Here is a 72,089-nt window from a genome sequence, read left to right on the forward strand (position 1 = left end):
AATGGCCATGAGAGTCTGTGAGAGATAAGAAAGCTCCTGACAATCAAATGCAAAGTCAAAGTTTAGCTATTTCTATCATGCCCAGGTTCCAGTACCTTATGTCCCACCTCGTTTGTTTTCGCCTAACTGCAGAGTGGGAAATTAGCATATGTTTCTGTCAAGAAGTCAGGAAAAATGAACTGAGCACTGAGCCTCTAGCAGAGAGGAAGATTCAAGCAGCAGCTGGTGAATAGAAAACTGCTTAAGAAAGACAACTGCTTTGCTCTGCAGATGAAATGGGGCTCACTGGGAGCAGGGGTAGCAAGGAGAGTCCCTGTAAGCAGGGAACTGTGAAATGTACGCAGAAAAGATTAGGGTCACTAAAAGAAAAAAAAATATTTACAGCAGCCATACTATTTGGCATTGTGGCTGTCCTAGAAATATGAAGTTACAGACAGCTGTAAATAAAAATATAAAAGAATAATCTCCTTTGTACATAGGAAAAGTGCTTAAGTTCTAAAATTCCTAAATTAGAATTGTGGGAGCTCTGCTTACCTGTTTGCCCTCACTTGCTAAAATGGTTCTGTTGTTAGAGTATCTGGGTTTCTTCTGAAAGGAATAAATCAGGACTTTAGCAATTAATATCATATTTCACAACAATAGACACTCTGCCCAAAACACCCCTGTCAAAGAATTTTCTTTTACTTGTGTCTGTTATTGAACTGCCTAATTGCTACTGTCAGAAATAGTCTTTGATGAGAAGATATGCCTGTGCCTATTGAAAAAGATGCCTTACCTCCTCCTTTCTTTTATTCCTGGCTATGCATGTGGCAATATAGCCTGTGCTTTCATTATCACACTACAATACTTCAGGGAGAGCTGCAATGCCACTAAAGCATCTGCAAGCCCAGATTTTTCTCCTGTGTTTGGAGAGTATCGCTGACACTTTGGCTTTGAGTAATTGCTGATCAGCACAGAAAGGATCTGTTGCCTGTGGTACTGTCTTATTTATGGGAGTTTGTGTCTAATTTTCCTCAGATGGCATGAAGGTAGGTACCTAATAAATGGTAGGCTGAGTGTGCGTGGAATAAAGCAAAACAGGGTATCTCCCCTAGAGCGAGAGAAACAGTTTTAAGGGAGAAGCTGACCATTTTTTCTTCAATCTGTCCAAAGATTTTTAATCGTTTCTTTACCAGATATTTTTGAGTTGTGGTATCCTATACCTTTCTCAGACTGGAGTCTTGTGTAAAATACCTCTATTTTTTTCTTTTTTTTTAATAATGAAGAGCCTAAAATGTCACTGATCACTTCTAAGAGCATGTCTACGAGACTTCCAAATTCCAGTGTCTAAACAGAAATACAACAGATATTCAGGCCATGTAGCTTTTCCAGTGGGATACAAAGAACTTTAAATTAGGCATTTGATGGTCACCTAAGAGTCTTTTTATTATCTGGATAGGAAGGCCAGGCTCCTTTCCAGACATCAAATTTTGGTGCATAGTATAGACTGAATTTCTTTTTGATGACATGCCTGTTTTGAAGAAGCTGCTAGTTCTCTACCTAAATAAAAAAATTAAAAGGGCTAGGGAAAACCACAACTTTATAATTTGTTAGTAGCTTACTGAATGTCTGAGAAAAACAGTAACTTGCACAACGAGATGACAACACTGCAGACTTATACCAAGAACTGCAACAAGAAATAAGATTTTCCTATGGCATTTTCCTGGCTTCAGGGTTACTTTGAGTACTGCTGGAAACTCTGGCTGCAGTTCCATGCACATCTGCTGCTCTCTGCCATTAAGGTACTCATCAGGAATAAAAAATATGCGTATCAAATATGCATAGCAGTAGGAGCACTACTGATTTGTTCTTCTACTAAACGTAGTTGATTGCTTGGCTGTTTCAGTCTTCCATCAAGGAACAGCTTAATGTAATTTACAGTATTAGTCTGTACTATCTGCTAGTCACATACCTGTCCCTGGTTTAGATTAGAACACAGCATTAGCAGGGTGCTTCCTGCTGCAGGGGGACATTGAAATGCTGTGGAGGCCTGTCCCCACATCACCTGCAAAGGCAGAAGAAGCTGGGAGTCTTTTGCAAGACCAGCTCCTGCTCCGTGTTAGTGCCCCGCAGCGGTCGCTCACAAAGAGGACAGGATCAACTGGGGCTGTGTCTGTCCTTCCTCTCCCACCTTACAGAGGTGACCAGCCTGTGATACCTCCATAATGTTGCTGCTCTTGCTTTTACACCCAGGGAATGTCTTTTCCAGGTGCTCCAGCTAGAGTGTCCATACAACCTCCAGCTCACACCAACATGAGCAAAGCTGCTCATGCTGCTTAAAGCACAGGTAGGATGACCTGGACTTCCATCAGAAAGGAAGAATAATATCCTGGTGTTTGCAATATCGCTGTATGCCTCAAGAATCTACATCCAAATTCCAGCCCTTCCACAGATATTCTTGAATGACCACAGAAATGTCACTTAACGCAGCCGTACAATGGGAACAAGATTTCCTTTTCTGTGCCGTTCTTCTGTCTTGCATGTTGAGACTGTTTTTGCACAGTGGATAAAAGATACACTCCCAGTGTGGCTAACTACAGAGACTGAAAGTGGGCATCTCTGGAACAAGATGACACTAAGGATCTTTCCAAATGCCAGGTGAAACAAAATCAAAATCTCTGAGAACAGAAAAAAGCCATCATCAGTTCACACAGCTATTGAATAAATTCACACTGTCATCTTTTGCCATGGCCATTCATGAGCTTAAGAAGGAGATGCACTCCTTACTTTCCTTCTTTTGTCAGTGTGTGCTTTTGTGAGGTCTGGTGCTCTCACTAGGTCCACTAGGATTAAATCAGTTGTATTGTACAAAACCAACACGTTAATAGTTAGTTCCCAGTGCAGGATGGAGGTAGTAGTTATCTTAGTATTTCTACTGCATTTAGTTATTTTTATAGTGCTGCACCTTTTTTCCTGCTGAGAGAACTGAATAAAAAAATGACTTTGAAAGACATTATAATCAACGGCTGCTGGCTGCAATTACATTGTGTACTTGATGTCTTCATAAAGTACCTCTCGTTTAAACCTACAGATCTTTCAGTTTGAATTCTCTCTTGGCTCTGTTCTGTTTTGTTATTTCAGTGCTGTATTTACAGGAATGATCGCTAGAGTATATGGGTTTATATAACAAAGATATAAAAAAAAGTTATCAGAAGATTAAAATTTTATCAGCTATCTTTACACTGGAAAAGTGGCATTTTGTTCCATTTATGACTGATATTTACAAAGGCAAGCCTTGTGGACAATAAAGAAAAAAAGCATTTGGGTTTCAGTGCTGTAAAAGCTTATTCACACTTGAGAAAATTATTAGATGAAGACTTTCAGATTTAAATGGTCATAAGAGAGACATAATTGTAAAGTAAGCTCAAACTTAACAGCGGCGTTTAAAGTCCAAGTCAATTATGGACAAGTCTGCAGTGTTACAGCTTCTGAGCACATGAATCTTAGCTATTACTGAAAATATCCAGCAAGAAATTCTTTGCTGTATATGAAAATGTATTAATATGATTTATTAAAATATATGAATATGATACTGAAAATAAGTGAATATGATAAATTTGGAAGCTTCCATTTTTTGAATTTAGCTGGAATACTTTTTTTCTCTGAGCAGTTAATGTCACTTTAACCTTTCCCCCTCCATGGTAAAAAAGTAATTTTTTTTCTGATTTTCCTTAGAGACTTAATAATTTCCTTGCAGTCTGCCTCCAGGCTAGCAGAATCACATTCTTCACATTAGATAGGATGGCCCCAAGGACACCCTAGGGTCCTGGCTTCTCTGACTAATTCAAATTCTCCTAGGGACTTGGACATTTCTCCTTTGGCTTTGCAATAAGGTAAAATCCAAGCAACAGATCACCAGATCCTTACCTAGAATGCCTCATTCCATACCCCAGACTCTCACATCTGACACAGTAAATGCAGAAGTCACTACTTAGCCATTTTTCTCCTCTTCCATTAATGGCTTTCCTCACCTTTGGTTCCTCAGGCTTTGACAATGAGTTGTTGATGTCTTCCCCTGTTGCAGACCTGACAGATTTAACACTTGCATGTGATGTTTGAGGCAGGGGAGAGTTCTTGCAGCAAGACTACATGAGTACACAGAGTTCCTCTCACTGCAGGGTATTTCTGGGGGACTAGGAAATTACTCTCCTGTGTAGGGAAGCTGTGAAGCCAGAGTCTGCAGTCCAGGTACTGTCACTGCCAGTTGGGTCTGTAGAATTGTTTGGGATTTAAGCAGGTTCAGTTAGTCTGACAGACTTAATTGGTGCTGATTGGGTAAGCATCTAGAAGATGGTGTCAGAATATTTTTAATGTGTTCTCACGTCATCTACAAAATTAAATATAAATTAGAGTTTTCAGGGTAGAACCCTTCTTTTCTTCCAAAGATACCGCTGGCAAACCCTTCATATGATGATGAAGCCAGGGAGTAGTTTGTATCTTTCTAGCAACAACTCTAAATTAGACCTGATTTGGGGGCAGTAAAGGTACATATACTTGAGCATTCATAATGTAATCTGCTAGATAGAGAGAGTAGGGTCTATTCTCTGTCTTTGTGCATCTTCCTCTAAGAACTTAAGCAAACTCCATAAGGATAGAGGCAATTTGTTGTGTCACAGAATTAAATAAATAAATAAAAATAAATATATATGCCTCAAGCCCTAAAACATTTCCCGCGTTCAATTTCCTATATGCAATGCCAAAGTGAATATTAACTTTCACCCGCTCCTTTAATTTCTGTGAGAGAATAGCAGGACATTATCAGTTCTTCAAAACACAGTAGGTGTTCATTCCAGTGTACTAATGGGCCTTAATCCAAACCTGCAGAGCTTTCTATGCAGCACTCAAACAATGAAACACTACCTCAATGACCAGGGAATAAAGGATCTATTAAACTGCCACTTCTGTTTGAATAAAGGTTGTATCAAAAACTTTAGGGACACTGATGGTTGCTAGCCTATTTAGAAGCTATTTATAATCTAATTATCAGCAGCCCAAAATATCCAGGATGTATAAATTCATACAGAAGCATAATTGAATGCATGGCTTCAGAAAAGAAATTATCCTAAAGTCCAGACTCTAGTATGCTTTATAAAGAATATTCCTTTGAGAATCTGCTGATGGAGTGACTACTACGGTGTTGAACAGAAAGGAATGAGGAAAAGCTGTTTTCCCTCTCCTTGCTGATGCCTCTCATGGGAAGGCTCTTTGCTAGTCTGGTTTATTTAACAACCAGCTGGGAAGACCATTGCAACCCACAGAGCTGAGCAGGAGCAGAGGTGGAACCTCTTTGGGGCTCCTCATGTCAGGAATCTGTACCTGATGCCTGTCACAATGCCAGAAAGGCATCTCCAGGGCAGGGCTCCCTGATTCATAGGAGTAACTCCAATGGATGCATTTCCTTTTTGATTAATAGTTGAAATACTTGGATATTGCTCTGGAAGGATGTAAATTTGCACTGAGTTCTCACATTAAGACATTACATTAATGAAGTGTTGGAGAGGGTGAATAGAAAGGCTGACTATGACTACTATCACCTGGGGGAAATAATTTTGAAATTGATACTTCTAGTGATTAAGCAATTGTCTGAGGTTTAAATCTTTCAAAGAGGATGAACATAAACTTCAAATCTGCAACTTGTCACCCTGAAGAAAGTTCTGTGGCTGCAAGTGACATTGCTTTTATCTTAACTATGACCATAGCTAAATTTAGGCTGGGATTTTAATTTTTTTAAGCTTGGATGTGCACATTCCTTCTTTTCTCGTAAAAAAGCCCAGATTTGCCATACATTTGAGCTGGCCGAGCTAAGCCAGTTGTCTGAGGCTGTTGTACACTAAAATTGTTTTTCACTCTTGACAGTTGATTACACAGCAAGTTCCCCAGCCACCTGACCAGCGGATGGTTGAGAGAAATGCCATGTTTAAAGTGCCTCTTTTTACCTGAATTTGTGCAATGTGAAGAAAAAAATTTTAGCCCCCATCCCTGGGTCCCATCAGTTATATTTGCACATCTACACTTAAAGAAAATAAAATCTCCCTGGTGAATGACTTTTTTTCAAAATAGTGAGAGATTGCACAAGAAAAACTATTCCATTGCAGAGACGTCTCTCGAGCATGAGACACTGGGACTGGAGCACAAAATGGCATTTAAGAGCCACAAGAGCTCACTCTGCCAAAGGCTCAGCTCAGAGTGTAGTGCTCTGTCCTTTTTATTCACTCTACTAAATTTTTCACTATGACCCATAAAATAGTAATCAGCACCCATAGGGCAGAGACACCCTGGATTCAGCTGGTACTTACCCCAGTTGCGCACTTAAGCCAGGGTCTGAAAAGGTGTGTCTCCTCTCTTGCCACTCACAGGGAAGCTGCTGGGGCTTAGCTGCTCTGCTGCATCATGAAGGCTGTGCAGTCAAGAAGGACATTACAGGATCATGCCCTTATTTCAGCATTTTGGACACATCTCTGCAGGGAAGAGTAAAGGGCTGTATTTCACAGCTATGATATCATTCTTGTAAGCTATAATTCAGCATGAGCCACTATAAAACCTTTCCCATGACATCAGAGCTGTGAAATATAGCTGACTTCAAGTGCAGAAAATTCCCCCACAGGAATAATTGTTTCCTGGCAATTGGTGTTTGAAGGACTGATCCTTTAAAAGGCTGGCACAAATCCCATCTAGGTAATGCTGGTCCAGGCAGCACTTCTCTAGAAGTGTTATGTGCAGAAGCAGAGGTACAGAGCCCCACCACAGGATCTGGCCAGAGAGGAGCATGTCAGGTGATGATTTTTACTTCCTTATGCCTCAAAATTCCATGCAGACCTCCCTAATAGTAAAGTAGTAGGTTTGCTCATGTGCTGTACTCCCTACATCTTTCCACATCTGCCCTCCAAACACAGATCATCCTGATATGTCCATCCTGATACACGGCAGCTCACCAGGTCTGCCCCTGCTTGGGGCAGTACTTAACACACCTGGGCAGGTCCCAACATCCCCCAGAGCAACCTGGCAAGAAAATGGAAGCCAAAAATGTTGTGTGAGACACAATTTCCTCTTCCATACCACATGAAGGAAGATGTCCACTTGAATACAGTCCAATGGGAGCCAAGGTAATAATCGATGTTGGCAGAGCCATAAAGGACAAAACCTTACACAGGTCAGAAGGGTATGGAAGGAGGAAAAAAGAGACCATAGACATGGAGAGGGTTAAAGCCACCTCAGCTCTCCCTGTTCTGGTGTCTGAATCTGCTGATCCAGCTGCTTGTGTCCTGCTCTAGCAACCTGCACTGCTCCATAGTTTGCCGCTGCTCCATCAGTTGAACTGAAGGCAATTGTTGAACACATTGTAAAGCTTAGTTATGGCAGCTTTCCCTGTTCCTCCTCTGGGCAGGTCTTGTTGTGAATGCAGCTCTGTTCTTGCTGTTCTCTCTGTGTCTATGGTTACATGTGTGTGTGAATACACCCAAGGGTCTGTGTCTCTCTCACAGACTCTCAAAGCTGTGTGTGGACACAGCTCCTATGACCTGTAGGACAGAGTTCTCTTTCCCTGACTAATAAGAAAGCTAACTGCAAACCTTTCCTCTTCTCCAGAAGAAATTACACTGTGTCAGAATTAATTGTACTATTTACATTCTTCCTCTTAGTGCTAAAAATCTTACTCCTTCTCACACAGAAGTTACCTCTTAACAGTATTTTACCTTTTGAAACAGTAAAATGATATTGTTTGAACAGTCCTGTTACATTACCTACTATTCATATAAAAGCTAAGTGGTATTTTTTTATAGAAAATTATTTACTAAAAGGGACTCTAAGAGACTTGAGGTTATTTCATGCAATTTATTACCAAGAATAAGGACAGCCAGAAGAGTAGCAAACCTGAAGCATTGCAGGTGCTATAACTCCTTCAGCATAGCTCAAAGGCTAAATTCTGTCTAATGTACACCTTTAAATAGACAAAAACATTCTATAGATGAAAAAATTGTTTTTGATGTAAAATATGATCCAAGCAGTGTTTCATGAAGCACAATGCAGCATACAAAAATTTTCTCTTCAGTTTCATATAGTCAGATTGTCATTCCACAGTCTTTATTTACAAATACTGAGAGATGCTGTATTGAATCCTGAGCTGGTTCAGAATGATTTACTGGGTTTTGATTGGAATGCTGAAAAAAAAAACCCTAACTTATTTTCAAAGAGCATCAGTGAGAAAGAAAATGAAAATTAATCAAATTATCCTTCTCTGAGGTTATAGATCTGTTTGAACTAAAAATTCAATGAAGTGTTTACAAGAAAAATATATGTTGTGGAATGTTTCTGTCAACTAATTCTATTTCTTCACCTTCTAAAATGTTCCAAAGCTGTTCATTAGGCATTTTGTATGACTGGTTACCTGAGACACATAGTATATTTTCTTCCTTTTGAATAGAAGCTTTCAGCTTTTTCAAAAACAGAAGAGCTGTCCGCAGTACTCTGGGGTACTATATCTGTAGCTTTTTGCGTGTTGAAAATTATGCAGTATTCAGAGACAGAGATAATATTCATAATTATTTTGTAGGTGCACTGATATTTAGTATTGTAATAGTAGGAAGCAGTAGCTAGTAAAAACCCACAGGTAGCAATGAACTAACTGAGGTTTGTTTTCTATTTTTAGAAGTTATTAGTGAAAGAGTGGAAGCATTTACATACATATCTATGTATTTAAAGATTCAAAACTCTGGCAATAGATAATGAGAAAACCAAAATGTCCACTTCATTTCCTATGCAATAACAAGCAGGTCTATTATGTGTGAGATATTGATATATACACACATTTATTTCACTAACCTGTTAAGCCAGGTTGACTCCTTTCTAAATGGAGTCAAAGGCAAAACTCCTTAAATGTGAGGGCAAAATCCTGGAGTTAAGTCCAGTCTTTTCAGTCCATAACTATAGCAACAGAATGTCTCCTGGGAAGACAGTGTGCAGTTTTGCTAGCACTTCTTTATTGTAATATGGGAACCTCATCAAGATCCCCAATCAGAAAATAATCAGTTATGTCCCAAAGGTCAGGCAGTAAAAAGAGAAATATCTGGCTTGCCTTCATCAATGAAAGGAAGCAAATGGGGTTAAAGGGGACCCCCACACACCCTAAATCCAAACATCGTGACTCCTTCCCCATACTCGATATGGATTCACTCAGATCATTTGCAACATTTTGAATCAGAAACAGCACAGGTTTTTAACAATTAATTTTACTCATCCACTTTGTGGACTTACTGCTGCAGTGGTGACAGTTAAGTACCTTTGGAAATGCTAAAAGAGTTGTTATTTTTCTTTTCAGAGATCCTTTGAGACTACAAAGACTATTTAAAGAAGGAAGACGGCATGAGATTGGATTTAGTGCAGTAAAGTAGGTTAATTTGAGGACAAGACAAAAAAATCATTATTTAGACCTACTTGTGTTGCCGTGATGAGAACTTACCATTGCTTCTGGCTGCTGTTCTGGGCCGGTCAGCCCCACCAAAGTTTCTTAACTCCATTATCCAAAAGGACTAGTGGCTTTCCAGAAAAGGAAAAGGTTTTGGTGCTGTCTGGAAACAGCAGGCAAGACCTCCATCGTTCCAAAAGGAGCTGGATGTGGAATCAGTTCTTTTTATTGGAGGAGTACACAGGAACTGACTACCAGTATGTTGGCAAGGTAAGTTTCTTTCGTATGCATCTATGTTTTGATTTTAGAAACACTGGAAAGAAAGCCAGCAGTAGCAAGTTGGGAAGAACAATGCCTGCTACAACTTTTAGTTCATGTTCCTGTGTGCCCAGCTTCTGCTGAGGAGTAATTCAGTGGAAAGGTTAGTGCACTTCAGCTTCAGATTGTAATCAACAAGTTTTCATTTAACCAGAAAGTCCCGTGGCAGATCACTGGCAATTCTGTTAAAGATTTTGCATTTTATTTTGTGTCTGGAAATAATGCAGCTTAATTATAGGCTAGATTTTTAGCTTTAAACTGGGATGTGTTTTCCCTTGTGCTCGCTAATTTTGCTGCAGTCAAACTGTGTAAACCAGGAGAGGTTTAGGTCTAAGTTAGGATTCACAGTGCCTACATTTTTGGTGAGGATTCTTTCTACCCAGCAAAAGGTAATTGTTTCCCTTTTTATTACCCACTGCACACAGCAATGCTACAGCCATTTTCTGATGAGGTTTCATGGTGCCACTGAGGACTGTGTGACATGACCTTCACACCACCAGCCATGCTACTACAAAGCATGGTTGAAGCACACAGTGCATATATATATACCAAGAACAACAACAGGCAGCTGAAAATTTCTAATCTCAAAGCATGCTGTCAGTTGAAAAAGGGTAAAAAAATTTTTTAAAAAGAAAAGTCACAACTTAACTCTGAGAACACCTGCCTCCCTGAGCAGCAGACTCCCATGTAGGTGACAGACTTTATGTAATCTGTAGAGCTAATGCACCTGTGTTAAGAGCCTAAAGCGAGTATATACTGCCCAAGGTGGCACAGTCTATAGGAATATGTCTTGCAGAATGCAGAAATTGTGCTACTGATGATGACATTCAAAGCAGAAACAATACAGCCTGGTTTTCCAAACAAAAATGGGGTTGTATCTGATCTAGTTTGATCCCTCAAGCCTCTTAGCAAAGGCTGCAGATCACAGTGGTTTGACATTTTATCTCCCTCTGCAAGCTTCTGAGCATTCCCATGAGAGATGGTGACTGCTTTTCTTGCCTGCCAGTCAGCTGTCAGTCAAAGTTGGATGCAACATTCCTTTCCTGTTAAATGGCTGCAAGGCATGATTCAAATGAAGAGCTACTCAGCTGGTGTAATACTCATAGAACTCCAGCCAGGATAATCAGCATTCATGAAAGGTACCATTGAGCCCAATCTACAGGAAAAGGCCAAAGGCAGAGAATCCTCAGAGAGGAGAAGTAGAGAAGGAAGATAAGAGGGTAAGAAAAGATAGAAAAACAGAAGCGAGTAAGAGGAAAGAACTTAGAAAGACAGAGATGGAAGGAAGGGAAGTTTTACAAAGAGGAATCAAGATGGAAAGGAGGGGGAAATGACAATAAATGGAGGTAGAGGATAAGGGTTGGAAGAAAGTTTACCTAAAGAGAGCAAAAACAAAAACAGAAGATGAGGCAGTGAAGGAAAAAAAGAACAAACAGGTATGAAACATGGAGTCAAGGATGAAAAAAAGGCAACAAATTGAAAGACAGAAGTCCACACACTCTCCTGTTTCACAGTCTGCTGAGGGTAGTCAGGGTAATGGGGATCTTTTTGTTCAAAGGTAAAGCATATGGTCCTGAGGTGATCCTACAGTCTCTCATTGTCACTGTGAATTTTGACATTAAACTTCATCAGCCCCCCATTTTTTCTACTGCAGAATTAGAGTACCAGCTATTGACTTCAGAGGGACTGATGGGGAAGTGAATATTCCTGCAGGACAAGTTTGCTGAGAGAAAGTTTAAAAATGGTCTAGTTGGACCAGAAAACCAAGACAGTTTCAACAGGAATCAGAAAGATAAAAAAATGTACGTTATTTTTAAAAGTTGTTCTTCCACCTATTTGTATTTTATTACACTTTCTGTTGTAAAGCATAGAAGCAACACATAATTTATAAATGTCATTGATTTTGTGTTCATAAGCCATTCGCAAGTGGCCTTTCACACATCTTTCAAATGCCAGAACTGTTCACATTCTAACTGAACAATTAGCCAAGAGGCATGAAAAAGCAGCCTTTTATTATTAAAGTTGAGGATTGGTGTGAAGGAAAATGATAGAAACATCTAAATGTCTCTAAATTGAGGTAACTAGTCAATTTAACTGAGCAATTAAACTTGATTGATGTGGGCAAATGAGGATTATGAACATTTTTATGAAGCATATTTTTTTTCTCTGAGGACTAAATGTTAACCTTAAATATGGACTTAAAAATGGTAGTAATATAAAGAAGAAATGTGAACAGCAAAATCTTTTAAAACAATATAAATAAATGTATATACAAAGGAATTGTGCTTATGCCTTACTGTATAAACAGACAGACATGAATCTTCTGGGGGTTTTGTGTTTAGTGGTTAAAACTAGGTGGGCATTAACATCATAACCATAAAAAGAAAAGATTCTATACGAGCTACAAAAAAATCACAAATCTTTTACTCATGCTGGTTTCACTTTTGCCTCTTCATTTTTTTTAACATCTGTTTAATCCAAACACCTACATCAAAATTTGAGATGTAAGAAGTCTGTTGTGAAAGATTCTAAAAAACAACATTATTTGTGTGAGATGCCCAAATTACAGTTGTGAAATCCTGTAACTGTTTAAACTACAAAAAACAGATTTGCATCATAGTAGTTTTAGAGCATAGGAAAAGAACAGTAAAAGGGGATGCATTCAGGTTTGGGATAATGAAAAAGTAGTATCTCTGAAGACAGAGCTCAAGGCAGTACTGAAGACAATGCTGTAGCATCATCTGAGCCACAGACCAGAGCACTGTTGTTGTCTGTACCCTGCATACTCTTTTTTCATTGAACCCAGAGCTTTCCATCCTTTGGGAATTAATTGTCCAAGCACATATGAAACCTTTTTTTTGGTAGCTGTGGCTACTGTCAGCTATTAAAAAGTGCTCCCCAGTTTTATATGCCTCTCCCCTCATTGTCAGCCCAAACACGTAGCTGTATCTCACTGGACAAGGATGTGCAGCTGCCAACGAGGCGCTCGCAGTGTTATAAACACAAGCTGATGTTTGCTGCGGCGCTGACACCAGATCGATCGCTTTATTGCCCATCCTTCTATTCCTGAATTTCATTCCCATGTATTTGTGAAATAAAATCGTTTTAAAAAGAGATGAAATTCACGCCCCCAGTCACTCTAGTCTCAGACCTCCAGGATCTTGAAGAAAAGTTCTAGACTGGATTATTCATTGCACTGCTGAATAACTTGTGAACTATGGCTATGCATTGAAGTGTGACTGATGGGCACAGTGACATTTTAACCTGAAGGTATCTTTTCTTCTGGTTCAGAAATTGTAGCACTTGGCAGGGACTCAATCCAAAAATGAAATAAAAGAATTACATGAGCATCAAAGTAGAGACGTGTCTAGAAGTACTACCTAACCAAAATTTGCAACATCTGAGTTGGGTTTTAAAAGAGATCTAGTAGTACACCTGGCTGCTTAGTACAATTTGAAATGGCTGAGGGGAATGCAGCCTTAAATCACAGGTAAACAATGAAGCGGTAGTACAACTATATATAAAAATATATGCTGTGTTTCCTAGAGATCTTCAGATACTCCAGGGGTTAAAAAAAAAAAGAAAATTAAAAAAAAAAAATCTGCCCTGTTCCGAGATCATACTCATAGGTATTGTTACTCTTTGTATACACTTGACAGCTTTGACATGGCAGTCCCACTGGCTACATAAAATCCATGTACTGGCATCCATCACTGAGTTAAGAGCACAAACCTAGAATCATTCTGACATAAAGGGATAGGATTCCACTTTCTTTAAGACTAAAGATAGATCTGAACAAGCCTTAAATCTTACTCGTTAACCCAAGAGCAGCTTTTGGCAATCTGCAATGGAAAGGAGCAACCCTCTTTCCTGGTAACAAGAGGCACAACTGTGGAATGGTTTTGTAATGCTCTGGATGGCTGGCACTCAAAGGAAACTTCCAGACATACTTTTCATTTCTGCTGTGTCTTATTGATGTTCATATAGTTCAAGCAGTATGCTCGCCTGGAAGCTATCTGATGTTACTACCTGTACAACCCATCATAAACAATCAACCTCTGCTGACAACTCCATTTTTCAAGGAAGATAAAGTCAAACTCCTGCTGGTATGTGGCTTGGCAAAGCAAAAAGGATACTGTGTTACTGTAGGCAAACCCAGAATCTTTTTGCTTGGTGTTGAAAGAACCTCTTGGAAAGATGAATTCCCCTCTGTCAAGGAATGATTTAAGGTACTGATGACCCTGCTTTTGAGGAGGGGATGAATTAAATTTTATCACAGTGTAGTTGTGTAGTTTCAGCAGTGGTTTTCTTTTTTTTTTTTTTTTTTTTAATGATTTTACTTCTGGCTACAAGTATTCTGAAGGCAAGCACAGCAGTGTATTTCAGCAGAAGCAAATTGAACAAAAGGCAGAATCTCTTCCAAGCCATTGCAAGTAGAGGGACAAAACAACATACCAAGGCAAAATTATCTGGCTGCGAGCACACACAAGGGGACATTTAAACAAAGAAAATTACTGTCATGTAATACAGTCCTTGCCTTTTCAGCATTTTAGGAAGTAATGGGTAATATTACTCCAATGGTTAGAAGGTATCATGTCTTAATTGGCTGGCATGATAACTAGCAAGAGAAATCTTCACTTTCTCTCAGATTTTAGTGCACTAGTGTTCTGTACTTACCTTTAAAACTTTTGTACCCCAAAAAAGCAAGATGTGAAAAGTCAAACTAAAATTACTCCCCCAACTGCACTTTTAACATCCTTTATGCAGCTTTACTGGCACTTGTTCAGTATTTGTTTTCCTTGCCTTGTAACTTGCACTATGATAAATATGTGATGCCTTCAGTTTCCTGTTCCAAGCACAGTGACGATTTGTTATTTTTACAATGCCTAACGTTAAAAGTTACCTTTGTAATTTCTGTTTATTCAGAAAGTATCACAAAGGAATTTTCCATTCATTTTTTATTATTAGGATAGGCTCTCTCTGGGTCTAGGTTTTGCATTCTTCATCCAGAGGCAATGCGGATCAGGCTTTTGCATGTGGCAAAACTGATGTACAGGGAGGTTAAGTGGCCTTTCGCACAGCTAAAATCAGAAATTTCACAGCAGAGACTGGAAAACAAAAAAAATCAGAGTTCTTAGCCCCTTCCCCACCACCCATGCCCCCCCCAGTTTCTATGATTAGGTCACCTGCCTCCCTCTTCAGTAGGCATAGTACTTGTCATTCTCTTAAAAAGTAGAACAAATGCTGTGGCGCATCTGCGCTTCCATTATTCCTCATCCATCAGTCATATTTTATGTTCCAGCACTTGACTTTCCCAAGTGCCCTTCATTTCTGTATTGCATTGCACACACATACACACGCTTGTCTTGTATTCCTCTTGGAAAGATTTACGGGCGCTGGTGGAAGTTGTGTGTGCTGTCGGTCCCTGCGGAATAGAGATAACTCCGTAATGAGGGACAGCTGAGGGGTTAGGGGCCCACGACGACAATCCAGAAACAGCTTGCAGGTTTTAAACCATCACACGGAGGCTAAGAAAGGAGATAATGAGCAAAGGGTGGGATGGGCAAGGATATTATTCAGAAAATGAAAAGGCAGGAAATACAGCATGGTTAATGTTTACGATCATCATAATTGTGAATCTACTTGGCATCATCCTTGTATCCAAATATATTACACAATATAAGAGCCTTACAACCATCTGTTTCAAACAAACCGCATTTCCTACACGATGGCACATGATGGTACTTACAGTGTAACGATACAGAACCTCCTCCCCTTCTTCCCATTCTGCCTACAGAAAAAAGCAAATCCTGGGACCCTCAAGGCAATATTTCTGTTAATTCTTGTTTTTCGTTTTTGTGTCCCAAACAAAACAATTTTGTTTTTCACATGCTAATTACCCACTCATACCAGTGCTTACGTTTTGGATCACATCTTTTCACAGATTATCCTGTTCTACTCTTGTTAGCAGTCTGCACATTGTCCTGAACTGTGTGTCCCTAGACTTCCAGCTATAGAAAAACAGCTGAATGTATTAATCTTCCCCTCTAGAGAGAGACTACATGTGAAGTTCATGCTTGATTATGGATTATTTAGGTTGCTGTTATTTGGAGCTGCATTACTATTTTCTTGTTTGTATAGCACAATAGTGTTCCCACTATGAAGCTGCAACATCATGAATATAAATTTTGAAGGCTAGGGATAACTGAAAAATAAAATCCCTCTTTCAGGCCTAAGACAACCATTGTTACTCCACCATTTGTTATTTACAGTTGGCTTACCAAATATAGTAAACCATAAAGCTTAGAGAAATCTCTTTATTAAATTAAATATATTGTCTGTGCCTCCCTTTTCTTTTGCTGCCATTTCCCTCACTGGTGAACATCAGTTCACAGTGGGGCAGCAGCAGGTTGAGAGCTGTGGCCAGTCAGTGTAACATTTCAAAACACAAACTGAAAATGTGTTGTGATGTGAATGCCTACTGTTGATCCGTATGCGCTAATGCAGACTGTGGCTTGCTTTCACCATTAATGGGGTGAAAGAAACCTCAGCATGCACTTGCAAGTACTTCAGGATGCAGTGAAGCTTGTAGTTGTCGTGAAAGTCTGAGTTGGCAGAGGAAGGAAAGGAAAGAATTGCCCTCTGGAAGGAAAAGAGAAGGAAAAAATATCAGTCCTTTCTCTCCTGTCTTCTAATTTCATAAAAAAGCCCCACCTCAGAACAGAAAAACAAAGGTTGTAAAGAAATAAAATGCTAAGTTAGCTGGAAGTGAAAAAATTTACATTAAAGGACAATTTAGCAAATGTTTATGTTAGAATTCTAATTCCCACTGTTTTCTGAACAGAGTTGTTTATTATGGAGTCACATCTGATGAAGACTGCAATCCTTCTATCCCCAGCTTGCTTATGCCACGTGGTACAGGGGAGGGCTCCTGGAGAGCTCAGCTGAAATGGCCTCTCTTTATAGGAATATCGTCCCTCTGGCTTTATTTCATACTTTGTCTCTTTGTGAAACATTAAGTGACGTATCACATTAGATGTCTGCTGGAACAAAGGAGGTTTTAATGCATTGCACAGGCTCACATAATGATCATTTAGTCATCTTTAGCATATTGGTCATCTCTGCCCATTCTATATCTTCATGTGAGAAGGCAATATCAAGTTCAGTCAAGTCATTTGTATAACTTTTGTGTTTAGCATCATGTTGTCATTAGTGGAAGGTTCTCCCCAAAAGACAGAACCAAACAATATACATATACCTTTGGCTCTGACATACTTCCTTGTGCCTAACAGCCCTTGCAATCAAGCTGATCAGGGCACTGGCAGATGATTTAAAGGACATGCAAACTGAAGTGTCAGAGCATTCATTCACAGTTTCTCTCCATTTCATGTAATTTTACACATTTCAGGTCAGTTGCTTAAAACACAGTTAATGCTGCTTACAACAGCTAAAATTGCTCAGAGATGGGGAATAACATAATTCCCACATCTTGGGAATAACAACTGCCAAGGGGGTTGCAGGCAAAGAGCTAATGCCTGTGGGAGAAAATTCTCGCATATATATTTGTGCTATTTGTAAACTCAGGTGAGCTTGACCCTCATGCTACTTGCAGGTGGATCCTGTCAGGATCTACACCATTCACCTTAAAAATATCTGTTATTTTACCTACAGAAATATTTTATGAACAATTTCCTTTAGAATTTTTAGACTGATAGTATCACAGCAATTATATGTGCTTCAGAGAGAATTCCTTCCTTTCATGAATACTAGATATTATATAATTAGGAGAGCATAGACACAAGTATTCTCACCAAAGGAATTCCAGGTTCTTCAGTCAAAATTAATCTGCATTCCTAGATAGGCTATCCTGGATCTTGAACCTGAATTGGTGTGACTTTCCCTATTTTCAGAATTTTAGAACCTTCCCCAAAGACTATGGCTTTTCAGACATTATAGAAAGAAACATTTCATCACAGTCACTGTCCTTAGATTCATCCAATTTTTTTTTTATGGAACTGTGTCTAATTTACTTAAAAGGCTCCTGATTTATTGGTTTTTCTCTGCTGAGGGTAATGCTTCACTCTACCAGAAATTTCTGCCTGACTCAAGGCACTTTGGGGCCTGTGGGCAAAGTGCCATTCCATATCCCTGAGCAGTTCTCCTTTATTCATTGACGAATGGGTCCAGCATAACACACCCTCTGGTCAACTCATTCATCACCTGGGTGAAGAAGTTGTCTTAGGACATTCTGCAGAAGCCTGGGTTGCTTGCACACAGACGTTTTGCCCTTCCAGCAAACATAAGAATGATTAAAGTCCCCCAAGAGTACAGGGTTTCCTCCATCTGTCTAAAGACGGCTGCATCTGCTTCATCGCTCTGAGCAGACAGTCTGTGGCAGATACCTAATGTGCTGTCTTGTGTTGGCTTGTCCTCTTATCTTGGAGATCTCAGCTGATTTGTCACCTGTTTCAAAGCAAAACTCCACCTACATGTGCTGATTATTTGCTAATCCACCTCCTTGCCTTCCTGACCTGGCCTCTGTAAGGATCTACATTCTGCTGCAGCATTCAGGTCATTTGAGCTGTCCCTTCACAGCCTCACTAATGGCACTTTGAGGAATACTTATTTGAAAGAAGAATCTACTCCATGCCAGACTTGCCTAACATTTCCCATAAACATTTTTCTACGTTGGGGAGTCTTCATCAAAAGGGCCCTGTTGAGAGATAAATGTGTGGCCTTTTGTATTGCATCTACTGCCTCACAAACCCTTTATTATCTGGTTTATTATACAACACAAACTTCTGTTTTGAAACAAAGTTGGAGAATGTAACAGAATGGAAATGTTTCTCATTTTTCCAGTTTCTGACCTATAGAACTAGATGACAGAAGCATGAAAACAGATTAAAGACTCAATTAAACTTGTGGATATGAATTAGTAACCTTTTTGTTAAGTCTTTGTTTAAATCAGAATGTGGGTTCTCATTTGTTTTAGTGTTTGTCTGTATCCTCCCTTCTCCATCCCGCTTCTTCCTCCCTGATTCAGACACTTTTATACAGCATATAAAATTCATACACACATTTCAGGGTTTGATTGTCAGCATCAAGCACTCAGAATATCAAAGGGTCACCTTTGTCAGTAAGCAAAGGATGAGCATTTGCTTTCAAGCGCATCCATCAGGGAGTAGTCAGAAGCTGTTACTTGCTGAAGAAGCCTGATGTTTTATTCAACTGTATCCCAGTAAAAACATTTCTGGATATTAGGCCAAGGTTTTGGGGTTTTTTTTATTTTGTTTTGCTGTTAATCTTTCAGACAGATTCTCCTGTACTGCCACAGGAGAATAGAGGTTTTCACGGAATGAGAAATGTATGTGCCTTAATTAAGGTGCTGTATTTGCTTCCAGTTTAATTATGAAGCATTTTTGAAAGTTCATTATTCCAAATAAAATATTTTGTCAGTGATTAAACAGATAATTCTGACCACTGATAAAGAGTGATCAACTGTCCCTGGGTAAATTCCAGAGAAATCAAAGTTAAATAAAGCTGGACATATAATACAGACCCATTTCGCTAACTATATACACATCACATAATTTAACAACTAAAGCACAAACACTAAAATTATTATTGAAGTGCATGTTTGCAGAATGTACTCTTTAAAAAAAAAAAATTTCTCCTAATCTCAACGGAATACCTGCTGCTGTCTTCTACTGTATGAATTCCCTTTTCTAATTGACTAATACAGTACAGGACAGAAGTCCCAGTATAGTCAGTGGAAGGATATCAGGATATTTGAATTAATTTCCTCTGACTTGGGAAAAAGCTGTAAAGAAATTTGGTGCTCTTGAATTGTAGGCACAGTTCTAATTGAAGAATGGGGTTTAGGCATACATCCTTTATGAACTCTTTGTATTTCCATTGAATGTCATTACAAGTCAGGCACTTAATTTTCTTTAACCTCTCATATGAGAGCACACATTTTTAACATACCTCAAAATGCTACTTTAGCTAATATAGTCGACCTTGGAATTCAGAAACTCCCCTACCTACCCATCCAATCCTTTGGTGACAATAGCCTTCAGCTGGGGGATAATAACAAAAACCTGAGAACAACTAGATTTTCTACCATTGCAGCTGCATTGAGGAGAGGCCGTCTGCCCCACCCTCTAAATACAGTAAGCTGTGGCAAAGCCACAATATTGCTATTCTTGATTCCAGTGAAATGATAGCCAGGCTTTCCATAAACACAGAACAAATTATACCCAAGTTTCTCAAATCATGTTACAATCATTACATACAGAACTTTTTAGTCAGTTAATGCCAATGTCTCAAGTAAAGCAAATCCTCATATATACCAGGTCCTTTTGCTACCCCACATTTTGAAAACACTGGCAAGAAGAAATAATTCTTTCTTTGACAAAGAAATCCAGATGTTTAAATAGCTGGACCAAAAGCATAAAACAGGGGTTTTAAACTGCCTTGGCCTGCCTGGAGAGAAGAACAAGATCTTCATGCTTTTGTGAGGGTAATTGCAGAAGTCTGTATAATGCTCTATTGTTACCATCACTGCTGTTTAGCTGAAGAGAACTCTTTGATCTTTCAAAGGCGTAATGAAACCCAACTGCTCTAAGTAGAACTGGGAAAATTCAGTATATAACCATGATTTTTTTTTTAAAGTAAGAGGTCAGTTATTACTCAGAGTCAGAATTGTTTTGAGTTCCTTAGAGTCTGAAAGGAAGACTGCTTCTTTATAGTGTTATACAGTAGTTCAAAGAAAAGCAAGAAGTTTGATAATAGGACATGAAACTCAAGAGCCCATATGTATAGAGATAAGGCTTGACACCATGGTGTCTTGTTCCTTACAAATTAGGGACCTATTTGTCTTTATAAGGGCAAACTTTGTAAATTCCTTCTATAATTTGACTTAGAGATAATAGGAAGAGGAGCAAATAAAGTGCATTACCACAGAAGTGCTCAGCAGCACTCAGCTCAAGAGAACATGAAGTTCCTTTACCTAGTTTGCAGCTTTGCCAGATATTCATTAAGATCTGATAATCAGTTGCCCCTAGAGACAAGGGCTGTCAGAATAAGGTACCTTGCTAGTTTGGTGTCCTGCAGTGCAGGACAAAAGCTCTTGTGCCACTGTCCCTGTTTAATCACAGAGAAGAGCAGAGGCAGCTGGGGAACCCAAGAGGGAGAAGCCTTGAGAGGTCCCAGGCAATGTTAAAAGGATTGACGTATTCCCGCTGATTTTTTGCGAAGCTGATTAGCTGTGGCTGCATGTTTGCACTTCAGGTTAGAAAACCCATTTGTGATTTTGAAGGGTGTGCAATAAAGGTGTGAGTCACCAGAGTATGGATGTTCATTCTTAGCTCCATACATTTAAAACAGAACAACAATTACACTTTGGGCAGCCTATTCCTCAAACCAAGGATCTCAACATCAGCCAAACTGCAGTCCCCATCTGTCTCAGGCCATGTGTTCTCCCATGTGGCCCTCACAGAAAGAGACTTCCAGCCTGCCTGGACCTTCCAGCCTGCCTGAAGGGTGTGAGCCTGAGTTTCCAAAGTGAGAGAACACCTTACATCTTGTCTCTGATGTAATGACAAATTCTTATTCCACTGCCCTTTATATCTCTTATTATTTTTATTTTTTTCACACCAGCACCCTCTATTCTTATTATAGTGACTTTTCTGTGTATTTATTTTGTATTTATTTTGAAATCAAATGCCACCATCTTTTATACTCAGTCTGCCTTTTGAGTACCTGGTTGCTTCTGAATCTTGAAATATGCTTAGTGCTTTTTGATCTGCTAGTTTTCTGAATTTGTTCATCTCTATGAAACTGGTTTTAGCCTCTCTTGGTGTCATTCATTTGCAGGGAACAAATTGTCACTGCTACTTTTGCGAATGAATGAGAAAGTTCACTGACATTTTGATACTCTCAAGCAGCAGAAAGACAGCATCACCGTGATTTTTTTTTAAATTCTCCTGCAATTCTTAATATCAGCGCAGTATGTTTTGCAGATGATGGTGCTGTTGCAGAATGCTTGTAGCTTTTTTTCACTGTTTGCAGTGGGTGCAATTTTAGTTTTTTTGTTGTTCTTGAATCTCATAGCTACTTTTTTCTTTGTTTTCTTTTAAAAAGCCAGTACTTAAGTTAAAGGTTACCCTTAGAGGATATTATTGTGTTACCCTTTGCATGTTCTGCACCGAGGTTGTTATCTTAATAAAGCATTTGACTTTTTTTTAATAGTTCAAGTATTGAATTCCTATGTCCTTTAACATTTTTATTATTATTTCAATATCAATTTTTCTGCTAATTTGCCTGTTTGAATGCAGCCAGTGTTGCTATTCTTTTTATAAACAAGGTATCTTGCAGATATGTTCTCTCTACAAAAACACAGCCTGCTGTGTATTATTATACAAAGGGGATTCCACAGCTGAATGAGACAGGTTTGGAGGTTTTCTTGGGTTTGCCATACTAACTCTTATGGATCAAAAATGTAAGCACAATAAAACAGACATAGTATATTTTTCAATAACTCAAAAAAACCCAACACACTAAAATGCAGGAACCTCCTATAACCTCAGTAATTCTTCAGTGCTCTATTTCATTAATTTTTTATAGATTTTATGTTTTCAATCAGGATTTGGACTACTCTATGATCCTGTTAAATCCCTTCCAACTCAACATATTCAGTGATTTGATTATTCTTGATTTCATTTTACCCTTTATTTTGAGACTATACTACAGTATAAAAAGAGAGCTATTAAAAATGGAAGGAATAGAAACAGGAAAAAATGCAATGTTCATGAAATAGGAGTTATTAAGGAAAAAAAATCTAATAGACAATGTATGATCATAAAATGGAAGGAGAAGGAACAGAAAAAGGAGGAAAAGCTGAGTGTTTTAGTCTAGAAGAACTAGTTTGATATAGCAATGAAAATAGCAAATCTTTGTACTCATTTCTAATGCAGGTAGGAAAATATTAACATTCCAAAATCTGTGTCCATTTGTACAGGAGAAAGGCCAATCGAAATGCGGCAATTACAGAAAACCAGCTAGGAACATCAGCCCTCCATATCTGGCCTTTTCTTCACTGGCTCTTTTTGGAATCCACTTGACTTGAAAACAAAATCCTGAGGTTATAAACAGGTTTTCAGCTGAGGACTCAGAAGTGTCTATTTTGCAAGCAAAAGCTGTATATAGGCTGGGAGTACAGAAAAAACCCAAACAAAATAACAAAAAAAACCAAAGCAAAACAAAAAACAAAAAAAAACCCAAAAGCATCTGTAAATGGAGGATGAGGAAGAATGTAAGTATGTGGGAGGAGGCTCTTAAAAACAGAAACACAATGCTGGCACAAGAACATCTAGTTTGGGAAACAAGATCTTTTCTACTCTCAAGAGTAGCTATTTCTTTGAACAGGAACAGTGAACCTGTTGCAGCTTTTTCTTTGCTGGATAGGGTGAGAGCCAAACCAGATAAAACTACATTAATAAATTCAAACACTCAGGAATCAGTCACACTGAACCATACTTAGATTTACTGTATTAAATATGGTATAGGAATGGTGCTTACCATACCAAACCAATCACTTACTATAGTTAACCCATTCAGTTCCTCCATAAACTGTGACATAAGGGCAAGAAAGTGATTAAAAATGAACTGCTGATGGCTTAGGACAGCAAATCTCAGGTTAGTAAGGAGATACAAAAGAGTATGAATCTACTTTAAGTACCTATGGTAGCAGTGTAAACGCAGCCCCTGCGTGCAAGCGTTGCTCCTGGCAGCTGTGCATGAGGCATCATGGTGCTGTGATCTGATAGCACAGGTCTATTTGCCTTTCTTTTTAATCTTGTCTTTTTTTTTATTGTTTTATTTCCTTTGAAAATGGTAGTGTTTGAACCTTACTTCAAAGTCTGTCTCTTGATTTTTTGATGCTATAGAATATAAATCTTATTATAATCTTCAAATTGCTTTATATAAGAACAGAAAGGAACTATCTCTTCTAGTTTCTGTAAGCACCAAGAAGATTTGGAATCACTGTAGCAACTTTCTCCCATTGTCTTCAAAATTATTTTTAAGCATCTAGCTGTCTAATAATCAGATTCAGCAGTCTAGCCTCTATCTCTGCCCATTGGCCTCCTCTAAATAGCTCTATAGTCCACTAACTTACTGGAGTTAAATTTTGCAGAGGAATAAAGGTGTCAAAATCATTAACCTCATGTACAGTTTGAAGAACAGTAGCTACATCAGGCAAACAAACCTGCTTTTAGCCTTGGCTGGCTGGTCACATGTCTTTTCCATAGATACACAAATAAACCACCATCCACTGTGGCCCATGGTGGTTCTTCTCCAGAAAGTGTGTAAGGAACATGAGAAGTAGCACCATTTTGCTGTTTCTAGAGGATTTAAGGACGAGGATCAGAGCAGTGATGTGAGTGACATGAGGGAAACAAGAGGCTTTGGCTTAGGGCTGAGCTAGGTAGGTTATGTGGTATATGGAAGGATCCAGAGCTTGGGCATCATTGAGGCCAAAAAAACATGGCACACACATCCATAGGAAATCTGGCATTTCTGGTGATGCTGGATCTCCTCATGGACCTTCTGGAATATGCTCTGGAAAAAAGCATCTTTTATGTCTTGAAATAAATTATTTGTGTAGGTGTTTGCCCTGATCATACTCCATTTTGTGTATATGGAGGTACATGGAACCCGTATGTAGTGTTTTGGAGTTATTTTCTGTGAGTTAGAAAGAAAGGTGTACTTAAACTTCACCAAAATACATATAAATACTTATTACCTAATGTGCAGAGCCAGTGACATTTTCCTTTTAACACAGAGTCACCAAGTAGAGTGAAAATTTTGGTGCTGATTATTTGATGATACTAAAGGAGTTGGTTATTATAGTGATTGAGGGGTTGTGTTGGTGCTGCAGGGGTAAAGAGCACCAGGAGAGCAAAGGAAGAGTGCAAGGTTGTTATTGCTTTAACTATTACAGCGCTAGCAATCTCTTCTTGCATGCCTTGTTTTTTCTAAATGCTTCAGTATTGCTCTATGTAACCTCAAGCAATACATTTAGTTGAATTTGTTTGTTTCTGGACTGTATTTTGGTGTTTGGATGTAGTAAATTTGGAGTGAAATCATGTGCTATGAATATTCCCAGGAGTAAAACCATGATTCCCTTCATTAGCTACCTACCAACTGCTTGCTTACTATTTTAATAGTTGGTCTCTACTTCATTAATGTGTTAGGAGACAAAAATGGGACCACACCAACCCCAGAATATCAAGTCACTCTTAAAAACACAAACAAATAATGAGACACAACAGGCAGCTTATTTGTGCATAATTGTAGGTTGATGGTTCAGTATATGCATCCCAAGGTCAATTGACTTTGATCTTTGCAGAGATTCAGTAACTGCACTGAAATTCAGCAACAAGCATGTAATATTCACAAATGGGAAAGAACTTGGTCTGTAGGGTGAATAGAAAACCACTTTACCAGCTGAATTGCCAGGTATCCTAACCAGCAATATGACATTAGTGGGAGCTAAACTGCAATTTACAGCTGCCTTTCATAACCTAAAGCCACTTCACAAATGAGATTAACTATGCTGTTTAAATCAGTGTTACAGAATGAGGTAGAGGAGGGGTGTTATTTAACTCTGGAGAATAGTCACGGCCTGCAATTTCAATTTTTTGGAATTTAATTACCACAGCTGTAAAAGTACATTTTCAGTACAACCTTGTTACAAATATCTGTGGTAGAAAGCCGCTTCTCTCTGGTGTATTCCATTTAAACGCACAAAATAAGTTAGCGGTTAGTCTTAACCAATTAAAACATATGGGATCTCACTTCAGTTATTCAGTTTTGGTCCTGATGTTTCACAAAGTTTCATATCAAGGTGAATTTAGCATGTTCAGAAAAGGGCCCCGGGTTCACTGTCCAGGCCTGACTGTCCCTGTCCCCCTGCCCAGAGTCCAGGACCCCAGGTCAGCCACACGGTCCTGCCCCAGAAACATCACAGCAGGGCAGGTCTCCAGCTCCCGACAGCCCTGCCCAGCCATCTCCTCCCCCAGGAGCCTCCCAGTGCCCAGCACCAGGGCTCTTCTGGTTGCCTGTGGCTGCCCTGCTCCTGCCTGGCTGCCAGCCTGCCATTGTCCTCCTGGGGAGATGCCATTCCCTGCCAGCCCTGCCATTGTCCTCCTGGGGAGATGCCATTCCCTGCCAGCCCTGCCATTGTCCTCCTGGGGAGATGCCATTCCCTGCCAGCCCTGCCATTGTCCTCCTGGGGAGATGCCATTCCCTGCCAGCCCTGCCACTGTGCTCCTGGGCAGATGCTATTCCCTGCATCACAGCAGTTTATAGTCTGACTGTAAAAGCACTTGGAAGATGCCCTTAAATTCTTCCCATATGCTTTGCTGAAGGAATTCCTGAGTGTGTAGAATAGATCCAACTTAATTCTTAAAATCCCAGTAAAATTTTGCTGGATTATTACTTTAAAATGAAGCAATGCTCTCTGTTGATATGATGTGAGATGAACACAAATGATGTCAGTCTCTTCAGTCCAGAAATAAATAAAAATAAAATGCTTGTGTAAAAATACTTTGAGCAGAGATTTCCCTTTTCTTTGATGTCGTGCTGAAGACAGTCCATTGCTACTAGCCTTGGAGATTTTGGAGGGCTCTGCCAGAGATACTGTGGAGAACAAGGCTACTTAGATTGTGGCTAATTTTAAGGGAAAAAAAAACCAGAAAACAAACAGCTCTCACTTTAAAATAATTATCTATATGACAACAAGCAGAATGCTCCAGTCCTGAGTGCACTTTAAACACCTCTTCCTTCAGGAGGAATGCATTTACCTTCCCCATGTCCAGGTAAATGTATTTGAATGATTTGGGCTAGGACATTTGTGAGGAACAGAAGAAAGATCGAGGCTGGAGAGTTTTTATCTGACTGTAAGTCTTTAAAAGCAAACCAGATGGTTCACTTTACAGTGGTATTAAAGTAAAATGAGTAAAAGTATGCCTAGGGCATAGTAAAATCTTTAATTTGTCATTCATCCTCAGCCTTAGCCAGTGATTGATGGACAATGTCAGAAGAGTGACCAGATTAGATTCTGAGTGAATCAATTTATTATAATATTAATACAGTGCAATTGCTGATACATTTACTTTTTATTGCATAGACTTAGCTCTTCACCATTTTGCTTACCTTTGGGGTATTGCTCAGTTCAGCCACCAACTGAAATGAAGACCAGTGAGTAACACTGAGTTCCAACAGAAGTAAAAAATCTGTCCTAAAGTGGAGTATTTAAAAGATTGGCTGCACTAACTTTGTCTTGAGGAATGGTGCAGCCCAGATTACATGAGGATTGTGTCCCAAACATTTGGTTTTATCCCATGGCTAACTGTCATGGCCCTTTTATTTGGCTAACTTTATGCAGAGGATAATGGACACCTTTTTGCAATACAAATGAGTAAAGAGACTGAAGCTATAATATCATGTATTGTCTAGTGACAGTCCTGCTAAAAGCATCTGCAGTATAATTTATGCACATACTTCATTACAGCAAACTTTTTTCACAATGAGATATCCGGGTAGTGAAAAATAACTTCAACTTATAAAGAAAATGGGGTTGTTATTACCATTCATTTCATCCTCATAACCTCACAATGGTGCTAAGTTTTATATACAAAACCCATCAACAGTATTTTTAAGTATATCTCACCTCCAGGCCTTTCTTCAGGACTCAATTTGCACCATTTTTTTGTTGTTGCTGGTGTTATTTGCAAATTTATTTTTTTAACCTGGTAGTAGTAGCAATGTCTCTCTTCATATAGGTCACGCAAACAAAATGTTGCTTCCAAGATAAACTGACACTTAAAAAATTAAAAAAGAATATTGTCTTTGCCTGGGTAGATCTTTTCTACCAAACAAACAGTCAAGGACAGATAAAGTAATCTAACATAATAAATATTTATATATTAAATATAACTTTATATATTTATAGATAGATATATATATAAAAAGATATATATATTAAATATATATATATATCTTTATACATATATATGTATATATTTTCCTCACAAGGGAAATTTTTCATCTGTGAGAAACTTTTCTTGAGATCTGCTTTTTATTTTTTTAATATATATAGCTTTTTTCTTTTTCTGAATAGAAGGGAACAAAATCCAAACTATTTTGATAATATAGTTATTGTCCCAGCAATTAAGCAGGTGGTGTGATACAGGTCTATCCCGTAAAAAACCTTATGGCAAGACCTATCCTCCCTTACTGAAGTCAAATAGATTTCAGTCATACTTTCAGAGACCCTTTGTGAACCAGGTTGATGAGGCCACACATGATGATATGCTGTGCATTCATTGTTGGTTTGAAGAGCGAGTATTCAGCCAGCCTCAGCTCTCTGGAATACACATGTAGGACATGATCTCCCACAGGTCAGACTCTCGCAGTAAATAATCCACATACAGCCTGGCTAGCTGAGCACTTAGTTTGCTCTGCCATGTCTTAGGAAAGTTGTAAAACTAAATATATTGGAAAGGATTTTATCCAAGGGAGAATCTTTTTTTAAAGGTAGTGATTTAGATGGCGGTCTAAAGATTGAGCCATGGATGAGGATCACCTCATTCTCGCTGTTGATGACACCGAGATACACTTTGTCTTGGTATCCAGAGTCACCATGGGTCTTAGGCAAGTGGGTTAATTTTGGAGGAGAAGTGAAAATTTAATAAACAATTGATAGGAAAAAAATCATACAAGTTTCCATTTTTAGTTCTTTAAGTAGTCTAGGCTAGTTAAAGAATATTATGGAAAACTATTCCCAGTGGTTCCCACACCTTTTCTATCTTGACCTTTTTTTGCTACTTTGTTCGTTGAAACCAAGTTTAATTAAAATGATGATAAAAATGAGCTTGGGAGTTCAGCCTTTACCAAGTCTCGAAACAGCACTATTCCATGACTCATACAAATTAATGATAGTCTGTTACTGAGGGCTGTTTTTGTCCCATTCTGATACAGACAAAGTTAAACAGGCTTTCAAGGCAAACAGAAGTTGAATTTTTGATGTGAAACAATCATAAAAATACACAATCATAAAATTATTTTCATGCCTTTTCTGTTGCAGGTTGCCTTTGAGGAAAGTTCTATTCAAATAACTAATTGAAATTACTTCCTGCAGTAGACTTCTAGTCTGGCTTGCTAACAAGCTGGTCTGATAGATGTTTTTTAGAGTCTGAACTTATGTCTAGTAAATAATATAATTCCTCTAGGCCCCCTGGCCAAGGAAATTGGCCAACTGAATGGGACTCAGGAGACCTCAATTCTATTCCAAATTTCAAGACTAGCCTTCTGGGAAACTTTGTTATCCAAAAACAGAGCAAATGGTATTGACTGGTTTTGTGAAGGGATGTGAAAACTGTTTAGGAAAAATTCTGCACAGAACCTACTTATTGCTATTATTATCAAGAGAAAGGGCTCCGTGCAAAATTACACAGCATGCCCATTTTCTCCCTGAAGGAGAAAATTAAGAAGAGTGCTTCAGCATGTGTGCTAATGATTAACCATGCCACAGTTATGATATTTTGTATTATTGGACAGTCTTGGAATGTGTGGTGACAGAGAGTTTTGCCCTTAAAGGCGGACTTTTTGCACGGAAGATGCTTTCTCTAGGGATCATTGGCATATGCGCACACAGTGGAGCACTGTGCCACCAAGTGTGTTGTCTGTGGATCTCTGATTTGAGCAGAAACTTGGAGGAAGCCCAAAACATTGACCATATGGTCATGCTGTAGGCTGCCCTTCCAACATGGTAGGGCATAGCCAGGCACAGGTGGAGTCTATGCCAAGATTCTTTAAATCTACAAATTTTACTGTCCTCTGCATGCTATCCAGCAATGCTAAGTGCTTTGCAAAACACTCAACCAGGGTGTTTTTTTCCTAACTCTTATTCAGGAAAAGACAATCAAAGAAATGGTTGAGAAAATCCAGCTCTCCTGACTCATAAACAGGTTTTGTGTATGAAAGAAACAATTTCCAGGAATCTGCTACCTAATAGATTTTTCCCCATTGTCTTCATTGCCTGTGCTTACACATTGGAAGTCATTTTAATGTTTCATTTTTTTAAATTTTTGTTTTCACTAATGTAACAATAAAATAAATTGTAGCTGAGTAGCCTGGATTTTAAAGCCAGGGGAATAAATAAGGCTTTTTTCAGGAATACCCATAAGGGTATGATTTAATCAGTTGCGCCTTTTGAGTCACTCAACAGAATTCCAAGAGATGTGGAAATCATCTGGGGAAATAAAAGGTGATGGTTCAGGCAGCACATGCTTTGTATGCTAATTACCATCATTCTTTTCTTTCCCTTTCCCCCACCATGTTTCAGCTTCACCTATGCCCCTTTGGGTAAGGCAACTGATCTCTTCACTTCCAGTGCTGTAATGGTCTGTTACACCTGCCTGGCTCTGGCCTTAGTTTGCCAGATCTGTGAATGCATGTATTTATCTGCTGTTTGTGTATGTATTTGGTAGGTTATTTTATTGTGCATTATATTATATACTACATAATGTCCATGGGGCATAAGAGCCAAGCACCCAGAATTTAAACTTAAGAAGTGACTTGACTGGCCACTTTTTAATTCTTTGCTTACTGCAATTCCCAAACACACTGTTTTTTCACTGTAGGATATCATTGCCCTATATATTTCTAGGATTCTACCTAAGTCACTAGAATTTGGATTTGATTGATGTATATTTAGCTTGGGAAAGTGGTCTGCAGCTTCAGTTTATGGTTATCCTCAGGCAACTTCTTATAATATTGCCGACCATTTCAATTCTGACATCAAGACACAACTCAATCTATTCACTGTTTCTACTGTAGTTTCAACTCATTTCCCAAAAGCAGTGTGCAGCCTTCTGGCTGAGTATTACTGATAGGAAAGCATATATCATGATATCGGTTAAAGTATCTAGAATTGTGTCCCAATTATTTATTTATTTTCCTTTCTTTTTTTTTTTTAATTCCCATTTCACCACCAGCTGCATTCAGACCAGGATAAAGGAGATGGATCACTTAAATACATCCTTTCTGGAGATGGAGCAGGAGACCTCTTCATTATCAATGAAAACACTGGTGACATCCAGGCCACAAAGAGACTAGACAGGGAAGAAAAGCCTGTATACATACTCCGTGCCCAGGCTATAAACAGAAGGACTGGAAGACCAGTGGAACCAGAATCTGAGTTCATCATTAAGATCCATGATATAAATGACAATGAGCCAATGTTCACAAAGGACGTTTACAATGCCAGCATTCCCGAAATGTCAGATGTTGGTAGGTGCTAACTAATAACTGGTTTCAGTGTCTGGTCTGGCTTCTTTCCGTGGAGTTATTGAAGGGCCCAGACTTTACAGGTGTTGAATAGAGACATCTGCTGTTTGAGTCTGGACTAAAAGCACCTGAGATATTAAAAAAAAAAATTCAAATCCAAGAAAATAGTGGTAACAGTTTCCTGGAATCAGAGGTGTCAGCTGGGTGAAACATGCTCCCTCTGTTGCACCACAAAAAAATGCGAGTTAATACCATCTGGTTTAATGTCAGTGAAATTGAGTTGAGCTCTGTTACATGATACCTGGGTTTGATACATGTTAGTCATATGGTATTTCATGGTCATCTGTGTCATACCACTCCTAGATCTGTTCAGCAGCCCTTATTTAGTTCAGGAAGGCAAACAAAATGGAAAAGGGATTGTACACATTTCCGTCACCCATTCGTTCTGAGATATGCCATTAACTTCCTGTGACCTTTGTTGTTCTTTCCATGCAAAAGAAAAGAGCTCCAAAGTGCCTTGAAGTCCACTGCAATCTTTCTATTGATTTAAAATATATTGAGCTGTAAAAATCAACCAAGACAAGAAAAAAAAAAAAAAAAAAGCTTTGGAAAATTATTTTAAGATGAGATCTTTTCCTGAGAAGTTGACAGGTTTTGATTCTTTGATTCTTAGGGAGGTCATTTTGATTTCTTTGTCAGAGAGCAGTGGATGGTTGAATTCCAAGAAGCACATTTCTAATTTGAGATAATGTCCAGGGAGAGAAGCATTAATTAATCATGATTAAGAGTGAGATTAAAATAAAGCTCAAGCAATATGAAAATAAAGACTTTGGGGCATATGCTCTCCCCTCATTCATGGGACTTGTCACATGGATGAAAACTTATCTGATGAAGTGAGAACCTAATATTCTCATTTTAATATGTGAACGCTTTATTCACAAATGGTTTTAAATGCCAAAATCTAAGCTAATTTTTTATGTTTCTTAACACCTTGCCTAAGATTCAACACCATTTCTTTCTCTAGAAAACACATGAAGAACCATATTTACATTCTTATGTCAAATACTTTATGGGTACGAGTAGATTTGCAAAAGTATATTCTTGACCCAGATTCAAGTTCTGAATGCTTACAATATCTGCAGTGCAGTGCATTTCTGTTTCCTTCATGACGGAAAAATCCACATACCCAATCAAAAACTGTGTTTGAATGAGTTGAGAATAAGACAGGTATCATTTTGAGTTTATGTCCTTCATGAGCAGAGAAAATTCTACAAAATAAGAATATTTCTAACTTCCTGCCACAAGTCCAACCATGAATTGTTTTTTTTCTCTACATCATAAACTGTCTTGGCCGTGAAAAATACCTATTAATTTTTGTTTTCTTTAATTTTTCATTGAAGGTACCTTTGTTGTGCAAGTCACTGCAACTGATGCCGATGATCCTACATATGGGAACAGTGCTAAAGTTGTCTACAGCATTCTCCAGGGACAACCATATTTCTCCGTCGAATCTGAGACAGGTCAGGGGACCTTATCTGTCATTCTGTGACAATGTCTGTAATTCAAAATGACACGCTAAGCCGAGCTAGGATATATTACTAAAAAAACTTCGAAGAGATTACATCTTACTCATTGCAAAATCTGACAAATTTAATAGAGCGATACATCTGTAAACATGACACCTACATTATTTTAATCTTACCAGCAAAGTCTAATAAATGCAATTAGTACTAGTTGTGAACCAGTTTTCAATCATTTTTAACAAGCAGTGGGTACAGAAACTGCAGTGGATGCTTAAATTAAACCAAATAGGTTGGCTTTTAGATGAAAGAAAGAAACAGGTGGGTGTGGAAAAAAGTGCTTAATCCTCATAGATCTTCATAATAGCTAAATTAAGACGGAGGGTTTGTTCAGGTGAGTTTTCTTTCTTCGTCTGCTTCTTCAAAACTTGTTTAAAGTAATTATAATTTCTTGCATCTGCAACATATCACTTTAATGCTAATTTTATGAAAGAAATCTTAATTAAGAGTAATGATAGAAGAGGTAAAATTGACTGTTGCGCTAAAGTAGAAGATCACAAATAGAATCCCAAAGTTCTGAGTTCTGTTTTTGGAAGATGTTTAAATTACACACAGTGACTGGAATTTTTAATGGTCTGACTAACAGACAGCTTTGGAACCTGTGCATATATATTCTGTCTGACTGAATCTGGTGTACCTGACTACATAGATAGTCTCTGACTTAGTTTTCCAAGAAGAAACAAACCATCTCAAGAAACTCCTTCAGTGGAAACATCCACTGTGTTACGTTGCTGCATGCTAGGGAAATCGGTTGTCCTCAGCATCCTTACAGGAAAGAAATAGATTATCCCAGACAATTCATCAGGTTTAGGATTGTTTCTTAGATAAATCTTAGAGACTCAGGCAGGAAAAGGAAGGAGAGACTATATGGCTCAAAGTGAAACCTGAGTTGAAACGGTGTACACAATTCTGAGAAGAGGGAAAGCCGAGATCAAAGGGAGCTTCCCTTCAAGAATAAGGTATTAGATAACAGAAGCCAGGATTTTTGCACTGATGCACTCTTTCTGACATGGACAGTACAGTATGTACTCTTCTGGAGTTATAATAAGGATAAAGTAGCTGGGAGTTCCCCAGTAATAAGCTTCTTTCAAGAGGTTTGTGTGGGGAATGGGAAGCTAAGTAAACCACAGTCTTGATCTTCCTGCCATGGAAATCAATTGCAGAACTCTTAGAGTGAAACATGTCTCTTTCAAAGCCACTGTGAATTTTTTCATGGATTTCAGTACTTGAATTTCACCCCTTTTGCCTACAAAGGAGTCAGTTCTTACCTTGAGAGACCCACTGAGAATGCAAACACTTTGCTTCATGGTAAATCTGAATTACTGAATTTCAGTAGTAGTGGGCCTTATAACTGTTATTTGTGACTTTGAAGAAGGAAGTAACTGACAAATCACTTCAATCAATGTATAAATAGAAGTATATATACTCAGGCATGTTTGAATGCTCATAATTTTCTTAATTAATTTCTTTTCTTCCATTTAATGTTGCTGCACTCTTTAATGGTGTCTTGCTGAAGTTAGCTTTACTCTTTTTTTTACCACATCTGTCAAAATAATGAACAAACATCCTTTTTCCAGTTCAGTGAGAGATTTTAGCATGGAACTGAAAGAGGGTAAATAGTTATGTAAAATAACGTGGCTCACAAATAAGTAGAACATTTTTCTGTGGGTACCACTTATACTGTATCTTTCACATAGGCAGGAGCCTGAGATGTGACATGACAAACCTGTAATTCAATGAACCATCTCATACCAGTAAATATTTGTATTGGGCAAAGTTTACTTACTACGCAGAGATTCTTTTTTATTCTTTTAATAAGAATTTCCATCAAAGTCACTACCTGTGAACTCCCCACTCTTTAATTTTCGTGTTTACAGGCATTATTAAAACTGCTTTACTGAACATGGACCGTGAAAACAGGGAGCAATACCAAGTGGTCATCCAGGCTAAAGACATGGGAGGCCAGATGGGCGGATTATCAGGAACCACCACAGTGAACATCACACTGACCGACGTCAACGACAATCCACCTCGCTTCCCCCAGAGTATGGAGTATTTACATTCTGTGTTCTAACACTAAAGTGGACAAAAATGGTTCTTGTTTTGTTTTTTGTTCACCTCAGATATTGTTACTTCTATTGTGAGTTTACTGAGTATTGAACTTCCTTTGGGAAAGCAAAAGAAACATATAACTAAGCAATAGGATCATGCCAAGATTAATTGCAATAACTGGGAAATGAATATTTAATATTTTTACTCCAGTTGCAATTGACAGTCTGAGAGGTGAATTAATGTGCAGAAGCAACTTCTATTTTTCCTACTTTTTAAGTAACTGATCAATGTAATCTGTATTTCTTGTTCACTACTATTTCTTTCAGACTTTGTGATTGATTGAGTTTTAAGGTATCTGTTGTAATCTAATATATTAAAATTTTGAAACAAATTTACTTAAGTATGCAAAAAAATCCCAAGAACAATTCTATAGAAAGGAGTATTTATAACAAGAAAGCATTTGCTACAATGAACTTTCCTATATTCTTTGCATACAGAACCAAAAGCACATACTTAAATATACCAGATGTTTCTGCCTGTTTACTTCCCCTCTCTCAAATAATTCAGTAGATATCTGTGTGATGCTTATGGGAATCAATTGCACAAGTTCTCTTAGAGAGTAATTTCTATTAATGACCATTCATTGCCGTAAGGGATTCAAAGTGATTCAGCTTTCATCCTCTTCTCTTTCCCTCTCTCTCTACTTCCTTCTTTCTCTCTCTATTTTTTTTCCTTTTTCACTTTGTCTAACCCACTGCTCTCTGTATGATGTGTGTGTATTGCAGTGTCAGTGTGTGTCAAAGTCAAGAGCAGCTGTTACAGAAAATAATTGCAGATACTATCAGACAAATCAGTGAGCTTTGGCAGTTAAGTCACTGGGAAAGTTATTGGAAGCAACTTGTCATTTAGGTTCAAAGTCTGTTCTTAGCTGTGGGCAAAGAGTTTCCATTTAAATTAGAGCAACTTAAGAAGAAATATAACACTCTGCACCCAATGAGTTAATTATACATCTCTGGACATAAGTGTCTTCAATGTAAAATGCAAAGATACAGCTTCATAATGTCAACACTCCAAAAGCAGAGGTTTTTTCTGACAAAAATTCAGCGTAGTACATTTTTAATAGGTATTTGAGCTGGATTCAGTTTTAGTGTTACTAAGCTGCACTAGCTTCTGATAATTCTTAATATATGCCCTTTGGCCTCAAGATATTTTTCATACACGCTTCTGATACAGCCAACAGAGACCATGAGAGCACCCAGAAAGGGACATCTGTTGCTAAAGTTACATGTTTATAGCAAAGCAAAATGCCCATCCTCCGCATGAGAAAACAGGTAGAAAAATAAGTAACTTTTACCCACATGAAATTATGGCAGAAGCTGAAGGCTTTTGGCCCAGGAAGACCCAGCAACTTCCTAGCTCACCTGCACACTCCCAGCATGGACAGTGGACTGAGAGATGGTGTCCAAAGCACCTTGAGACTGACTAACCAGATTTCCCTCTCTGTCTGCTGCAGGCACGTACCAGTTCAGAGCTCCCGAGTCGACGCCGCTCGACTCCCCGGTTGGCAGGATAAAAGCTAATGATGCTGACGTGGATGAAAATGCAGAGATTGAGTACAGCATCACTGAGGGGGATGGATATGACATGTTTGGAATTACCACAGACAAGGACACGCAGGAAGGAATTATAACCGTGAAAAAGGTACACGTCTTAACACACTTAATCCCAGCCTCTACATATGCAAAGCTTCTTTTTGCAAGCAATTGGTATCCTTCCTCTTATACCTTCTTTACTGAACCAGTGCACCAACTTTGGAGGACCTGAGAGAGTAAATTACCTAAAGAGTGGGGTGCAATTGAGAAAAAATTCCTCAGCCTGAATATACTCACAGAAAAAGTCAAGTGACTTTTTCTCCACCATCCAACTGTGGTTTTCTCCCTATGATGCTCACAGGTTTTGCTCGCTTAGTAGAAGATACTGTGTTAAGACCACAGAAATAATTAGTGTCACATTGCCTGTTTTTCCCTATAAGAAGATATTGATTCTGCAGCTATAACATATTAAAGTACATAGAAAAATTTATTTTGATTCATATTTTGTAAAAATTTAATATATCTATCAGCATGCTTTTGTTTTAGAAAAAAAAATAATCAGTGCCTTGCAAGATCCCAATGGACATCATCTACTAGGTTGCACATTGGTTGTCAGAAAAGCTTTGAGAAATATTGTTTACAGTGGGTTATCAGGCAAACTTGATAAGGTTACAGATATCATCCTTCATCAATTCAAGTTCAGTCATCACTAGATAGACATTGTGTAGATTTTCCAAACACGCACTTGCTTGTTGATATCAGTACGACGCCTGTCATTACTTGTTTTTTAGGAGATGCCTTCCAGGGTCTGATTATGATATCAGTCTAACTCTGTTTGTATTTCTGTCCGTTGCTGACAGAAGCTGTGAATTTTCTACAATGTAATGGAAAAAACGGGGTGACTACTCTGTCCCCACATTTCTCCAAGTAGTAACAAAGAATCTCTAAATGCCGTTTCTTTGTAATTTCAACAGCATGTGCTATAGTCATAGCCTATCATAAAATCATGTTTGGTTTTGTGAGTGGTCCTGGATATCTAAACACTAGATGTTACAAGGTTTCATTTCTGTGATGGAATGCCAGTATCCAAAGAAGCATCACCTAGAAAATCTTCCCTCCTTTAGTGTGTGGTGCCTATGGGCAGGAAATAGATAATAAATCATCAAAATGTCAAAAATGACAGAATAACTGGCATGAAGAGTTAAAGCTGTATGAGAAAACTGCTTGGTCTTTAGGCATAGAATTCCTTGAAAAAAGTGGTTTTCTTCCTCATGTATTATCTGGGCATATGGCCCTTTCTCATTTCTGCTGGCAGTTTAATTCCAGTTCAGGCTCCCTTTGTCTAGCACCGGCCTCTCCATGACTTCCCACGATTCATCCTGCTCATCTGGCTGAGAATCACAGCAACCTCCACCAACTTCCTAAACTTTTTTTTTCCTTCCCAGGCATTGGATTTCGAAAGCAAAAACTTGTATATTCTCAAAGTGGAAGCTACCAACACTCATGTGGACCCTCGATTCCTGTACTTGGGGCCATTCAAGGACTCAGCCACAGTCAGAATTCAGGTGGAGGATGTCGACGAACCCCCCATGTTCAGCAGACCAGCATACATAATGGAAGTGAAAGAAGATGTTCCATTAAACAGTGTAATAGGAACAGTAACTGCTCAGGATCCAGATGCTGCCAAGAATCCTGTCAAGTAAGCATATACTACTTCAGCTTTCCTGTAAATTTTTTACAGCCTTGATTTTGCTTTTATCATGTCAGCACGCACAAAAAAATCCTATGATTTTGTAGGGCATGCTTGAATATGGGGTATTGTACGTGGTAAATGATCTCTCATGCTTGGACATATTTAGGTGTGTGTGAATGTGTTTGCATGGCCTTTGCATCTTGAATTATATTGTAATCTCTTTAGTAACTAATGTATGTGTTTATTTCTACCATGAAAAATCTTACTGCAAAAAGACCTCTGAGAAAATCTCAGTGTTTTCCTTCCACCTTTAACATTTTCCTGTGCAGCATAGTGCATCCTCTTGGCTATATGACAGGGGTGTGATCCAACAGCCTTTTCTTCTTCTGTCTTCTGTCCAGACCTGCTTAACAGAGGCCACATTCATCTTTTCTAAATCACAAGTAGAAATGCCTCAAAACCAGCTCATGTGCACATCCAGGCTCTGATCTCACCTGTATCAGTGCAAGGCTTGTAAGATAAGAGTCAGTCTCATGAGCTTCATAAATTAAACTTGCCGTGAATCAATAAACTCTTCTTAGAGGAAGTGGAGGAAATGTTAAGGTTGGAGTAGCTATACCTAAGTCTTATTTTTTTGTAAATTGTGTATTGTTTCAGTGCATTCTGGAGTACTTAAGTCATACTGGAAAGAGTATTAAAGAACTTTTAAATATTTGTGTTCTTTAATTAAAGTTCATTTCTACTGACAAGGCAGCAAGGGGAGGAATCGAAAAGTGCAGCAATATTAAATCCAGGTCAATTTTCAGCGGGTTTCTGAGTTGGGCACCTTGGAAATTCAATAGTAGCCTTTGATCAGAATAGAACAGTGCAGGTTTAATAAAAATCTAGTCCATCAATACTTTACACTTGTGCAAACAATTATCTTTCATCAAGATTTCTTACAGTAATGAGTAAGCTTTAAGCTCTTAGCTCATCTTGTGAGAGCAGTAAATATTTTAATGTTAGTTTCCTAGATGAACAAGCTAAATTTAAATATTTCTGGTAGAAACTGTCTTCAGTTTGCATAGCATGCCCTATACATGAATTCTTCTTCAAGACTAAGCCTTCTAACTTTAATTAAAGTTTTCTTAAATTTCTGTCATGACATACAGCAATTCTCTGGCATTCTGGGCCAGCAGAGCATAGTCACTTAAAGAGCAACATAATGTTTTGCTGACTTTGGTGAATCCCCAGGACAGAATGAACATCTTCTGTAGCACATTTTCATGGGCATGGGCATGCTAGCACGAAGATGAAAAATTGGTTGGGGTGACACCCAGGCCCCTTGCAGTCTTCATAGGAACCTGCTTTTTTATATGTAATGGCACCAGAGAGCAAGGGGAGTGCTTCCTTCCTTCCCTGTGGTGATAACTACAACCATTTGCATTTCACACCAGCACCAACTCCTAATTATAAGTGATTTACAGTGGTTAGAGACTATGCTGTTCATTGTTGAGTACTGCCTACAGGGTCTTTGCTATTAATTGAATGTGTGTGCTAAAACTTATCTAACTTTCAAAGGGCACTTCTTTAATACGGTATAAGTACCTTGCATATTTTAGTATCAGGTAGTTATTGAGCAAAATTTAGCAGAAGTGTCAAAACTGATGCAGTGCAGCAGAAAGCTTGTCTACTTTTTACCTTAATAGCATGCCACAGCCAAGTGCAAGGAGAACAAAAATCAGAGATTAGAGTAATAGAGATAAACATAGCAAGAAAAAATGTGAAAATCAGTAAGAGAGAAAGGAAATCAGCAGAGAACAGTAGCCTGAGAGATGTTAACTTGCAATAAATGTAATTTTATGGTGCTAATATCTTGGGTATCTGCTAGAATTTAGGGGCATGGGTTGAGTCTGCATCTTTTTGACAGGGTAATTTTTTTTTTTTTCTATCATGCAATAGAGATGCTAAATCCGATTTTCACTCTGAGCTTCAGGGAAGATGCAATTAGACTGTATATATATGACTTGTCACTTGCTTGTCAATTTTTCTCGACAGTTAAAAATAAAATCTTTAGCCACTTGATATTACAATGAAAACCTTCCATTTTCGCCTCTACTCGAGTGAAGATTTCTCTTCTTAAACAAACTGAGCCCTAACTCTGTTAGATGAAAGCCCCTTTGATCTTCCATTAAAGGAAACCTTCACAATATCATTATGAAAATGCATTATGAAAAATTCACACACACATCCCTTCCTGACCCACAAATCTTCCTGACTTGTGGTTGCATTAGGCAGCAAGCTGCTGAGCATCAGAAGACAATGAAGCGATAGCAAAATATGAAGTGGATATCTGCCCTGGTTGTAAGGCTGCAGACCCATTTGTGACCTGTGTATTGGCAGAGCTAAATTGCATCAGTCTAAGTCTTCTAAGTAAGTTTTGCTCTGAAATGACATTGAGAAAACACAAAAATACACCAGTATACGTTTGGTTACATTTGAATATGCGTCCAAGTGTAGTAACATTAAGATGCTCCCAAGTAGCCCTCTATAGTCCAGAGGTGTTACAAAAAAAACCGTTTTGCATTCTACTTGTGTTTGAGCTACACATAAATAATATGAACCTATGCATACTGATAAAAAAAACAATGCTGAAACTGGCACTGCTGTATTGTACATCAGATCTTTTTAAATTGCTAGCTGAGTTTTTTTGCTATAGTAACTCCTCAGAGGTATAATGAAGTTCATCAGTCACTGGAACTGTCTTCCTGCTGTGATCTGATTTACTAAAGAACCCCAGTTGAGAATGATCTGCAAACAAATGTAAGGCTAAATTTTGTTTGTGTATTTTACTGACAACGTATTTGCATGTGTTAGATTGTCTCTTTTACCCTTCCCTTCTTCCTGTTGCGTACAAGGAGAGACTGGAATCTGCACAGATACTTTTTAACTTCCTAGCTTGTCAATTCCTCAGAGCTTGAAAGAGACGAAGTCCTGAAGTCTGACAAATACACACCCGTAATTTCATTAAATAAATGTAAAAATTAGTTTGATGTTGTCTACTTAATTCTTACTAGGTTGTGATCCAGAAGTCAGAATCAGCACCAATTCAAGATAATTAAAAATCCTTGATCAAAAGAGACTGGATTATGCAAACTGAGAAACAGAAGTGACAGTCTAGCTTATTAAAATCATCCTTCTAGAGCAGATTTAATGGTATAATTGGAATATACTTTAAATGCACTGACCTTGTATGTATTTTCTTTGGGATATGAAGAAATAAAATTAACATTCCATTAAGAAACTGTCTCTGCTGGGTTTTTTTTTTTATGAGTTTGAGTTTCCACTTTACGAATGACTAAATATACATATGGCTTTATAAATACTTGTACTTTAAAATCCCTAATATCTTGAAGAAGAAGAAGCCCTCAATGTTACAGCCCTGATAATCTTAGAAAAAGTCCAGAACCTTTTTTTTTTTTCTTCCAAATACTGTGTCACAGATTGAATTTGGGAAATCTTTCAAAGATAGTGATTGCAATATACCAAGGCATTAAAATGTGCTAAGACAGTAGGATATTTTAAGTGCATTCAAAATATGAAGCTGGAGTGAAAGTAAAATTGAAGCAAAAACCCCAATGAAAAGACAGCTCATGCCTAAAGCCGGTTGCTTATTTAAATGTCTTGCTGAATAAGAGTTTGAAACATAGTATTGCAGTTAGCTGGAACAGCTAAACTGTGGGAAATCCTGATATTTCATTTCAAAAAGAATATAGAATCTAGATTTAACTGCAAAATGGAAATACCAAAGTATTTCAGCTGAAAGGTGTGGAAATGAGCTATAGAATATCTGAAAATAATTGAATTCACAAGATACCAGCATAATAGTATATAAAAGCCCGAATGAATGAAAGTTAAAATGAAATGTTTACCATATCAAATACTTAGTCAAAATATAAAAGAGTCAGACCAGTTTGTACAAACTTATTCCCATTAAGCATTTCAGCCAAGTCAACAATTTCACACATGCTGTTTAGATTTAGACAAAGCAGCAATTTTCAAGCTGATGGTAACACAATGCTACATAAAGGAACTAAGTTAGTGACACCACAGCTGACTTCCTGCAGCCAGAATTGTAGTTCTGTCAGTGAAGTGACAGCAATGAATGAAAAATAAATCTGAACTCCTGAATTAGCAAAGTTTGCCCATGCAAGTCCTACCAAAATATGCTAGCTTTTTGTGCTGCTACCTTTGAATGTGATTTGGGTGCTTCCCTAGGAATTACCTTGATAAAAGAAAAACAGTTTAGTGGAAATAATTAATACTTGCCATTGTTTTGTTTAGAAAGGTCGGCTTCACTTAAACTCTTATTTTGGAATAAGACCTAATAAGTTCATTTGCTGTAGGCATTATATCCCACATTTTATTTGCAAAGAATAAAGTTACAAGATAATTAACAAGTTAGTTAATTTTAAAATTTTGGCAGAACCACATTTCAACTAGTTTCTTCTATTCCTCTTTTCATGCAAGGTGTTCCTCAGAATTTAAGGGACACTGCTCAGGTACTAGAAAATCTGTGCAGAATGGAGGATCTGTCTTGCAGCTGCTTCCAGGGCAGAGCAGGGGAGAGAAATTTTTCTTCTCTTCCTTCCCCTGAATTCTGTGGTGGCAATGAACTCTGCCAGCCATTCTCCTGGCCCAGTTTTCATCTGACTGCTCACCAGCTCAGCTGTTGTCTTTGCCCTTGTGTGGACACAAGGGACAGCAGTAGCTGCCTTGTCTCCATCGATGTGGCGTGCAAGGAGACCAAGGGAGCACACTGGGCTTCCTGAGGATCTGTCCTGCATTGTGCATGAGCACACAGTTGGGCTGGAAACAAGAGCAGAATAATGCAATTGCATTCTTGCTTTGGCAACATCAGAGGCATATTTCTGTCAAAAACCTCCATAATTTATGCAAGAATTTTCCCTTCAGGAGAGATGAAACCAAGTCACAGCATTTGGATCAAGGTGGTAGTGCTCTCTCCCGGGAATTGGAGAGTTCTACTTTTAAACTTGGATTTAGTTCAGCTGAAAAAGCAAAAGATCAGATTGAAAATTTGAATCTGTATTTAGACTCTGAGCTCATCCAGAGCTTGTTAACATTCCTTTTCACATATAGATACCATCAAGCAGGGCTGAGAATGTTAGTTTTAATGAGTTACAACAAACCTTTTTGTGATATGTGGAATAATGAATCTCTGTTCTGTGCTGACTTGGCTTGGGAGGGCAACCTTTTTAAATGCTGAGAAGTGAAAAGTACAAATGCACCCCAGCTGTCACATTTGGTATCAGAAATGATTTGGAACAGTTGAGATATCAATCCATAAAAAGAGGGTTTTATAAAGGAAAAGCCAACTCAGCCTTAAAATAAATTTCATATCTTTCAGGACACAGACTTCACATTTTTCACTAAAAACAAAGCTTTGATGATTCTCAGAGGTATGTAAATTCCACAGCAATTCATTTATTCGGTGACAATACTCCACCTTCTAAATCAAATCTCCAATGTGTCATTATCCAGCAGCTCAGAACTAGCTCTTTGTGTGAATACATAAAGACTCTGAAGCCTCTGCCGAAAACAAAAGGAAACCCCATTTAGTAGCTGTTTGATGTCTAGTCTTAGAAAATGGTTTTAGAACATAGAAACTAAAAGGAAAGCATTCCTGTAACCCCTGTCTCTGTGTTTGCAGGTACTCTGTAGATCGTCACACTGATATGGACAGAGTATTCAACATCAATTCAGGAAATGGTTCGATATTCACTTCAAAACCCCTTGACCGGGAAACGCTGCTGTGGCACAACATTACAGTAATAGCAGCAGAGATCAGTAAGTTAAACCTAAATATGACTCCTGTCCCTGATGTAATGAATTCAGCCTTCTAGCTGAGTGTGTGGAAAGCGCAGCTGGGCACATGTCAGGTTTATGGATGGCCCACTCAATACTAATGAAGAAGCAGTAACTCTGCAAGAGGTCGTCTGCAGTTTTGTGTTTAGTAGGGACACAGTTCATGAAGAGGTAACGGAGCAGGGAGAAGTGGTGGCAGCTCTGTGTTCTCTGATCAGTTATGGCCACTTTACATTTTTGAATGTGGTTGCTGAATTCTGAAACTGGTATGCAGCAAAACAGGGCATGTAAAGCCAAACTGCATTCCTTGGCTGAATTCAGTCAAATTCAGGCTGGATGTTTTCAAATATGGCTAAGCTAGCTGGGCTGAGCTGGGTGTCCAGATCTAAGCCATTTTATGCATCTCTGTTTTTTACTTTGTGCACATCTTTTGAAATTACAAGCTGCAGCTACAAATCAGCCTGTCACTTAGTTTAGGGTTGTTCCAAAGTAGTAATCTTGTGATAACACTAGACATGCTGATTTTAGAAGTCGAGCTGCCAGGGGTCCAAGATAAGGACATGTGTCCTTATGGCCCTAATAAAGAATCTGCTTTGTTTTAATACATTATCTGTAAGTACATCACGTGCTCGAATATCAGGGAATGCAACTCTCTTTGCTTTTGCAGAGTCACAGTGCCTATGTTTACGGTGGAATGGCAGATAAGTTTATATTAAACACCAGTTCTGTGACTGTTACAATGCCTCTCTGCAACCCAGAGGCTAAAAAGCTTTTGATTTTTCTGAGACTATGTAAGCTCTGCTTTCTTTTTTGTATGTGGATATGGCTCGATTACCTGCTTAACAGTGAGGAGAGTGTAAAAAGCTCGAAATTTCTTAACTTTCTTTATTGTGTAAGTCTTCTTTAAAACTGAAAACCCCTGTAAAACAATGTTACTGAGGAAAGCAAATGGGGTTATATGAAGGAGTAGTGGGTATGAGCCTATAAGAATGACAGGACATTAATCATTTTCTCCCTCTCGCAAAAGTTTGCACCTTTTAATGCTAGGTATGGGATTTCAGCACACCAAACTCTGAATGTTAGTCACTTGGCTGTGTTCCTGTTCAGTTCTTGAAGATGGGTTCTAGGGTCAAAAATTATACACTATAGGCAGCTCCTGGGTAGAGCAGAAGGGGAAAAAATGCCTAAAAAGGAAAGAATAGCAAGAACATTTAGCATTGACAATAACAGGAACACTTGCATTGACCCCAGCTGGGCTGAAATAACATGCAGTATAGAAAACTGTCCAAAAACCAGCTTAGCATCGATAGGAAGTACTCATTTGGTTTCTTGCTTCCTCCCCTTAAGCACAGACCTTCTACGGCACCAAACCTTCTCAACTTAACTTCTTGTGTCTGACACAGGCTTCTGTCTTAATTACCATTCCTCTTCAGCCTAAATCCTCCTCAGGCTGCCACTAACCTGCTTCCCAGGGTGTGCTTTACTAAGACTAGACAAAATTTTGAATAACTAGGGTATATGTCTTCCAAAGGCAATTTTTTTGGGTTGAAATGTACTTTTCTGATCCAGGACACTTCTTCACTAATTTTAGTCTCAAGAGACTAGTCTGGAAAGTACCACTGCTTATTGTTCCTGGCAAACCCAGAAATTTCTAGCAAGACTACTTCAAGTCCCATTCCACTAAATTCCATAGAATCACTTATTACTCTCAGTGACATTATCTCATCAAGCTCCAAGTATATTTCACTGAAGTAATCTAAAAAAATATCTAGTCAGGTTACAGGCAGGATATGCCTTCAAATGGGTGGGTGCTCCCTTTGATATAAGAAAAAAAAAATTATAAAGTCATAAAGAGAAACACCTTTCAGTGATGACTGCTCTTGATTTGATTTTACTGTTAAAAAAAAATACAGAAGTTGTTTTGCCTATGTCTAGAATTGTCAGTAAGTGTAGATTGCTCCAGTTCTGAATGTTTTCCTTTTCCACCAGTATGAGCTGCAATTGCTCAGCAGCCCAGAGAATCAATCATGCTGTGACTGCTGCACATAAATAGTTGGTGAAATCCCAGGTCAGTACATCTGCCACAGCCAGACAGCAAACTGGCATTAAAATGGGGGACACAGGGCTAGTGAGCCACAGCTGCAGAATTACAGCTGATTTACCAAATACAATTCCCAGAGTGTTTTTAAATATTTGCTACTTAACACTTATGGCCAGTCAAACACTGGCAGGACTATGAGGCTGTATTCTGGGAAAAAAACACCTCTGTAATAGTTTTATTGCTGGCTCAGCAGAAAACAAATCCCTATGCAAAGAAATAGATTTAAGCAGTTTGTTGAGTCTATGGGGATAGAGCCCAGAAGTAATTAAGGAATAATGCTAACAAATGAACCTACATGACTTAATTTGAGCAAATAATTTGAAAGATGATGACACAAAATATCAAAAGAAAAAAGATTTGAAGATGTATACAGATTTCCATTAAATCAGAGAAGAGGCGTATGTTCACAGAGCCTAGAGTTTATATCAAGCTCCTCCTGTTTATTACAGTGTGATTTTAAATTGTGAGAACCTTAAGCACCTAGAAGTAAAATGAAAATATGTATGTTTAGGTTTAAAAAGCAGGAAAGAAAACAATTCTCCGTTTTTAGAGGAAAAGAAACATATTGTCAATATATTTCAATGTATTTGTTTGAAAAGTGTGCCCTACAAAATAGTCTTGCCAATAGTCCTGTGACTTCAAATGAATGCCTTTGATTTCTGCCTGTTATAAAAATTCAACTCTTTTATTGATGTATTTTAGTAAAGAATTCAGCTCACTCCATATTATACATAAACTGTTATTTTATACATCGAATGAATTTAGCCCAATGGCTGCTATTAGAAAGAGGGTTATGCCTAATGGAATCATATTAACTTCAATGGGACTGTGGAGCCTTAAAGCACGATATTTTGTCTAAATGACTGAGCTCTGTAATACAAATAAGAAATGCCAATTTTGGAGAAGGCATTTTCACATTTGTGAAAGGATGATAAACACATTAATAGGACTTTTATTAAAGTCAACAAGCTACTATAATGAATAAATAGAAGCTGCTATAGTGAATAAATATAATAATAAAACCAGCAAGCTACTATAATGAATGCTTGTAGAAGAATATAGAGTCTTAGATCTGCTATATTTTATTGCACTTTTTTTTCACTTGAATGATAGGTTAAAATGCATTGATAAACCATATTAACCTGGGTAGGAGATCAACATAGGAAATTCAGTATGAACCCTCATGTAGGAGAGGGAAAGGGAAAGGTATTTATTTTAAAATAAATTATCTCAATCACACTCTTTTCCTCATATTTCTCTCTCTCACGTTCCCATACCCACATAATCCTAGGTGGATATTGTGTGATATGCAGCACAAAGGAGACAGATCAGGGGCAGTGTTTCTTGGATTTCTTTCAATTAGTGATGACAAATTTCTCTGGGACCAGGTCTTGTACATTTTAGGAGTCAGTGGTTGTTATGGTGTGACTTTTTGCCTCAGAATCTTGCCTATTTCGCCATGCATGCCCCTAGGCAAGGTTACTGCCACTGCTTTTCTTCCTTATTCTGTGTATCATTTTGACTAAAGCCTGTCTCCTCCCAGCAGAAAAAGGAATGGTCTATACAGTATGGTATGCTTCCAGATGTTTTCATTTTTATCCAGAAAGATTACAGTATTTTCATTAATATTCTATGCTCAGGAATATCTTTGTCAATTTCAGTCTCTTGGCACTATGCAGTCCTTATAGGTTAAAAAAAGATTGCTTACATAGAGGGATCTGCAGGTTCTATATAGAGTTCATGTTTTTCAGCTGATACACTTCAGTATTTACTCTGAAACATCAGACAAAACAATTCACAACAGGTTAGAAAGCATCTGTGATCACAGCTGCTTTCTGTTACTATTCCTATAAAATAAGGATAATCATGGTAGCTTAAGGAACTGTGCCATAAGATTTGTAGGGCACAGAGTATTATATTTAACAAGTGGAGAAGAAAAAACCCACTCAATCTCATCCTCATGACTCTTCCTGTTAGAGAGCTAAGGAAGGGAATATGTTCTAGATACTTCACTGCCACCAAACAGTATGAGTGAGGCTAATAAATAGATTTAATTTAGTTCCAGTATTATATTTACATATATCACACATACATTCATAATCACACTTGGAATGATCAAAGGAATTTATAAATTGGACTCCTACTTCATCATAACTCTGTATTTACACAGAATTAGAGTAATGATACTGTATTCATCCCATAACACACTCAACAGAAATCAACAGAATGTAAGTGAGGTGCTCTGAGTGAGAAGAATTGACCCACCAAGTCTGTCCTTTTCTTCCACTGCACTGAGTCAGTAACTGGGCTAAATAAAATCTCCATTCTGGTTTTGTCATTTCAGACAACCCCAAACAAAGCAGCCGTGTCCCCGTGTTCATTAAGGTCCTGGATGTAAATGACAACGCTCCAGAGTTTGCCATGTTTTACGAGACCTTCGTCTGTGAAAACGCAAAGGCAGAACAGGTGTGTTGCCAGCTCATACTCAGAAAATATTCCAAATTAAATGAGTTTTGCTGCTACTCTTGCATTACCTCATCAAGCGGTGTACTTTGCATTGCATCAAACTTAATTGCAAAATTAAACAGTGGCTGCACCGTGTCTGATTTCACTCAGTACTCTTCCAGCTGACATGATGGTATGTTTTTGAATGTTATTTTCTGTACTGCACCTTGTTACCCCTGATTTATTTTTGTTCTTTCATCCTTTGCTTTATTCAGGCACCTCCACTGTCTCCTTCAAAAACAATTTCATGTCTGTAAATGTTACAGGTCATGTCTGTGATACAACTATATCCTGCTAGATAGCTCTCAGTTTACCACTCCTATTGTGAAGTAGTTCAAAGTTGCAGATGATTTGGAAGATTCAGCCAAACAATTTCTGTGACATGAGATTTGGGTAGATAAATATAAATTCAGCTTGGACTGTCTCACCTTTTATCTCTATTCCTTGTCACATGCAAAGGTTTCCTACCCATCCGCAGTGGCATTAACCCAACCAAGCCTTCTGGTGAAATCAACATGATTTTCTTGCCAGTTTTCAAATTCATTATGTCACTCCCTGATGGTATAGGATATAACAGTATGGTGAACCCAAACAGCATCAGCAGCATGTGGATGACTTTTCTTGAGCTCACCATAGCAACATCGTCTGCTTTGAAGCAGAAGAAAAAAATTAGTACAAAAGATTGCTTTTACAGGTTTTTTAGAGTATGTAAATGAATATAAAGTTCACTGACTTAGGACATAATTTTGTTCTTATTGTTTCAGCTGATACAAACATTAAGTGCTGTTGATAAAGATGACTCTTACAATGGACATCAGTTTTCATTCTCCTTAGCTCCCGAGGCAGCCAGCAGCTCAAACTTTACACTACAGGACAACAGAGGTGAATTTCTAGGAAGACTTTTCTTTATTATCTTATCCTTGCTTTCAGTCTTCAGATGAAGATTTAATGCATGCTTTGTGTTTCCAGACAACACAGCAGGGATTTTCACTCGAAAAACCAGGTATAACCGGCATGAAACCAGTACCTACTTCCTGCCAGTGGTAATATCAGACAATGATTACCCCATCCAGAGCAGCACTGAAACGGTGACTATTCGAGTGTGTGCTTGTGACCATCGGGGAAAAATGCTGTCCTGTAATGCAGAAGCCTTGATTCATCCTACTGGTCTTAGCACTGGGGCTCTTATTGCCATTCTTCTCTGCATCATTATATTACTTGGTAAGTAGCTCAGGGACATTTTGTTCCTTTCATGGTCATTTTGCATTGCTGTAATGATTATTCCAAGACTAGGACAAAGGAAGTAAAGACATCATTGTCTTATCCTGTACACGTACTATTGTATTTCTTCTTCTGAGGGCTGCTACAGATGGGGTGTATAGGGCACAACCAATCTAACCTTAGTTATCTAAAAGTTAGCAATATGTGAGGGAGAGGAGACAGCTGGGCTCCATACTCTGTTCAATGGAAAGAGACACCAGTAGAGAGACATTCATCCCATCCCATCCCATCCCATCCCATCCCATCCCATCCCATCCCATCCCATCCCATCCCATCCCATCCCATCCCATCCCATCCTTTACTGGTATCTGAGGAGGACTAGACACATTACTCATAACCCTCGGCAGGTGTCCATCCCTTTCTGTTGCCCATGGAAAGAAGGCAGATAACTTAATTTTGAAGAATTAACTTTCCATTTCTAAACTGAGGAGAAAGAAGTCTCAGTGCTTTTATTCTGTTGGAAAAGGATCTTGAATGGTACTGAGGGACTCTCTCAAAGGTTGCAGGGTCCTTCATTTCCGCCACCATTAGAAAGAGGTTGGATCCTGAACGTGGAGTTTGTGCAGAGGGCTCTGGTTATGGCACTTACAGGTGGTCAACTTTATATATATATATAAATAGGGACAGTTTGCAACATCAGTCACATACCTGCCAGGTTCCACCCCTCTTGTACTGCAAACAGAAACAGAGATAGTTACAGGTGGTCAACTTTATATATATATATAAATAGGGACAGTTTGCAACATCAGTCACATACCTGCCAGGTTCCACCCCTCTTGTACTGCAAACAGAAACAGAGATAGTTGGTCACTCAGCCATTATTCATCTGGGGACAACTGTACAATACAACATAGGCTGTTCTCTGGGAGGTGTTATTAGGATGATAGGAGAAAAGGAGGGAGTCAGACCAATTTTACCGCAGTAGGGTCAGGCAGGGGACAGAATGTTTCCTTCATAATTCTGCTTCTTTTTACCATACTTCTGTCTTCCTTGGACATGCTTCTCACCACTGCGGAGTTGTCCTGATCTTTTCTTTTAACAAAATTTCCTTCTCCATTAATGAGTCAAAGATGAGGTTGTGGTTCTCAGACTCTAACAATGTTGCCATGGCTTGCTCAAATAAGCTCTATCCCATTTTCAGAAAAGATTCCCACAATAACAATCTGGTCTTTAATTCACCATTAAATTCATTTTTCAAAACATGGTATCATTGCCCCTAAGGGCTGAGCTCACTTTGTATTAAGTTCCTTACCAGAAAAAGTAATGTAATGCTGCAGGTAGTCTTGCACTCGTTAGTACAACTGTGCTCATTAATATCAATCTGACATTAAACGATTTCCTGTTTTATGTCAATCGAAAATAATTGATTCTGTGTGCTAAGCAGCACTTTATGTCAATTACTGCTCATGCCACCGTGCACCATAAGCAGATTTTCAATTAACTCAGCTATATAATTTTCTATTTTCAGGTTGGTTGCAGGGTTTGAATGTGCAACCACTACTGAGTGAAAAACAATACTCTGGGCAGACCTGAACCACAACTCAAAGTTTAGCAGCAACAAAAAGTGTCTGTAAATTGCCAGGTTTATATGCAGTTTCTGTAAGTTTATCATCTTATCAGGAGGTTTCAGATACTGCTGAACACAGACATGCAAATAAAGGCGATGTACTTCAACATGTAGCTTATGATGGGGTCTTTTTCCTGCAAGTTCAGCACAAAGCAGTAAAATCCATGTGTCAGACATGTGATGTATTTATCAAAGTCTCATCCTTGCATGTTCTGTGTAACACTGTTTTTGTAATGTGATACTTCAGCAACTCTGATGTAAAATCTAACATTCTTTGCTTTCTCAGACCATTCTACCAGTCACTGTTCCCAGAAGCCCATTCCAAACTGATATTGTGCTTTTCAAGTTCCCAAAGTGTTCTCCAGATATCTCTCTTCTTCCATACACACCTTTCACCAGTCCTTTCACACAGTGCCACAGCTTTTTGCTCTTGAGGAAGACAATCATCTCTCACTGCATTTTTGCACAGTAGCACGAAGAAGCATCACTCAAACTAGGACCCTTCTCTGAGTAAATGCTCATCATTAGGCTGAGGGCCTAATGCAATCTGAACGACCTCTCCTAATCCTTCAGCTTCACCATCCATTTCCTTTCAACTCATATTGACAGATGTTCTTCCTTATTCACAGTATTCCTATGCTAAAACACAGCATTTTCCTACTTTATCCTGTATTTATGGTGACCTTCTACTGTCAATCTGCAAGATGCTTGGGCACACCTACAGACAGTATTTTGGTCTAAGCAATCCTGCAGGGGAACTCATTATTAAATACCAAGCAACCAAATCAAATCAAACCAAAAAAAAAAACCCCACACCAAAGAAACCCACTAAAAATCCAACCAACACAAACAAACAAAAAGAAACAAAAAACAACCACCTTCCCTGACCAAAAGAAAAAACCCACCAGAATTAGAATTTGTCTGGCAAAGGAAACTAAGAACTATAAAGTTCAATGGAATTAAGTTTTGGGCTGGGGACACCCTTAGTCCTTGATGTTGGCCTTAAAAGGTTACAACTGAGGAAAGGACTGAAAAAACAATTCTTTACCAGTTACTGTGCTTGACTCACATGCCATTTCAGAAGCAAAGCTGACATGAAGGATCATTGTGATCCACCTTATCATCTCACATCAATGAGTTTAGGCATTTCTGCTTTGCTTTGCTATGAAAAAACTGTAAAGACAGCAAGATGTGTCCTTCCTTGGAGTTTGCACAGCAGAGCTGAAATACTGGGCACTGCAGACCTCAGACTACCAAAGCAACACTGATAGCAGAAATAAATGTTCCTTGCTACTGTTCATTTGTCAATATTCAACCATTCATATTTTAATGTAGAATCCAGCTAAGAAATCTGAAACTAGCTTCTACAGGAAAGTTTACCATATCCCTTTCCACGCTCTGTGTCCACTTCTCCGTCACTACTGAAAATCATTATTGAGTAAAACCATTAAAATTTGCATCAGAATCATGGAAAAAATTCCCTTCATCCAAATAAATGAAAACTATGTGTCTGGAAACACACAATTTAAAATGAAGGGCATAATATATCTTCTAGAAATCTGCCTTTGTCAGATTAAAAAGTACTTTTATTGTATCTCATCAGTCCATTATTTCATTTGTGTACTTTTCGAGGTGATGTACATTGTAAAAACATGCCAGGAAAGTTAATAAAAGTTAAATTTTGTGCTGGCTGAAAATCCTCTCCATATTCCAAGCTTTTTTCCCAGAGGAGCATAGATTTACTTATCTTGAAATTCTGCTTTGCTAAGATCCGTAGCTACCCTCCTTGTCCATAGCAGAAGTTGCATATTGTCCAAGGGGTTCAACATAAATAAGATCTGATGTTACTTTTTCTGGAGAAAGTGTTTCCTCCTTCCTAGCTATCATGAAACTAGTTCTGTTCTCAAGGTGACAAAACCAGGATATGGCTCTGGGTAACAAATTGCCTACCAGCAAAAAGACACTCTGCTTGGCTTCCCACAAGCTTGATATCTCCTTTCTTCTGCGCATCCATGCCATTTCATCTCCCAAGGAACTCACAGGCAGAGCAAGCGCAGCTTGCAAATCTGATGTACACATTTTCAGGTTTTCAAAACATCTCCTCAATCTTCAAGCTCAAGCAGAGGCACAGCATTTCTTCTGGGCTTTAATGGAGCTGGGGATTAACCTTCTTTCCCTTTCTCTTTCGCTGTTGTTTGTGTTTGCAGTTACTGTGGTGCTGTTTGCAGCACTGAGACGGCAGCGGAAAAAAGAGCCTTTGATAATTTCCAAAGAAGACATCAGAGACAACATTGTCAGTTATAACGATGAAGGTGGCGGAGAGGAAGACACCCAGGCGTTTGATATCGGCACGCTGAGGAATCCCGAAGCCATAGATGATAATAAATTACGCAGAGACATTGTGCCAGAAACGCTTTTTCTGCCGCGGCGGACTGCAACGGCGCGAGATAACACGGATGTCAGAGATTTCATTAACCAAAGGTTAAAGGAAAATGATACAGATCCAACAGCACCCCCGTATGACTCATTAGCAACCTACGCGTACGAAGGTAATGGTTCTGTGGCCGAGTCCCTCAGCTCCTTGGAGTCGGTGACTACGGACGGAGATCAGGACTACGATTACCTCAGTGACTGGGGACCTCGGTTTAAAAAGCTGGCAGATATGTATGGCTCAATGGACAGTGACAAAGACTCTTAATATGTTGTCTTTTTTTTTTTTTTTTCTCTTCTTTTTTCTGTTCCTCATTCCCAGAAACAGCATTGGGATATGTGAAGTGGCTATTTCTTTCTGTTTCTCCACAGCTGTTTGAAAGGGTTCTCTGTTCTACCCATTTGAATTGTCTAATGACTGAAGTCTGTGTGGGTTAGCCATCAGTAAACTTTCTCTAGTATCATTTTATGAGCTTCCAAGAGGCAAAATCCTTATTTTTTGAGTGCGTCCAGTTTACCAAGCCAATCTTACAGGCACAGCAGTAGTGGAGGGGGAAAAAAGGGATCAGATGGGGAGCAATATTTTTACTTGTTCTGCTTATATTGTAAATTGGAGTATATTACTGTTTAAGCTCACTTGCTTTTTACTTGTATTCCGACTATTCAGCTCAGACGACTGCTCTGTCAATTGTGTATTGCACATCCCAGTGTAATGAGGTACCCTAGTTTACCCTATGTATTATAGTCAAAAGTAGTGGTAATGGAATGAAGGTTTATTATACAAATAGAGTAAGCTGAGAAAAGAACATCAAACACGCATTTTACTCATGAGGAGGGTAGAGAGGCTTAATGGTCATTTAAACCTGAGTGTTTCTCTAGAACTCACCATTTCCCCATTGCACTGAATCATACTAACACACACATATATATAATTCATTGACTGCTCTGTATATATTCTTTGGACCTAGCATTGCTGGAGAGATGTGCGTGTGTGCACGTGTGTGTGGTCAGTAGCCCCAGTATATAATTCTTAGATGGTTTCCTCATTCTAACCCAGGCTTGCTTTGTGATGCAGGGAAAGTCATCCAATCCAGCTCCAGATTAGGTCATGACTTGGAGGAAGAACAGATCATAACTGGGCTATTGCTTGCACTTCCTCAGTCAGCCTCCACCTGCACATCAGTTCAGTGCTGGCCACTGCCCTGGAGACATTGTAGTCAGGGTGTTCATACCCAGCTACTCCTGCCTGTTCTCATGTGCAGGTGGGGAGGAGGGACCTCAAGGTGACTGCAACCCTCTGGGGCAAAAGGAGCAACTGCAGAGGAGGAAAGTGCTTTTTTTTTGTCCTGACTTTCTCTGCCTGGATGTCCGGGGTGGATTCCTGACTGACTCTCTGCCCAGTTTTGCTGTCTGTAAAATGGGGAAATAATGCCTACCTCATCAGGATGTTGCAAGAACTATGTAAGACATTTGGAAAATGCTTTAGAAATTGAAAACACTGGCATTCTGCCAGAGGAAGTAACTTTTCATGCTTTTTTGTTTTTTTCCAGATTCAAGCCCTGAACAAACAAATAATGGTCATTCCAGTGGCCTGAAAGGGGGGTTTATAACTATAACTCATTTTTTTAAATAAACTACTCAGTCAGGGTTGTTAAAGACTTCAACGAAAGGTAAAATTTTAACCACAATTCTCTCTGTGTGTGTTTCTCTGGTTTGCCAAGCTAAGTAATTTTTGTCCAGGTGTGGAGTGGGGGAAGTTGCCATAGTCTTGGGCCAAAACAGTTTTGTTTATAGCTTGCACACCACTCAGTATTTCAGTTGGTTTTTCAAAGATGTAGTGGATGCTCTTCAAACCCAGACATCTCTTCAAATCCAGACATCTAGGAGAGGCTCTCTGGAGAAAACCCTAAGGGTCTGCCATGGGGCATATCCAATTCCAGGAGTTAAACGCCACCCTGTGTCCCAAATTAGGGAACCAGCCCATAGCCCTGTGCCAAGGAAAGAAGGAATTACTATTTTTAAAATACCTCATGTGTAACTATTCTAATTTATTTCATGAAACAGTATTTAATACCAGAATTACAGAAATGGATCTATTTTCCTCCTCCCCCAAATTTTAAGTGAATCATTTTGAAAATTAAACAGCTCCAATTTACTCCAGAAATAGAGAGGAGAAAAAAGTTAATAAACAGAAAACTAATGGCAATTAAAAATTAATCCCTGGAATTCATTACTCCTTGCGAGTTAAAGAGAGCAGTAAGAGTCCCAAGTATTAGACTTTTACAACCACAATACCAGAATTTTAGATTTTGTGGACCAGCTCAGAGCGAAGAGGATGAGCCAGCCATGCTGTCCCTGGCTGGGCAGGAAAGGACTCGTTGAGCACTGCACACCTGCCGGTGTAGGGCCCAGCAGCTAATGGCTGGCAGATGCCCAGAATTATAGATTGGATGCTTTCAGAGCAGGGGGCCCAGAGTTTCCAAGGGTCCTGAGCCCTAGGCCTCCCTGGTGGAAGCCTCTCAGTGTGTTTAAGTCCAACAGAATATGGTTCCCTACTCCATCACTTGGTGGGGTGCTGAGCTGCTGCACCCATCATAATGACAAAGGCATGGCTGGAGCCTTATGATGTCCTCTTCAGGGCCCCTAAGTAATTTAGGATGCTACAAGCCTAGCTCTTCATGGCTTCCTTGAAATTGGAACTTCTAGGAAGCAATCTGTCCTAAAGCTGGCTCTGGCAGGCAGGAGAGACCATCTGGATTTCAGACATGTGGAGGAGCAGCAGATGCTCAGCACCGCCTGCCCCAGGTCCCTCCCTTCGGGCTGCTCCCCTCGCACAGTGTCGGTGGGGCCAGCGCATCCCTCCAGGGGCTCTCCTCCTAACACATCCCTCTCTCACCCTTCACTCTGGGGTTGCCTCCAGCAAACAGCCCCAAGCTCAGAATCCAGCTGGATGCCCAAAGTGAGCCAGTGACTGTCCCTTCCCTTCCTTAAGCCTCAAGGAAACAGGCTGGTGTGTGGAAGGGGTGGCAGAGGTGGCTGCAATGCTGCTCAGCCCTGCAAGCCACCTCCAGCTCTCTGGGAAGAGGGAGTCAGTGGTGCTTGGCTGAAGACAGCCCTGGTGCCCCGGAGGGGCTGGGCCACTCTGCAAGTCAGCAGCCTGCATTAGTCACTTCTTGGGTGGGGTACTGAGACAGCAGGACCAGTGAACTCCTTGTAACTACTTTCCTATGTTTGTACAGTGATTTAGTGATTGTTAGTAGCAGTCCAAGCGCAAGTTTGAGGTTGGGTTGGGTTATTTTTTTCCTTTTAATTCAAAGCTGGTTTTATCTTGTCCATTGAGTGACACAGTAAATAATAGAGAGTGGCTACTCGTGCCTGTTATGTAAATATATTATATATATAAAATTATGTTATGTCACCACAAATATGGTGCCTGAATAGCAAATGCATTCTTCTAAGAAAATTTGAGGCAAACTTGCATCCAAATTATTATTTATGCATCTAGGTTTTAAGGTCTATTTTTTTTCCTGCAAATTAAATGGATTTAGCATCTCTCAAACAGCAAGGAGAGTTCAATTCTTTCTTTTCTTCTTGCTTGGCAGTACCACAAAGTGCAATTTATAAAATCAGTACTGCATTCTAAATATTGAAAGTGCCATATTGCAGTGAATACAAACCTTTGCAGTAGTATTTCCTTGCACTTTGTCGCATGGTGGTGTGCTAGATGATAGAAATGAGTATTTAACAATGCTTTCACACAGTGCTACAATTGTCATTTGTAGATAACCAGTTGTTGGACTATGGGCTATGAAGTGGCTTTCAAGGCTGTTTTAAGCCTGCCCTTCTTACAACCGCACCTACTTCAGAAGAGGAAATATTATTAGGCAGTTTAGCTAAACCAGGTAGAGAGACAAAAATGCAGTTGGCTTTTAACTTGGGAAAGCATCTGACCTAACAATAGGAAACGTATTAAAAGATGCCAAGGAATTCAGTGGAGTCAACATGAAACAGGGACCTGGTAGGCTATGCCAGCCATGCTACTGCAGAACAATAACATCTCTACACTTGAAATGGAGTAAGGTTTCTACAGTAACTATTTCATCTCAACTCCCAAGAGAGTCACTTTACCCCAGAAAACTGGTGGGGAGTTGTTTTTGTTTTGTGTTTGCTGGGGTATTTTTTACCCCAGGAGAACTGCTTCAGGTTAAACCCAATTCTATCCCACAGCAGCACCAGTTTAGGCAGACACAGCAGCCCATGCCTCCAGTGCAGCTGTTTCAGGACATCTCTCTGTGCTTGGAAGAGAGCTGAGGCACAGACTTGCAGAGAGGTCTGCACAAGACTCTACCAGCAGTATCACAGGACTGAGATGTGTTCCCAAACCTGACAGAGATGGAATTGTGTCTAACCACGAGAAAACCAAATTATCTCTATTTTTCAGTTATATCTGTTAAAAATGTGCTGGAAAAGATAGGTAGTAAAAGAATATGTCACCTATACCAACAGAAATATTTTCTAAATTTTTCTTAAGAAACATATTTGTCTGGTCTTGCTTCAGGTGTTTCTTCACTGTTAAATGTGAATGGAAGAGACAACCTTCAAACGATCCACTTTAGAAAGTAGCGGTCTACATTACAAGTTACAGCTTTTCCATTTCTCTGTTACGAAAACAAAACAAACAAAAAAATCCCACAAAAATCCCAGAAATCTCTGCAGTACCACAAAACCCAGAACAGTCATAGCGAAGTATAGCAGAGAGAAGTGGCTTTAGAAATGTATGTCTACACATGTACAGTTTGAAAACCAGAATTATCCATGTTGAGCAGAACGAGCAGTGGACTTCCAACACTTTCAGGTTTCCTGACACATCAGAGGGAGATCTTTATGGATAGGGAGAAAGACATCACTTTTACACCAAGCAACTTAAATCCAGGCTGTTTTCATGTAGATCTCTCAGAAGGAAAGGCACGTGATAAATTTCTGCAGCAGGACTATCTTGGTGGTCTTCTGCAGGGTGATTCCTGACAGTGGTTTTGAGCAGGTAACTCTCTGCAAGCACCACTGTGTTAGTTCTGCCTGCCACCATCTGTTAGAAAGGTTTGTGTTTCCTTTGGCTATGAGAAGCATTGAAGTGTTTCAGAAGACCACTGTCCCAAATGGATGCTGCCATCCCCTGCCCATTTGCATTTCAATTAACTCTGCAGTCTGAGCTGCCTCATCAAACGAGAGCTGACAAAGTAACAGTCATTATGCTGCTTCCAGTGAGTATGAAATGTCATAAGCTGTGAAAGGCAGGATTTTTCCAACCCATCTACACCTCTGAAACAGCAGCCTCATCCAATAAATGTCAAAGCCACAATATTTTTTGCTTTCAGTTCAGTCTTTAGAAAGAGTTCTTTTCTCAGAGATTGTTTCTGTACTTAAAGAGGAACAAAAGCATATTTCATGTCTACAGACTCATGTGTTGCTCCAGAAAGAGAGAAAGACGCAGAACTCCAACACAATGCTTTAATACCAGTCTCTGCCCTCAGCAGTTTTATTTAAGCCAGCTGAAACAATCTTGATCCTGCCCATCATTTTGCAATATTACACTTTTGAGCCCAGACTTGTGTTTGTCATACACTAAAACAGTTTCCCGAACAGTTGATAAAATTCAGCAGTAGGAATCCAAGAGCTGTGGCTGGGGTTGTAGGAAGTACAAGTGTCAGAGAACTGAGCATTTCAGGAAGAAGAGCAGAAGGTGAATTGCTTGGGGGGTGAGGGGAGGTAGTCAGTCATATGCAAGGCAGGCCCATGGCACTTAAAAGCCACAAAGCTATCATCTTGTGTGTAGAGTTACTGGATTTCAAAGGAGTTTTTACAGAACCTGCCCTTATCCTTTTATCTTCATGTATCTTTGGTTTTCTTTAAAAATAAATTTTAAAAGAAAAAAAAAAAAGAAGAAAAAATTAAAAAGGAGCTGCTATATTTAAATTTCTCTTACCACAAAGTCGAATTGACAAATAAGGCATAAGTCCAGCATATAGAGAAATCCTTTCCATTCCCATGGGCTTTTGACTTTTCCTATGAGACTGCACTATTTATGTAAATATACTTGGAGACACTTTCTATAAGCTTTTAGTTTTCTATGATCTATTACTTTAGTGTTTATTAAAGATACAAACTTATAGAACTATTAAGTATTCAGGTGAACACAACAAAGAAAGAACACTCCAAACACAAAATCGTTCTGGATTTTGACACATAAAAATCTCTTCAAAATCACTGTACTGTTTTAATTCTGTGATTACTTTCATTGCTTTGAAAAAATTAAACTTTAAAGAAAGGCCTTATAATAAATGCTATGTGCATCTTAACTGTGTTACTGAGCGAAATCAATCTGGCAAACTCCTATTGCGATTTGTGATTTTTTTAAACCCTTTAAAATAAATGCTTTTCGGTATTGATTTTTTTTTAATTAAAAATACTTCCAAGCATAAATTGAAAATGATGCCTCCACCTGGGAAGATTTACTTGCTGGCATGCTCCAGCCACATAGTCTCTCATGATGTCATCCCCTGGTTGTGCCAAGGGAGCCTCAGCATTGGATGGACCTGTCATTGCTCAGCAGAAAGCTATGAAACGTTTGTGGGTGACAATTCTGTCACCCAAGAGGTTTGCACCTAGAACTTCCCTGTGTTGCAGAGGGACCCATGCTGGAATGATTATCTCCTCTGCAGCGTGGATGGGCAATTTGTTTTTGTCAGATGGAAAGTGTGCACTCTCTCCCTTATATTTCCTGTTCACTGTACTGGCTTCTTTTTTTGGGGTTGGGGAGGGCAGGGGGAAATGAAATTTAAGGATTTGATGAGAAACCAATTTAAACAACAATTTCTCACAGACAGAGTGAATTTGCCTTTTTGCAAATTGATTTTTGTAACAAGTTATTTATATGATATTACTTAATAAATTGTTTTTTCTAACTTGTTTTTTTTCTAATTCTCTCAATCTATGCTATGTATTTACAACACTATCATAAAGATAAACCTTTGAAAAGATTCTCCAATCACTTTAAGACAAAGGGCGAAATTGACTCAGTCTTTGAAATTCCATTCTTAAAAGTGTCTGGTGTGCACCATGCTATAAAAGCAGTAGGATCACTATTCTGTGATCATTGAGGCCTCCCAAGAGTGGTGTAATTCCTGAAGGAATCATCCACAAGGAGGATATTAGTCTGTGATCACAAGCCTAATTTTGACTAGCCAAGGTTTCCCAGGAAGGCAGCAGAAGCTTTGTCAAGGTAAAGTGTGCAAAATGCCTTTATTTAAGCATATAAAGATCACATAACTTAAAATAGCACTGTTTAGTTATTTGTCTTTCATCATGTGAGATTTAAAAAAAATTTAGTCTCATTGCAGTTATGGAGAGTCCAAATGCCATTTGCAGTATCTTTTTACATAAGAAGAACAACCTCCAGAGAAAATTCTTCATTTTAATACTCCCTTAATAAAAGAGCTGTCTGTATCTCCAGAAATTCCATCATATTTAAAGGACAAGGACAAAGAAAGAGTGGGAAAGGTCACAGCAAAGTAATATTTCATTAAAAGCATTAGAGTGAACCACAAAATCAGTTTAGCACCAAAACCCATATAGGGTTTGTGAAAGGACGAAGTTCCCTAACTGTTGAGAAATTAGCCCAAATATCCTCCTCCAATCTTTGGTGAAGCTCCAGAAGAAAACCTCTGTATGAATGGCCAAAAAACCCCAGCTTTTAAAAACAATAGGAGATCACAAGGACATAAATACAAAAGTCTACACAGTTTTTGTTTACCTCATTGTCTGAACACCAAACCAGGGAAACCGAGCATGGCACTGTGCAGGAGGAGGAGGATGCATCTCCTGCCCACCCACTCCCTTCAGCAGGGGCACACACACACACACACACACAAAACATCAGATTGAGCTTTTCATCTTCTAAATAATGGCAGCAACAGCAGAAGGCATCCTGGTTGTCCAGCTGCTGAAAGGTGGTCCAGACTCTGCAACCTTCCACGTGGGCTGAGAGCAGAACCACTTTCATACACATGATAGAGGAATCTGTCATATTTCTCGTCTTCTTATTTCATTTACTATATCAAAGACCACTTCAGTCATAAAGAAAATTCAACTAAAGGGTAGCATTTCAGCCAGAAAAAAATTTATTCGGTTTTCCAACATTAATTTACCAGGTTTATCTATATAAAATCACTCCCCCCCCCATCAACAAGCAACACAGCAACCACAGCCTCCTGCAGATATTCACCTTTCATTAATACTACCAAAGTCATCGCAGAGCTAAGTCAGCTAGACAAGCCATTAAAGCCAACAGCCTTTTACTCTTTTAAAGTTCTTGCTGAATTTGTCTCCTCCTCCTCTGCCTCTCTGTTCCACTCTTGTGAGACCCCATCTGGAGTGCTGCATCCAGCTCTGTCATCCCCAGTACAGGAAGGACATTGACCTGTTGGAGTGAGTTCAGAGAAGGGACATCAAGATGACCAGAGGGATGAACTTCCTCTCCTGGGAGGAAAGGTTGAGAGAATTGGGATTGTTCAGCCTGGAGCAGAGAAGACGTGACCTAATTGCTGCCTTCCAGTACCTGAAGGGAGCTGGAAGGACAGGAAAGATGGAAAATTATTTTTTACAAGAGCAGGTGGTGACAGGACAAGGAGTAATGGCTTCAAACTGAAAGAAAGTCGGTTTAGGTTAGATGTTAGGAAGAAATTCTTTACTGTGAGGGTGCTGGGGGACTGGCACCGGTGCCCAGAGAAGTTGTGATGCCCCTTCCCTGGAATGTTCAAGGCCAGGCTGGATAGAGCTCTGAGAACTTGCTCTCATGGAAGGGGTCCCCCCTACCTATGGCAAGGGGATTGGAACTAGATGATCTTTAAGGTCCCTTCCAATCCAAGCTATTCTGTGATTCTATGATTTCAAGGACAGCTCGAACAAGAGAACCCAACAGATGAGCAAACATTTAAGATGCTTTAATTCTTGCATAAAAATTGCAGGAATGATCGCTTAAATAAGCAGCTAAGTGAATTCATGTTGGTTCTTCCAATCTTACTTTCATAAAACATTCCTTTCAATGCTGTAAAGGAAATTTGAGTTTGTTGGATAAGGCACAAATTAATCAAAAACCAACAACATATTCTTATCCAAAATCTTAGAAGCTTTTCCTCTTTCTTGCCAACACTAGTACATCTTACCCTGATTGTAGTACAGACAGTTACTAACAAATACCCTCTCTCTGTGTTTTTCTCCAAACTGACTGCTACAACAGTTTTTCCACAGCTGTCTATCTCCACATCAGATCCTCAAGCACCTCTGTCCCTCCAATCAGAAATGCTGATTCCACTCCCTTTATTCCCCACACAGAACCAAACATGATCATCATCAGAATCCTCAGTTGCTCACTAATTGCTCCAATATTCATTACACATTTTTTGACCTTGGCAGACCCCAGACTGCACAAAACCATTTATATTTTTACCAGTTGGGGAGACACTTATGGCCTGATAGGACCTTACAATCATATCCTACTTTATTTAAGCAAAAGAGAAACAAACTTATCATGATCAAGAGAACAGAGTCTGGAAGAGTGTATGCAAGGGGACATTCTAGTCTGAAAACTCCAAAAACCTTTGGGGCTGTTCCTTCTTTACAGAGGGAAAAAACAAACAAACACCCCAAACCCCAAATAAACAAGCCAACATCCTCCCCACCCCCAATCAAACAAAAACCCCCTAAAACTCCAGGAATCTTCTAAATACAGCTTTCCCTGTACCCCTTGTTGGAATTTTGCCTTTCTTAACTCAGAAATTCGGCTGGCTGGCTGCTCATGCATGCATCTTAATTAATAACCAAATGTATAAATCCCCTCCTGATTGCTTTTACATGTTTTTCTAAACATCTGCTTCTACCTTCATTGTTAGCAAAGCTGCTCTCTTCTACAGCTCAGCTGGGGAACTTATTTCTCTCTCTCTCAGAGTGCAATTGGGTATTTCATGTCAATTATCTTAATTGGAAGCAAGCTTAACCCATTTCCCAATTACAGCTCCAGCTTATTAGAACAAACAAACTCTCAAACCTCCTCTAATAAAATAAACCCAAAAATGCCCCCGAAGAACAAACCTAAACTTTGGTAACAAAACATTGAAGACAAGACTGAATAAAGAGCTCTGGTAAGCAAAAAGTGAGCGAGCTGCTGCAGGAATGTAAGGAGACAGTGTGGGTCTGACTGGCTTGGTGTCCGACACAGCATTCCCCTGAGCCTGTTCTCTGCAGCTCACAGAGGGAGCACCCCAAAGCACTGTTTCACCTGCTTTTATCCCCACATGCCAAGGTGGAGCTGTCAGAACGAAAAATGGAGTCAGGTTCATCTCTGTTTTGCCGCTGCTGGGCGTTGTGATGGCCGAGCTTTTTTGAGCTGTTGGAGTGCAGAGCCAGGTGCTCTCTGCCTCCTCCTCCTCCTCCTCACACTGCTCCCAGACTTTATCACTCGTGTTCAAACAGACATCGACTCAATGACTGCTGCCAAAGACAAACAGCCTAAAGAGAAAAGTCATCCAGAGACAAGAGGGCCAAGCCACCTGCTCCTGCTGTGAGTTATGGCTTGGTTAGCCATGGCTCTCCACACAGCCTTCGCTCTCTTGCTCGCCCATTTTTCTGTTCCAGTGTCAAATGAACACCAGACATATCCTTTATTTCACATCTGTGAATACAACAGATTAAAACCAATCAATTTGGCTCCCCAGGGATGTCATCACCATTTTGAGTGGCATCCACCTTTTATGCACACACTGGATACTAGTCTAAGAAGATATGTGTAGAAATTATTCCATATGTTATAATATTTATTTGCACAGGATAAATGGGCCAAACATTTAGGCCATGAAGTTGTAATATTCTTGCCCACCTACAGCATCTGCCAGGTACTCATTCAATGATGACAGTTTTCCCCTTGCCAAGATTGCTTGTTCAGAGATCTTGATTATGATGCTATTTTGGTTTTGTTGTTTTCTGGTATTGTCAACATTTTTCAAAATAATTTCTACAGTTGTTTTTGAGAAACAAGAAAAAGTTAAAAATATACTTTTGAGATTCACCATTCTAATATCTTGGTATTTAATCAACCTGTAATATAATATTGATTACAAATACTGTGGAGACAAGATATTGGTGCTTGTCTTTAGTGCAAGTACTTCGTGTAGCTCTTTAGTGCAAAAAAAGCCTTTCAAATGTTTTGCTACCAGATACCCATCTGGCCCATGGGCTCTCTCACTTTCCCAGTCAAAATTTTATCATTGATCCTGGCAGAAGGGAGATGGGACTCCTGAAAGGCAATACAGATTAACTGTTTGATGACCAGCACAAAGTGCAGCAGAGGACAAAAAGGGAATTAGGTCCTACATTTTGCTTCTGAGGACTGTGAAATAAAAGAAATATGTGTGAACAAAGATCTCTGGCAGGAAGGTCATGACACAGATAACATTGTGCCAAACATTCAGAATCCCATGTTACTGCCCATTAACCATTGCCTTGCAAAACCAAAACAAAACTCTCATTGTATGTCAGCTGAAACATCATCAAACCCTGTCAGCTGTCTGCTTTCTCTCTCTCAATTCTTCTCCACTGGAAGGTCATGTCTTTCCTGAAGGCAGTGCTTGCTTTGTGCCAGCTCTGGTCACCCCTCCTGCATACCAAGCCTCCAGACCAACTGGACCAAAGCTGAACTTCAAACTTTTATTTCACTGAGCTCTTGTTTTTGCATCTCCTTTCTTTTTTCCTCTGGGTAACCTACATACTTTCACAAATACTTACACCATATATTAATATATAATATTTATTATGGTAATGGTTGCACAGTCTTACCTTACTTTCCCCTGTCTTTTGAAATCCTGACAGCTGCTTTGTCCACGCTCTGATTTACCCCAGCAAGTGTGAATAGACTATTCACATGTCATTGATGCAGACAGTTCTGGGCACTCACTAAGTACCTTTTAATAACTGGTAAACCCCAAAAGCCCTTTTCTGTATGTCCAGTTCTGTCAGCACGAGTTACTCCTGCCATTGCTGGAGCTAATGTTGTGACGAAGTGAGAAAATGCTAACTCCAGAAGATGTTTTGATTACTCAAGGGGAAAAAAACACTTCCCTATTTAGTCTGCCTTCCCACTGCCCAATCTCTTTGGGGCAGCAGTGAGTTAGAGGCCACCACCTCTATGCTCCTTGGCAAACAAGGCACATATTTTTGTTTGGTGTAAGGGGTGTTGAGTTTAGGAAATAAAGACAGACACAAATATCATTCCTCTAACACTGAAAGGAAGACCCAAAAAGTACCTTGATGAAAACCTTTTTCCTATGCACACAGCAGCCAGCTGGTGTTCTCTTCCTACCCCTCATTCCCTTGCTATCAGTCATGGAAGAGGGAGACAAGAGCTTTTGTTTGTCTCACCGAAGTACAAAGAGGGTTGCCACTGAAGGGAATTTCAAGGAGTGTTGAGGGGCAGCTAGAGAAACACTGTTTCTGACAGAAATAGAACTTGGACTGTCATAAAGTGTTAGTGGCCACACTTACATCTCTCCCATAAACCCGAACCATTAGTACCAGGAGAAGGGGGGATCAAGGGGAGCTCAGAGATTTAAAGACTACTCCAAAAAACATGATTTTGGTTTCTATAACCTGGAGGTTCAGAAACTGACTTCCAATTTCTTTGCATATGATGATTATTTAGTCTGTCTGTTCAGGGGAACTAAAGGCACTAGTCCTGGTGCATAAAGTGAGAAATGTACATCAACCTGGGCAAGATGCATGCACTGCTTTCTTCAAGTCTGGAACATGGCTTCAAACTCTAATCAGTCTGTCACTTTAAAAAACACTTCCACACTGGTGAAGATATGCTGATATGCTTCAGGTATGAGAGCTGTACTTGTGACTAAATGTAGACCTGTAATAAATGTACTGTTAGACACTGCTGGTTTCAGGCCTCAGAAATCCTGCTGCTTTACTTCATCAGACTTCTCATCTGTTTGCTGTAGCAACTTCAAGTCATTTATTATAAAGGTAGAATGAGAATACCTAGAGCAAGAAGGTTGGGAGAGAACTCACAAATGTGAATATGCTCTAGGACATAATAGGAAATTAAGCAGAACATAATTTTGTCATTTATTGCAGAGGGGTACACCAGTACTTTTATATTAAGCCAGTTTCAATGAAATGAGCCCTGTAGCTGTCCCCTCCAATGGAGCAAGTTTGTAAATATGGCATTAATTGCTATTATTGTCCTGGATTAATGCAGTACCCTCCTTTGCTGCCAATGGTTCTGCACTTGTAGGAGGATGTTTGTCTAATCAGATGTTGCTTGCCATGTCAAGGCTTTATGAAGTTAGCTTTGTTCTGATGTACAGTAATTATATTTGAGTTGCACTAGGCTGCACAGTTTAAATGAATAAATGACACTTTGACACATTCTGGCTGTAATAGTTCTTGGAGTTAGTTTATTTAGCAGAAAAGAGAAGATGGAAATTAAGTCCTCAGTCTCCTATTACAGTATGTGCACAGATCACTACATCTGGGCAGAACAACAGAGCAAGCCAAGGAATAATGTACTATGCTCTCGAAGAGAAAAAAAAATGTTGATATTACCAAATATTTCGTGTTATTGAAACTTTTATAGCCCTTTCATGCAATCTATTCTGTACCTGAACAGCCTAAAACTCACATAACTGTAGATGTTCAGGTTCTTTCTGTGTTACAGATAATTCAAACTCAAGAGTGACTTCTTGAAAAAAAGTGGTTTTGTCAAGTTAAGAAAAGGTCAAACTTCTTGTGTTTTCTCATGTTCACTTGTATAGATATATTCGAAGAAATGAGTTTGCCAGGCGTAAAGACACACTTTATGTCTCAGACATATTGATAATGCTATTGAGACTTAATGTGAATTTGTATTTTGAGCTTATTTAGCTCTGGCTGAGTTGAAAGACTCGGTCCATATTTAAGATGGTTATTTATTTTGAAAATCATTTTAGTCACTCTGAAGAAAGCTTCCATAAGGGAAGTGCTATCAGTCTTTTTAAATAAAGTGGCACAAATAGTATCTTTTTAATGTGGTGCCTATTGTACTTAAGGCTTGAGTTACAATAAGCACAATGCTCTTTCCAATTCCCCATCTAAAAAAAAGGTGATTTTCTTTATTCAAACCTCTTGATCCAAGAAAGAAAGGGAGAAGAGATAAATACAGCTCTTTGTAGTACTGCTCAGAACTAAAGGTTAATCATGAAGTGCAGAGCTGTTTTTAGATGTTTCAAAATGTAAAACAGATGAATTCACACCTTCCTCATAAATGGGCTGCTCTAGTTAAAACTTTGAGAAATGAATTCCTGGCTCTGCTTCTTTTTACAGAGAAAAATAACATAGTGGCCTTCTGGGGCAAGATCTTTAAAGATTTTCGATGAGATTTATGTGGCAGAAAGAGCTCTCAGAGACAAATCGATATAACTAAGTACAGCGCTCTCATACAATCACGCTGATCAGGAAAACTGGCTGCATCATCACAGGGCTGTCATTTTCTCACTTGCACTGTGTGAGATTGCCTAAGGTTTCTTACAACGTTGAAATCAAACCCTCCAGTTGACAGCAGCCAGTGACAGCAGGGGGTTCAGGGCAAAGGAACTGTATCTTCTTGAGCTTGTGCCTTGTTAAACACATTTCTTTTTCTGTCAGACTCGAGATTCCCGTTCCTTGGCACCATATTACCTGCACAGACACATTCTCAGGTTGCATCTCTCAGTCTATTAGATAATTTTTATACACAAATGTGAGGCCAAAGATTTCAGGGAAAGATACATTCTAACACTTTTTATAGATCCAACACCTTTCTTTGTTTGTGGTATTTTTAATCAGCCTGTTTGCAAAGAACAGAAAGACAGTACCTCATTTTGAAGTGCTAAGATATTTCTGATCCTCATTTCTCCACTCCCCCATCATCAGATGAACCTGTTCTGTGGTGTGTTTTTACTTGGCTCCTCCCAGTTCATGCTAACTCCCACTGCACGTACCCTGGGGACTGCTCTGGTTTTGTTTTGCTGCTGTTAGGCACAGTCTTGTTGGTGCTGCTGAGGAACTGGTTACAGCAGGGCTCTGCTGTTCTCAGTACTGCATGGAGAAAATGGCAGTTCCCACCCCAGCCAACTACAGGCAGCAAACATGTGAAGGAATTCAGGTGTAAACCAGTAAAATCAGGAAATTAGGAGCTCACCCTGCCTAGTCACTTCTGAAAATCCTGCTAGATTTCTACGTGCAGGTCTTATATACACTTACATACTGTAAGTATGTAAACCTGTAAACCTGGACTGGCATCCCAGAAGCTTCTGAAGGAGGACACTCCCACTGAATGCCATTCCTGTCTTTCCTAGCTGAGCACAGACCCTGCTTGGGCAAATGCATGCACTGGTCTCACGAATGTACACGAGTTATGCAGAATCTGTGCAGGTCTGGGCAGTTTGAATATAAGATATGCACCAGTGAGCTGTTAAAGAAATGGGAACAGAAAGTCCTTCTTGCAAAAAATGAAGGCTAAAGAAATGTATTTGTGTACGCATGTGTAACTGTGGCTCAACAATTCAAGCTTGCCACTGATGGGCATTAAAAACACAAAGCAGTGTGAAAAAGAGACGCTATCCAGTATATTTTATGGAAATGTGCCTCACAGATTCTTAAGGGCAGTTCTGCTACTTAGGTATTAATCTTAAATACATGAAAAAAAAAATCACATGAAAAATTAGTCAAAATGTTAGCTGTGCTGGTAATAAGAGGTGGAGAGCATACAAATTAGGGAGAGAGAAGGAAGAAGAAAGGAACTGAAGGGATCGACACAGGGGAAAAGAGAAACCTCAAGAAGAAAATGAACATTCCCGGTAAATATCTTCAAGGTAACAATGTAAATGAAGGAAGGAAATTACACCAAGTCTCAGAAGACAACAGAAAAAGAAGCAATGGCCACAAGCAAAGAAAGAAAAGTTCAGCCTAAACATGAGCAAAACTCTAAGAGTAATTAGGCTAGTAAAAAATTCAAAGGTAGCTGAGGTGCAATTAATGCACATATTCAAGAAGACTGGACTAAAAATAAAAAGATGAAGAGAACACATCCATTAAAGTTGAGAGGAAACAAATTTAAACAATTTAAGTTTTGAGAGGAAACAAAGAAGAAAGTGCTCTCTGGCACTCTGTTGGTGATTTTTCTTCACAATGACCTGATAAACTTCAGATTGGCACAGTGATTAAATTGTGTTGCTTGCAACATACCTGTCTTGTCATGGCACCTGCTTGTTCATCATTTCATATTTTCTTTTTCTGGTTTTTTTTTTTTGTGACAGCTGACATCAGTGATATTTTTTTTTCTTATTTGACTCCTCAGCACTTTTAATTCAGCCATGGCATCTCCTTCTCTCATCATTTTGTTCCCTTTCCATCCAGCTCCTTCAATCATTCTGCAGACACAGATGCTGCTTTTGCAGTGAGCACCGATTTTGCAGCCAGCACTGAATGCATGCTCCTTCAGTTGCACTTGCCTCAAATGTTTTGAATTCTGCCTTGTTCTGAGAGAGCCTGTAGCTGTACAGGAGTAGGTGACTGTTAAAAGCTGTGCAAATGGATGACCCAAGTCCAACATGGTTCTCAGCAGGCATTTCCCTCCTAGAGACGTCTGTGTTTCACTAAGCACATTATGATTTAGTATGTAGCATAGATGCTGTTTCATCAGCAGTACCTCCTTGATGTTTTGTCAAACTGTAAATACATGCTTTTAAAATCTCAGTTACCTGGATGCCAAGGTTTCATTTCAAGGTTCGACTTTCATCTCAATACAGATGCTCATTAAAGTCAAGGGAAGGACCCTAGTGACTCAGATGAGTTGAGAATGAGACCTTACACTTCTATTCAAGCTTAAGTAACCCTGAACATAAATGTGCCATTTGGATCCTTCCCTGTGCAGTCAGTGCAACAGCTTCCACTCTGCTGTCACAGATGGTATTCCAATTCCACGGTCTGTTTTAAGTCCTCACACAACTCTCCATACCTTTGTATGTGAGTGCTCAAAAACCCATAACAGACTTACCCTTCCAATTCCAAAGTCAAGGAGTGCTCCTTTCTGCCTTTCCAGACAGGTGATAGACTCTCATTTAAAAAAAGGAGTTGGGCAGCTACATAACTTTGGTGACCTGTGCCAAAAGAACTCTGTGGTGTCCTAGAAGCTCTTGAGATTTTCCTGGAAAAAGCACTTGAGCCAGAGTTTTCTACAGTGTGGCTGTGACAAAGAGAAAGAAGGATAGAGCCACAGCCCTGCTATGGATGCAAGGGCAGCTTGGCTAGGCGGTAAGGAGCTTGTGCCTGCCCAGGGACACTGACAGGAGACAAAGGGGAGAGAAAGGAAAGACAAAGTTCATAATCCCCTAACATTTTTCTCCTCATTTTGCCATTCTAAAGTTGCCCTTGCTGGGGTTAATTAACAACTATGAATGCCAGCGCTACAGGAACTAAGTAGATTGCAGTTTTTACCCCTCTCCCACATTTTCCATCGCTATGACTGGACCTCAGGATGTGACCTCTGTAAATGCCCTCTCATTACTTTCCTACTAATTAGTCTCATTTCATTTATGGGTTATATTGGCTGGGGAATTTATATGGTTTAGCACATTAAAAAATAAAGCTTCTTGACATTTGAAAATACTCTCACTTTGGAGAAACTGTCAGTCCTCTTCACATCTGCACATAAGGGGATGGTTGAAAGAGTCATCTGGGGATAAAGAAGCGCTCTCCTCACAGCAATGGCTATGCAAAGTGTTAAGAAGGCCATGCCATGCTGGCTTAATGTGAGCACTTGTGTCTTATAGCTATATGCCACAAATGCTTAAAACCTAGACTCAGCTCATATAACTATGGGCGTTAGACTGTTCAGAAAGATAAAAGAGGTGTCACCCTTTGCTTCTCAGACAAGAGGGGGTGATTCATCCTGCCTAAGCCATGAACTAGTCTCTGGAGACGTGGCTTTCTCTCTGCACTTATCACAGCAGGGGCCTAGGGGGGCCATAGCTATGACTTCAGTGTCTGCTGCTTGGTAGGATGTGATTCAGCCTTAGAGTTTAGTATGATAAAAGAACTCACTAGAAGTTCTTGATTTCAGAGCATTCTGATTTTTCTTCAGGTGCGACTGACTGCAAGTTATAGCTTCAAACATGGCCTCTAACAGCTGGCTGTGCTCCCCACCCCTCTGTGTGCATACATGCATGTAAACTGAGA

General features: G+C 39.2%; 1 protein-coding gene across 1 annotated transcript; it reads left to right on the forward strand.

Moving 5' to 3' along the window:
• Positions 1-9,481: 9,481 nt before the first annotated feature.
• Positions 9,482-54,204, forward strand: LOC311154228 (cadherin-6; the record flags this gene model as incomplete). Its single annotated transcript, XM_084206507.1, has 11 exons — positions 9,482-9,709; positions 30,823-31,117; positions 32,515-32,634; positions 34,572-34,739; positions 36,260-36,447; positions 37,784-38,037; positions 43,742-43,878; positions 48,342-48,463; positions 49,267-49,384; positions 49,472-49,723; positions 53,558-54,204. 11 exons carry the CDS (start codon positions 9,482-9,484, stop codon positions 54,046-54,048), a joined length of 2,373 nt encoding a protein of 790 aa, XP_084062633.1. The 3' UTR covers positions 54,049-54,204.
• Positions 54,205-72,089: the final 17,885 nt, after the last annotated feature.

This window comes from Fringilla coelebs (assembly GCF_963513975.1).
Source record: "Fringilla coelebs genome assembly, chromosome: 1".
Taxonomy (NCBI): Eukaryota; Metazoa; Chordata; class Aves; order Passeriformes; family Fringillidae; genus Fringilla; species Fringilla coelebs.